The sequence below is a fragment of the Macaca fascicularis genome, chromosome 5, assembly GCF_037993035.2.
Source record: "Macaca fascicularis isolate 582-1 chromosome 5, T2T-MFA8v1.1".
NCBI classification, from domain to species: Eukaryota; Metazoa; Chordata; class Mammalia; order Primates; family Cercopithecidae; genus Macaca; species Macaca fascicularis.
The window spans coordinates 59,831,948-59,904,036 of NC_088379.1; the positions used below are offsets into that span (position 1 = coordinate 59,831,948).

A 72,089-nucleotide genomic window follows, 5' to 3' on the forward strand; every position below is an offset into this window, starting at 1 on the left:
TAATCAAATCAAAAGGAAATACAATGAAAAATCAATACCAACAGGAATGCCAGAAATAATAGAAAATCATGGAAATTAAAGAACATGCTCTTGAATGATGATTGGGAGAAGAAAGGAATTAAAATGGAAATTTAAAAATTCTTAAAAGAAAAGAAAATGGAAATACAACATACCAAAATGTGTGGGATATAGCAAAAACAGTGTTAAAAGGGAAGATTACAGCAATAAACGCCTACATTAATAGGAGAAAATCACAAACTCACGATCTAGCAATAAACCTGTAGGAACCAGAAAAGCAAAAACAAACCAAAGCCAAATATAATTCAGAAAACAAATAAAGATCAGAGCAGAACTAAATGTAATAGGGACAAAAAAACACAAACGATCAACAAAAGAGTTGGTTATTAAAAAAGACAAACAAAATTGAAAATCCCTAACTAGATTAACCAAGAAGAGAGAAGAGAAAATCAGAATAAAGAAAATTAGAAATGAAAAAGGAGATATTACAACTGATACCATAGAAATACAAAAGATAATCACAAGAGTATTATAAATAACTATAGACTGCCCATCAGGGAAACCTATAGGAAATGAATAAATTCTTGGAAACATACAACCCACCAAGACTGAATCAGGAAGGAACAGAAAATACAAACAGACCAAAAACGAGTAGCTGGATTGAATCAGGAATAAAAAGTATCCCCAAAAAGGAAAACCCAGAACCAGATGGATAAACAGCCAAATTCTACCAAATGTACAAGGGAGACCTAATACCAATCTGCTTGAAACTATTCCAAATACTTGAAGAGGAGGAAATTCTCCCTATTCTATGAAGCCAGCATTACTCTGACAATAAAACCAGACAAGGACAAAACATAAAAAGAAAGCTACAAGCCAATGTCCCTGAGGAACGGAGAGGCCAAATCCTCAACCAAACACTAGCAAACTGAATAAAATAGTACATCGAAAAGATAATACACTATAATCAGGGGAGATTCATACCAGGGATGCAAAAATGGTTGAATATACACAAATTGATAAATGTGATATATTACTTCAACAGAATGAAGTATAAAAACATATGACAATCTCAATGAGTGCAGAAAAATATTTTGATAAAATGCAGCATCCCAGCATGATAAAAACTGTTTACAAATGTGCATAGAAGAAACTTATCTTAAAATAACAAAAGCCATATATGACAAACTGAGAGCCAACATAATGCTGAATGGAGAAAAGCAGAAAGCCTTTTCTCTAAGATCTAAAACAAGACAAAGATGACCATTTTCGCCACTCCTCTTCAACACTGTAAATTAAGTGCCAGGTATGGCATTCAGGCAAGGGAAATAAATAAAAACCATCCAGATAGCAATAGAGCAAGTCGAATTGTCCCTCTTTACAGATGATATGGTCTTATATGTAGAAAAACCTAATGACTACAACAAAAAAAGCCTTAGATGTGATAAATGAACTCAGTATAGCATAGGATTAAAAATCAATGTACAAAAATTAGTAGCCTTCTATACACAAATACTGATATAGCTAAGAATGAAATAAAGATGTCAATCCCATTTACGATAGTTATCAACAACATCAAAATTGAAGTACCTAGAAATAAATTTAACCAAGGAAGTGAAAGTTCTTGACAAGGAAATCTATAAAACACTGAGGAAATAAATTGAAGATGACAGAAACAAATGGAAAGACATTTTATACTTATGGATCAGAAGTATTAATATCATTTAAATGACCATGTTACCCAAAGAAATCTACATATTCAATGCAATACTGATCATGATTACAGTCACTGATATATGTCAATTACATACAATACTGTCATTCTTCACAGAATTTAAAAAATTACTAAAACTTATATGGAATGTAAAAAGAACCTAAATACCCTAAGAAATCCTGAGCAAAAAGAACAAAGTAGGAGGCATCACATTATCTGATTTCAAAATATATTACCAGGCTATAATAACCAAAACAACATGGTATTGGCATCAAAATAGACACATCAAGCAATGGAATAGAATAGAGAAGCCAGAAATGAAGCCACATATTTACAGCCTATTGATCGTTGACAAAGTTGACAAAAACATACATTTAGAGGAGGATACTCTGTTAAATAAACAGTGTTAGGGAAACTGGATGGCCACATGCAGAAAAATGAAACTGGACCCCTATCTCTCACCATATACAAAAAAACTACACAAAATGAATTAAAGACTTAAATATAAGAGCTGAAACTTTACACATACTAGAATCAAGGGAAAACTCTCCTGTACATTGGTTTAGGCAAATAATTTATGACTAAGATTCAAAAGCACAGGCAACAAAAATAAAAATAAACAAATTGCACTTACTTGAAATAAATGCTTCTGCACAGCAAAAGAAATATCAACAGAGGGAAGAAACAACCTGCCAAATGGGAGAAAATATTTGTGAACTATTCTTCCAAAAGGTACTAATATCCAGAATATTCAAGCAACTAAAACAACTCAACAGGACAAAAAGAAAAAAACTCCACAAATAATCCCATTAAAAAGTGGGCAAAAGAGATGACAGAAATTTCTCAAAAGAAGACATACAAATTACCAACAGCTATGTGAGAATATGGTCAATATCACTAATCATCAGAGAAATACAAATAAAACCCACAATGAGGTATAATCTTACCCCAGTCAGAACAGCTATTATTTAAAAAGACAAAAACATGACAGATCTTGGTGAGGATGCAGAAAAAAAGAGAACTTTTATACACTGTTCTTGGGAATGTAAACTAGTACAGCCACTATGCAAATTTCTCACAAAACTCAAAATAGGATTACCATTTGATCCAGCAACCCCACTTCTGTGTATCTACCAAAAGGAAAATAACCAATATATCAAATGGATACCAGCACTTACGTATTTATTACAGGACTATTCACAATAGCAAAGATGTGGAATCAACCTAATTGTCCATCAGTGGAAGAATGGATAAAGAAAATGTGTATATATACACACTGGAATACTATTCAGCCATAAAAAGAATGAAATTATGTCCTTTACAACAACCTGGGTGGAATGTGAAGTCACTGTCTTTAGGGAAATGAACCAGACACTAAAAAACAAATATCGCACGTTCTAACTTATATCAGGAAGCTACCAATTTGAACACATGGAGGCAGAGAGAGGAAAAATAGATAAGAGAGACTGAGAAAGGTAAAAGGGAGGGAAGGGAGAGGATGAAGAAAAGTGGCTTAAAGGGTATAAATGTACAGTAGGATGAATGGGATAAATCCAATGTTTGATAGCAGCATAGGATGACTGTACTTAATAAATATATTGTACTCTGGTGATGGACATTCGGAATACCCTGATGTGATCACTATGCATTACATACATGTAACAAAATTTCTCATGCACCTCATAAGTTTACAAAAATTTAAAAAACCCACAATGTTTGACAACCAGTGTGTCTATAAGGTTATAAAACATACAGGATATGTGGTGATGGAAAGCCTGTTTTAACTGTCTTCCTAGTAAAGGAAACAAGAAAAGTAAATATATCTTGGATGTAAATGTGCCAAATATTTATTTCTTCACTGAGTCAGACAAAACATGGGGATTATATCATTATCCAGCATCCATAATGAGAGGCAATAAAATCTGAAGGTAGAGCAGACAACAAGCAGAATTGGAAAAAGTCAGTTTTACTTATCAGCTGTGTTGGAAAATCAGTACTTTTTTTCAATCTAGGGATGACTACAGAAACTATTAGGAAACAAGACATAAAGAAATTTGTGCTCATATCCATCAGAATACCTATTAAGTTGCACTGTGATTATTCATGTATCTGACTGTTTTTCTACTTTAAAACGGGGAGTAAGTGTCAAGCCTTTTTCTTTTTCTTTTTTTTTTTTTGAGACGGAGTCTCGCTCTGTTGCCCAGGCTGGAGTGCAGTGGCCGGATCTCAGCTCACTGCAAGCTCCGCCTCCCAGGTTTACGCCATTCTCCTGCCTCAGCCTCCAGAGTAGCTGGGACTACAGGTGTCCGCCACGTCGCCCGGCTAGTTTTTTGTATTTTTTAGTAGAGACGGGGTTTCACCGTGTTAGCCAGGATGGTCTTGATCTCCTGACCTCGTGATCCTCCCTTTTCGGCCTCCCAAAGTGCTGGGATTACACGGTGTCAAGCCTTTTTCATCTCTTCATTCTGGATCTCAGAAAAATGCCAGGTAGAGTAGGTGCTAAATAAATGTTTGTCGAATATTTATTACATCAAGAGGAATATAACTGGAGTTAGTGCTGTAATGTAACGGTGCAGGTGGGTACTGAGGATAAGGCACCCGGCTAACAGAAAGTTGGTTGAATATTGAAGACAGCATCTTCCCAAATCCTGATCTTGTTAGGCTCACAGGTCTCAACAAGTTAGTCATAGACATTCCAACAGCCTTATGCTCTTTTTCCTGTCAGTGACTTGTTTGATATTTTAATTAGACTCACATTTGAAACTACTGGGGATTCTGTTAAGAGTCTGTGCACCCACACACTCCAGTCATACACAGATACTAATATGAGCACATTAATCATTGTTTGATTGAAGACATTTACTTCTATGTATAACATACAGATAGTAAATGACACACAACCAAGCTCCTGTTTCCCCATTTTCACCATAATTTCCACCATGTCTAATTGGATCCCATGTTTTTTTGTGTCTTTAACTACTTAAAAAATGACAGGCAATGACCTAGCTCAGTAAAACACCAGTAGAGCAACTCTGAAATCAGTATTGTATAGAAGTCTCTACTGAATATATGGACAGAACCCAAAAGGAAAAAATCAAAACAAAAATACTTCTGATCAAGAAATTGGACAATAATGAACATTGAAAAATACTATGGATTGGCCAAGCGCAGTGGCTCACTCTTGTATTCCCAGTACTTTGAGAAGCTGAGGCACGTGGATCATGAGGTCAGGAGTTCGAGACCAGCCGGAACAGCATGGTGAAACCCCATTTATACTAAAAATATAACAATTAGCTGGGCACTGTGGCACACACCTGTAATCCCAGCTACTCAGTGTCTGTGTGTGTGTGTGTGTGTGTGTGTGTGTGTATACACACTATGGATAGGCCACTTAAGATCTAGCTTTTATGATGATTCAAATTTTTCTTAGATGACCTCTGTGTTTTTATGCTATGCATGCTATTTTTACTTGTGGTTTATACATTCATCTTCTAACTTCCTAAATTTTGTTTCCAGAATACCAAAGTCATAATGATGTTTTAATCTTCAAAACAAATTTCTTAGGTAATTATTTCCAAGGGAAATTTTCTCATTTCCTTATTCTTTTGCAATTTTGGCAATCCTATGTTTTGTTTTTTTTCGTAATATATAATCATGATATTATTTATTTTATGGATGCTACTTCCTGAAGGTTTAGGAAACAATCTTAAGAAAATGAAGAGGCAAAACAATTTATAAAAACACTATTAAATACAAATAATTGCCCATTCTTCTACCCCCCACCCAAGAACACAGACCAAAGCTAAAATACTGAATGATTCTCAGTGTTTCTTGAATGATTTTAAGTACTTGTATACTGATCATATCATGAGATTATTATGCCAGGAATAGAAAAATAAATGATCTAGCATTGCAAAAGAAAGTAGACAGACTAAATGAAGAATTGTATGTTAGAAGTTGGATTTGATCCAACTTTATCTCTTCTACTAAACCTATCACTGTGCCTTATACGCATAGATTAATTTTAAATGTACCAGAAGAAAGAGAAGCTGCCAGACAAGCAGTCTCTGGGAGGCTAAATAGAGAGGCTGACCACGAATCCAACACACACCATGCCCAAGGACTTTGGAGGTGGACTGATTCAGGAATTTAATGTCATGTTCACACACCTTCATTCTTCTCCCCTCAGAGCCAGAGTCATTACATTGGAAGAGAAGAATATAGGGAAATAGGCATGGCAGTTGTGAGGAAGAAGTTCCTAAGTCAGTTTGGGGCAGAGCAGGGTTGCCCTCCTTATTTGAGCATGGTTATTTCTCATGATGGAGCAGTGCCTCAGTTTAGGCTTCTCCAAAATGCAGAGTTTGAGTCATGAGCCTGCCATGCAGGTAATTTATTTGTGGACATATTACCAATGCAGAGGACTTGAAAGCTGGGAAGAACAAAATAGGAAAAGAGGACGTGGGCAGCTGGAGGTCAATTCTACTGGGGACCCTCTGAGAAATGGTGTAGAATTTCTGACCAAAACTTGCAAAATGGGGAAACATTTATCCATTGACTCCAGTTCCTCTTGTGAAAGGGATGATTCCTGGCAGCAACAGAGAAACACTGGGCCAGAAAGTGAAAGACACCTGGTTCAGCTGAGGCAAGGAGTTTCCAGGTGACAGCTGCAGGCAGCTCGTGCTGTAGCAGTGACTGGAGAACAGATGGCCTAGGAGATGTGAGCACCAAGATTTGACTGTATGCCAGTTTTGTAAGGTTCCATAATAATTACAGGGCAAATGGAATTTAGCCACCAAAGCTTTCGTTTTTAAAGATTCTTCTGTTTCTTTAAGACTTGTTGCTTGAATGAGTTTAAAGACTGCATAAAATCCTGGCATTCAACTCTTGAACAGAAATTATGCTTGGAGAAACATTTGTTCTAACGAGACAATTTATTTTTGTAGTCAACAGCATTATAAGCTTTGGCTTATGAAGATCTCATTGATACAAGTGGCATGTAGGGAAAAACCCCACACCACCACCACCACCAACAAATCCTCTGCTTTATACTTCATTTACAAAAACAAGTGATTTTGATGACATTTTCCTCAGGAGTCAAGTTCTGCATAACCTGCAAACGTCCACTGCGTCTTGATATGTTTCATTTGCTTTATTCTCTTGGTGCTCTTCTTGTGTTGGGTCTGGAGACCATGATAGCAAACACTTTCTTATTTTCTTCAGTTATTAGAACTAGAGGAGAGATCCGGACAACATAATGCTGAAGGAAAAGTATTTAACTCTATGAATCATGATGAACTGTCCAAAGTGCGGCACCAGATATTTTGAATTTTCATATTTGAGCAAATATATACTAAATAAAAATTCAATTTCCTGTCTAGAAAGCTAGCAGGTAAAACTTGGACGTGCCGTAATTTCATTTTGGTAGTATTTTAAATGAATTTCGAAAAGTAAACTTAGAAATAAGTGAACTTATTTCGGAAGAATTTTCAATTCACAAACATGGCAAAGACCATACAGTGTCTGTGTGTCCTTCATCCTGCTTCCTCGACAGTGAACCATTTACAACACCACGGAACACCTGTCAAAGCTAAGAAACCACCAATGACATGTTACTTTTAACTAAACTCCAGACTAAGTTGCATTTCACCAGTTTTTTCATTAACGTCTTCTTTCTGTCCCAGGATCCTGTCCAAACTACCACAGGGCAATGAGTTGTCACGTCTCCGGTTTCCTCAAGGAATTTCAGTGGTCAGCAAGATGTGAGAGAGGAAATCACTGAAAGAGAATGGAGCATATATATTACCTACAGTGTCTATTTTAAAGTAACAGGACATTTTAGCACACCTTTCTATCCTTTGTCCAAGATTATTGTAAGGATATCACAGATACTCGTGAGCACCAGTAACTACAAGACCATTTTGGAAACTGGGATTGTGGTGTTTATATGAACATTCTTCTTTCTAAGTTCTGCTTTGATTTCTTAAGGACTCACACTGCTTTATATCAGTTAGGAACAGTTAAGGACAGTTGGGTGGCAGTAAGGGATACAGAAAATTCTAAACATGAAAAACACTGGGGAGTAAAACTTTCCATTAGATTCTTCTTTTTCCTTTACAGAATTCATAGCAGGTTGAGTTTTAGTTTAGGCAATGTCAGGAAAGAAATAGCCTTTTAAAAATGAAAATAGTCCATTTTATGTATTTAACAACCATGAATAAGGCACTTAATCCATGATGTCCCTTACAAATGTCAACTCGTTTCTCATAACCACCTTGGGCTAGGCACAGAGAGGTTTAACAACTTGCAGGTGATACTCTGCAACTAAATACGGGCAGCAGAATTGCATGCTCTGTGGTTAGGGGCAAGGACTCTTACCCCTGGAGCTGGGCTGTGTAGAGCCCTGTGCTTCAAGCAGCGGCCACTCCTGTCTCCTCTCCTCCATCCTACTCCACGTGTCAGAGACGTCTGAGAGCAACTTGTAGAACCACACTTAAACCCTCTAAAACTTAATGACGATTCAAAATTAATCATCTAAAACTGTTGAAAAAGGGACAAAAGGGCCAGGTTAAGAGATTGAAATTCCAGACCAGAAAAAAAAAGAGCCCTGTTAATGTTTCCAGAGAAGGAGGGCCCAACACTGAAGACCAGAAAGTTCTATAGTAAATGGAATATGATTTTTTGTATGATCTGGTGTTTAAATGTCATCAGCAGGCAGCTGTTTGATCCTTCAGTGGGAATGGTGTTTGCACACCAGATATCTACTCTGCAGTGTCATTTGCAAAGACAGAACCAGAAACATTGAGCTCGTGAGCCTGCTGGACCCAGCCCCTCCACAGCTTCAGAGTGACAGCCGGTGTCATATTTCTAGATCGAATCTGAATCCCTCCCACAGGGAGAAGATCTCCAGGGGATTTAAGAAGTTCCAACATTTCAGAGGGAGGAAGGAAGTTACGCAGGACACCAAAGAAGAGGTCATGCTATACAGCCCTGGCTTCCACTGACAGTAATACTGGATTCAACTTTTGATACTGATAATCTGTTGCCACCAAATGGAAGACGTACAGAAGATGTTCTAAGTGTGATTAGAGAATATGCAAAAAGGGAACAAGCAGAACATTCTTCTCTGGAATCTGAGATGATGGCTGTACTTTCACAGAGAGCACTGATGTTAGATGTACATGAAATACGCTAAACCGAAAATGAGAGAGGCAGAGACAGGGAGTTTAACATAGAGGATACACTATACAGAGAGAGGATAGCTGAGGTAAAACTCGCCTATCTCCGGGTCCCCAGCAAATCTGATAACTGAGGAGACAAAGCTCTCTTCCTCTAAAGAAGTCGTGCCTTTCCTGTCCTGGTTCTCACGGGTGCCCCCAGCTCTTTCCTCCAACCCTACCCCGTACGTGGGAGTCATCAGAGAGCTAAGGTCCCCCTCACAGGCTGTGTCTCCAGCGTGGTTTCCTCACTGCCCCTTCGGGAATTTGGGGCAGAAAGTGAATATCACAGATTCACAAGACCACTTGAGTTACTCTGGAGGGCGAGGCGCCGGCAACACCAGTGGCCCCCCCTCCCCACCTGTTCCACACTCCACCAAGGGGGCGGGGCCGTCGCCTTCCTTCCGGACTCGGGATCGATCTGGAGCTCTGGGAATTTCCCTGACCCGGCCGCTTCGGGCTTTCCAGTCTCAAGCTTGCATAAAAAGGGTTCGCCGATCTGGGGAAGCCACAGAGCCCGGGTCGCAGGCACCTCCCCGCCAGCTCTCCCGCTTCTCGCACAGCCTCCGGACCCGTCTGCTGAGCCCCATGGCACGCGCCGCGCTCTCCGCAGCCCCCAGCAATCCTCGGCTCCTGCGGGTGGCTCTGCTGCTCCTGCTCCTAGTGGCCTCTGGACAGCGCGCAGCAGGTGGGTTCCCTCGTCCTGGGGTCCCCGGGTCGGACGCTGCTGGGGTGGGCGCCCCGCGCCGACAGCCCCGCTCAATCAGCGAGTCTGTTCTTCCCCAGGAGCACCCGTGGCCACTGAACTGCGCTGCCAGTGCTTGCAGACCCTGCAGGGAATTCACCCCAAGAACATCCAAAGTGTGATTGTGAAGGCCCCAGGACCCCACTGCGCGGAAACCGAAGTCATGTAAGTCCCTCCCCGCGCTGCCGCTGTCACCGCCGGGGTCCCCGACTCTCCCGCTGCCCCAAACCCTATGCCCAGCCCGACCTCCTGACTCATGGAATTCCCTTCTCTCTGCAGAGCCACACTCAAGAATGGGCAGAAAGCTTGTCTCAACCCCGCATCCCCCATGGTTCAGAAAATCATCGAAAAGATACTGAACAAGTGAGTTGTAATTTCCATGTACACAGGCGACTGGAGCCGTTGGTCAGAAATACTGGCATCTGTCCCCTAAAAATAAAATCGGGGCAACCCAGGAGTTAGCTGAAGGACTAGAAATTGTAATTATTATTTTCACAATTAAAGTTGCCATTAAGGTTACTAGTCTGCTCTGACTCAGAGAATATTTCCGTATTTCAGTGCCCTCCATTCCGAGGGCTAAACCCTACTGAAATAAGTGAGGGTAAATGTGCCTTCCCAGAATATCAAGTAGATTTGACTGAAATGCTAAAATGCCCCCTGCCTGTTTTGAGAGGATGTTTATGTCAGTCCCTAATGGGTTTCAGACCTGAAAAATGCAATGTCTGGTTTGGGCACTTCTGGCCTCTCAGCCTTCTTGGTGAAGAGCAGAAACTACATTGACACCCCCAGTGAGTTCAAGGCTAGGAGCCCTGTCAACCTTATTTAATCTCTTTGAGCTTTAACAAAATAGGGTAGTAATGATAGTTTTTTCATAAAGTTGTGTGCAACTTAAGGGAGATCATGAATGGAAATTTCTAACCCAATGTGACAGTGACCAATATGTTTTGGCTTTTCAAACCAAGAATCTAGTTGAGTCCACAGCCACCTCTTTCTTGGAAAAAAAAAAAGTAGCATTCAGGAGTGCAAGTTTTCTGCTATAGAGGGCAGTGGGTACAGGCAGACCTTCCCTGAGTGGAGGGCTGGGCGAGAGTCTGCATGGGGACATCCCTCCAAGCAACTTCAGCCACCAGAGTGACAGAAGAGCAGCCTTCCTTAGCACCTGCAACAGTAACCCTTTTCTCATCACAGGGGGAGCACCGACTGACAGGAGTGAAGTAAGAAGCTTATCAGCCTGACATTGACACTTCCTGCCGGATGGTCCCTGCCCTTACCAGAGCTGAAAATGAAAAAGAGAACAGCTGCTTTCTAGGGACACCTGGAAAGGACTTAATGTGTTTGACTATTTCTTATGAGGGTTCTACTTATTTATGTATTTATTTATTTTTGAAAGCTCGTATTTTAATATTTTACATGTTATTATTTAAAGATTTGAGTGTGTGTCATCAAACATAGCTCAGTCCTGATTATTTAATTGGAATATGATGGGTTTTAAATGTGTCATTAAACTACTATTTAGTGGGAGACCATAATGTGTCAGGCACCTTGCTAAATGATAGGTTGGGGAATTGGAGGGTGGGGTTTGGAATGTAAGCAATGAGTGGATCACTGTTAGGGTAAGGGAATGTATGTGCACATCTGTATTTTTATACTTTTTTTAAAAAAAGAGTGTCAGTTGTTATGTATTGAAATTATCTCACATTATGTGTTCAACATTTTTATGCTGAAGTTTCCCTTGGACATTTTATGTCTTGCTTGTAAGGCATAATGCCTTGTTTAATGTCCATTCTGCAGTGTTTCTCTTTGCCTTGGAAAAGAGGAGTTGCCATTACTGTTACATTTTTACAAATGACATGATAATAAAAGTTTTATGAAAAATGTGCTTATGTGGTTTTTCCAAAACTTCTTCTTGACCTTTAGTTCTTCCCAGGCGCCCAAGGTGTTACACAGTTAGACTGCAGGTTCTATCTAAATCTGTGCCTGCTTCTAGCTGGCATTTCCCTTATATTTCTCATACTCAAAACGGACTATCTGATGCTTTTAGAAAGTACACACTACCCCCCAACCACTTTGATAATTCTAATTTTGTATAACATGTAGATGTTTTTCACACTGACCAATGTGTTACTCAAAATTAGTTCTTTACAAACTTTTGAATGTTATTGATATTTTAACATGGGCCTCTGCTAAATCTGCTAGATGATTTTGGAAGCGGTTTTTCAAACACTTATGCAATTCTTCTCCATTTAATGATGTTTGGAGCAAAAGGTAGAAAAAGTGATTCTGCTTAGAACTAAAAAAAAATTGTGATATTTAAAGAATAATAATGACCTATTGAGATATTGTAATGTAAAATATATGACAAAAACAGCACAAAAGACAGGTTGGGAGATAAATGGGTTTAGACTCTAACATGTCTTTTCTATTGTTAGAGAAAGTATTAGAAAAAAATTGTAGCAACAACAAATATTGTAATTTGTAGGGCAACAACTCAAAGGAAAATGTATAATTTTGGACTTAATCTGAAAAGAACATAAAATAGTATAATAGAAAATACCCAACTAATACAAAAGAAGACAGAAATGCAGGAATAAGCCAACACATGGATCAAGGGCAGAAGAGACACAGCTTTACAGAAGAATTGCTGAAAATATGAGTATAGTCTCTTCTTTCATGAAGGTGAAGCATAATTCCCCTCTCCAAGTGTGTGTAGGTAGACATATTGACTGGCTTCCAAGGAAAAGACTAAGAAAAAGGAAAACAATTACAGTGGAGAAATTTGGCAATCTTCACCAGGTGATCAAGGTTGTTGTCACCAGTTATGGCATGTGAGTATCACTCACCCCCTGATATAATGTGAAAAAAGGGCACTTCCACTCTGTTTAAGTGCTTCCAGAAAATGCATAACCTTTGTATAATCATAACAAGGACATCATGAAAATATGAACTGAGGGATGTTTTACAAAACTCCTCATAAGTACTCTTCAACACTGTCAGGGTCATGAAAAACAAGACAATACCAATAACTTGTCACAGATTAGAGGAGACAAAAGTGATATGGGAACTAAATACAATGTGGTATGTTGAATTGGATCCTAGAAGAGAAAAAAGGACGTTATTGGAAAATTTATGAAATCTGAATAAAGATAAGAGTTTAGTTAACAGCAATGTACCAATGTTAATTTATTAGTTTTGTCAAATGTACTACAATTATGTAAGATGTCAACCATAGAAGACACTGAGCTAAAGGTCAGATATAGAAACTCTCGGTGCCCACACAAATTTTTTGTGAATCTAAACTTATTCCAAATTTAAAAGTTTATTGTTCAAAAGATAGGACAAATACAATAGCAGATAGTAGACTTAGATACAACTATACTAAGAATTCTAGTAAATTTAAACAGAATAAACACTGCAATTAAAAGTCAAAGATTATCAGACTACCTAAAGACGACATGTTTAGGCTACTTAAAAGAGATACACTTTAAATTATATCTGGATATAAGGAAAAAGTTCTGGTGTTTTATACCACTGTTGAATAACTATAGTTAAAAGTAATATACAGTTTCAAACAGCTAGAAAGATATCAAAAGTTCTCACACAAATAAAGGATAAATATTTGAAATGATGGATATGCTAATTACCCTGTTCTGATCAGTATACATTATATATAGAAACATTACCATGTACTTCATCAATATGTACGGTAATTGTGTGTCAATTATAAAAATACAATAAAACTGAAAAATTGGACACCAGGTTCCTTGAAATGAGAAGAATTAATAGTGTTACATCATATAAAAATGGGCTGACACAGCTATATTAATATATTGAAACCTGACCTGGATATATTAATATATTTATTACTTAAAAACTATTAATATGCTATTCATATAAATAATATTTATCAAAAATTGAATGCTAATGAAGGCCTAATTAATATATTATGCCTTAAGGAAAGAAATAGTCTTGGAGATTAAAAAAAAAGACTGTTTAAAAATAAAAAGGGGTTAAGTCAACAAGAGACCAACACTCCTAAGCTCTCATGAACTTAGAAAAACATTATCAAAATATTTAAACTATTTGTGAGGCTGAGGTGGGATAATCAATTGAGCCCAAGAGTTCGAGGCTGCAGTGAGCTACGATCGTGCCACCTCACTGCAGCCTGGGTGACAGAGCAAGGCCCTGTCTCTAAAAGAAAAAAAAAATTCACACACACACATAAAGCAAAATGAAGAGATCATAAAAGAGCAATAGAACGATATATAATCATGGTTACGGATTCTAAGAAACTCTTTCAACACTTAATATGCAAAGCAGTACACATTCAGTAGCAGTATAGAAGAGTTAAGCAACATAATTAACCAACTTGGTTTGACTGACATATATTGGCAATTTACCCAGCAATTGCATAAATCACATTTGTCTTTCCAAAGAGAACATAGATGAGTCACAAAGAATGTATAAAAACATTTCAAAATGTTAAAACATTACAGAAGTCATTTTCTGATCATCAAAGTTTTTTAGGATGATTTGTAACTGTCCTAGTTGAACTATGTATTCACACACTGTGTGTGATATGTTTGCTGTGGTTTATAACTCATCTCAACTTCCTACATTGTACTTCCATAATACCAGAGTCATCATCGTGACCTATATAATCATCTAGTATGATAAAAATGTTCCATAGAGATTTTTGCTTATTTCCTATATTTTTTCTGACACATTCTTTTGTAATTTTGGCATTCCTGTATTTCTTGGATTACATGATATGAGCATAATGTAATTTAATTACTCAATACTTTCCACAAAAGTTGAAACAACAGTCTTAAGAAAAGGCAAATATAAAGCTTATACTAAAAGTTAATTTTTTAAAGTTTCGGAATGTTGTTCTCATCTACATATTAGATGGTGGTTGGTGTTATTTCCAGTAAACTTAAATAGTTATAGATTGTTGAAATCATCAGGATGTCTTTACTGCAGAATTAGAAGACAAGCAATGTTGCAGAAGGAAGTGTGCAAGCTAAGTATCAAAGAAGAATTTCATGTTTGAAGTGTGTCTTTATCCACTATCTTTTACAAAACTGATCACAATCCCTTTGTGTTGTATGCATCTTGTGAATGTCTTTTGAATTTAACATCATTTAACACCCACCATCCCTTATTTTCTACACATGCCTTGAACCTGTAGGTTACTCTTGACTTCCCACTCTTCCTATGGTAGATAGTCAATAAAGGAATCTGTCCACAAGGGAGATGAAAACACGATGAGGCACACGTAAAAGTTTCACAGTGCTGGCAACATCCAAACTGACAGACAAGCAGGACCCTACGGGCACATGGCCTCCCATGTGGAATCCTGATCTCCCCTCCTGCCTCATTTGCTCTCCTCTCCCTGCCCATAGGATGAACTCCATCTACCTGGGTCAGTTACTGCTTCTAGGACTTCCATGCACTTTCCAATTTTCATGCCTTTGATTGCTTGATTGTCTCCTACTGGACCATTTTCCATTCCTCAGTGTTGTCCCACCTACTGGAAAACTCTTCATCCTTTAAAACTCACATAAGTAACCACCTCTTGTAGGAAAACCTCTGTAACACCTCTCACAAACCCACTCATTAACCTGTAAGAGCTGTACGAGATATCCATCCTTGCTACTAAGACTTTGTGCATAGTTTGTCATGGTATTTACCAGGCACTTCTAAAATCTTCTATTTGTATATTCATCTCCTGTATGGTGTTGAGAGTTAAAAGGTAGCAGATTCTGTATTAATTGTCTTTTTATCTATGGCACCTAATTTCATTCCTATGTTACAATGCTGATGCTGGGAAAATGATCAATAAAAATGTTGAAATAAAGGAAGAGAGGAATTAAATTCAAGTTGAAAAGCCCTTCTGGTTAGAAAGATAACTCAAGCAGTCAGTACAGTCAGTTAAAAAACACAACTCAAATTGGCTTAATTAAAATGGTAATTACTTCATTTCCTTATGAAATATATTGGTGTTTTATAAATATTGACACATTCATCATAACAACACTTTGAAATAGAGAGTAGCATTTACTTTGACTGATGTGTACATGAGATAAACCTGGATCCTAGAGTCCAAAAATTCTCTTCAATAACCAGCCTCACTGCAAGTCTAGCTGCCTTTCTCTGTGCTGGCTTTCCTTTATGCAAAGCACTGGCAAAGTTCCAAGCTATAACCCAGCAGGAAGCAAGGGATGATTTTCCCAGCCATTTCCTACCAAAGTGGTCTCAGGGGATTTTTATGACTTGGCCAGGCTTATTAGATCACTTGTCCACCTCTGAGCTATGAGGGTGGCTCAGGGTTGAAAGGAATGGCCATTACTACTTTGGGATGTCAGCTCACTCCCGGAGCTTTAGGGTAGAGTCGACCTATCTGAACCACCCAGACTGGAAGAAAGGGGAGCTAGTTTCCAAAGGAAAGCCAGGATTCTATTATCAGAAGGTAGAAGGTACTCAAACTAGGCAGAGAGGACAAATATACTAAAAGCTAGGCCAAGTGGATGACATTTTCACCTGATGAAATGTGCTGGAATGACCAAGTGGATGCATCCAGATATTTAATGCCACCTTCAGACATCTGCATCAATAGTAGTAGTAATGGCAACAAAACAGAGTTGAGCACAGTTCCCCAAAGCACAGTTCTCCCAGGCAAGTTCCCCAAGGCACAGTTCCCCAAGGCAGAGTAGTAAGGCACTATTGCCTAAGGCAAGCATGGTTAGAGCAACACTATACTGCCTGCCCATTCCTGCTGTTTCATTCGTACTTAGGATACAGAAGCAACTCTGGATTTTAAAGGCATATTAGATACTGCCAATCAAAGCTGCAGGATACAATAAATGTGTTAGTTCAAAATGGAATTTAGAAACCAATATTTTTATTTAGCAATGACTCTATTCATTTAAAACTGGAGTTTCCATAAGTTTAATGTTTGGGCATATAGAACTGCCATTCAGCTCATACAACGTGTCTTTGGCTGGAGGAGGCACTCATTAAAACAAGAAAGAACCGGATTATGTTGGTAGAACATCACTGCTTTCTTAATGTTCTGAAAAATCAATATAGGGCTATTAGAAATTGAATTATGAGAACAGATGTATTAAAGGTGGGAAAAATCTTTTCTTACACTTCATTACATTAGCAACTAATGTTTATTATGAAAGTCTTAGGCATAGCTATAGATCATTCTACAAAGTGGATTCTTGAAATATTTTATCCCTTTGGCTACCACTGTAAATATTTTGATGGTCTATTTATCCTAAGTATTTGCTTATGCCGATATTTTGATTTTATATGGAAGTCATTATAGCAAATATTTTCTTTTTTCTTAAGTAATAAGGGGAGTAAAGGTCTGAACAGCTTCCTATTAATGCTGAAGGTAAAGTATTCTATTTATTAAAACATGATAAAGTGTCCAAACTGGGTCAGCAGAAAACTAATCCTTATCTCAGCAACTAAGAGCCAACCAAGATACCTGCTTCCACTTCTTGCAAGATCCTAAGGTCCAGTATGAATTTCCACTGACATGATTTTAAAGGTGAAATACATTGACTTAAATAGGGGACAGATAGATAAATAGATGTAGACTTCATTAACTTTAAGTATATCATTTTAGTGGCACAACAGTTGTTTCCATTAGTGAAATAACTTGAGCAGTTTCCTATTTTTTAGGAAAGAAAGTTGAGCTATTTAACCATAAGAATAACAAACATTAAAAAAATTGCTCTCCTAAAGCTCTCAATCACCTATCTCAGAAAAATTTTTTTAACTGTGTAGTGGTTACAGCCATACTGCATGGAGCTCAAATTCTGAAATATTAACTGTGAAACAGATGAGTTGTGTAAATTCCCTGCCCCTTCATTTCCTTGTAAATTGTAATATGGGGAAAAACCTGGTAACCACTTCCTTGGGTGTTTGAAAGGATTAAGTGCATTTTATATATATGTTAAGGACTTTGAACATTGCCTTTTACATCAAAGAGTTATTTATCATAACTATGTTCACTCAGCATCTTGTAAATAGGTAAAATGTTTCAGCTATACATTGAACAGAATTCTGAATAAAGAAGCACAAATCTGCTAAGGTATTTTCCTTGGACTAACCTTAAAATTACTTAAATAATCTCTTAATCTTTCCTGCACTTAGTAATTTTTCTCCATTAAGTAGGTATGCAGGTGTACATCCATAATTAGAATATTGAAGTCATATTTTTGATGTCAAAGGAATTACTGTTATATTTCTGAGCCACTGATTATTTCAAGAAAACAAAATATTTCCAACTAAGAATCTCAGAAAAATTAAATAACAGGTTCTCAATTACCAATGAGTTAGTCATATATGTTATAAACGAGATTATCTTTCATTTCTTACTTCCTTTTCAAAACAAATTAATTTTCTTTCAAATTTCTGTGTGTGTGTGTCTGTGTGTGTGTGTGTGTGTGTGTGTGTTTCCCGTAGGACAGTACTGATGATCAATAGGGGAAAAACAAAATGTAAATTCAGAAATTTGGTCACTTATATATCTTTTGTCATAATCAAGATGAGCCATCTTTACTTTTATTCACATTTTGCAGTTAAAATTGCTGAAACTGGAATCAGAAAAAGTCCAGTAATTGTATGAGACACCAAAAAATTCATTCCGTTTCCTTCTGAGAAAAAAAAAAAAGTTAAAACAAAAATATTGTATTACAGGGTTTTGTTTCGCCAAAGTTCATTTCCATGTACAATAATTTTTTCCCCAGGTCAGTCAGCTTAGGTAATATGGAAAAAGTTATTTCTATCATATTTAAAAAATTGTGTGTGGTGTTTAATACGTATTGGTGTTTTACTTCTTTGGTACCGATGAAAATCAAAGGCGATAACAGATTACATGTCATCTATCAGTAATTACTGAGGTGGAAATTCCTACCCTGGAGCACAATACAGGCAGACTTTTTTTGTTGCACTTTACTTAATTGGTTTGTGGACACTGTATTGTTTAAAAATTGAGGATTTCTGGCAACCCGATATTGAACAAGTCTATCGACGCCATTTTTACCAAAACATGTGTTCATTTTGTATCCCGGTGTCACATTTCGGTAACTTACAACATATCGAACTTTTTCATTATTATTATATCTGTTATGATAATCTGTGATCAATAATCCTTGATGTTACTATTGTAATCATTTTTGGGCTTCACGAACTGCACCCAAATAAGACAGTTAATTGATAAATGTCATGGCTATTCAAAATGGCCCTTCACCATCTCTACATTTCCTTTGGCCTCTCTATTCCCTGAGACAGAGTGCTATTAAAATTGGGCCAATTAATAACCCTATAAGGGCTTCCGAATGTTCAAGGAAGAAACACCGTTGTGTATCTCTCCCCTTAAACCAAAAGCTAGAAATGATTAAACTTAACGATGAATGTATACCAAAAACCTGAATGGGCCAAAACCTATGCCCCTGCCCTAGAATTAGGGATATACAACAGCATCAAAAGCACAAAATAAAGAACAAGTAACTGGTTCTAAAATATGGAGATCTATAAATTGTCTAACAAAGAATTCAAAGTAACCATCTTATACTAGCTCAATGAGTTCCAATGAAACACAGAGAGACATGTAAAAATAATGAAGAAAGCACTATTTGAACAAAATTAGAAGCTCAACAAAGAGAAAGAACCCCTCATAAAGAGCCAAACAGATCCTGCCTGTCCACAGCTTCAGAGTGACAGCCAGTGTCATATTTCTAGATCAAATCTGAATCCCTCCCATAGGCAGAAGATCTCCAGGGGATTTTAGAAGTTCCAACATTTCAGAGGGAGGAAGGAAGTTATGCAGGATACCGAAGAAGAGGTTGTGCTATACAGCCCTGGCTTCCACTGACACTAACAGTGGATTCAACTTTTGACACTGATAATCTGTTGCCACCAAATGCAGGATGTAATTTGCAACATTTCAAAATTTTTCATTATTATTATTTCTGTTATGATAATCTGTGATCACTAATCCTTGATGTGACTATTGTAATCATTTTTAGGCTTCACGAACTGCATCCAAATAAGACAGTTAATTGATAAATGTCATGGCTATTCAAAATGGCCCTTCACCATCTCTACATCCCCTTTGGCCTCTCTATTCCCTGAGACACAGTGATATTACATTTGGGCCAATTAATAACCCTATAAGGGCTTCCAAATGTTCAAGGAAGAAACACGGTTGTGTATCTCTCCCCTTAAAACAAAAGTTAGAAATGATTAAACTTAATGATGAATGCATATCAAACACCAGGATGGGCCAAAAGCTATGCCCCTTGTGCTAGAATTAGGGAAACACAACAGCATCAAAAGCACAAAATAAAGAAGAAGTAACTGGTTCTAAAATATGGAGGTCTATAAATTGTCTAACAAAGAATTCAAAATACCCATCTTATACTAGCTCAATGAGTTCCAATAAAACACAGAGAGACAACTAAAAATAATCAGGAAAGCAATATTTGAACAAAATTAGAAGCTCAACAAAGAGAAAGAACCCCCCATAAAGAGCCAAACAGAAACTCTGGAGCTGAAGTATGACTAAAGTGAAAAGTCTCCTAAAGAGTTTCAATAGCAGACTGCATAAAGCAGAATATAGAATCGGTTAACTCAAAAACAGATCATTTGTAATTACCTAGACAGAAGAACAACAAACAAACAAACAAATAAATAATAAGGAAGACTATGGGACTTATGGGCACTATCCAGCAGATCAGAATGTTATAAAACAGACACACAAAAATGTTTTAACAAGTTTAAAAATATAGAAAGAACATTAAGTATATTTTCTGACCGTAGTGGAATGAAACTAGAAATCAATAAAATGAAGAAGTTTTAAAAAATTCAGAAGTACATAAAAACTAAGCAAGAAAGCCTTGAACAACAAGTGGGTGAAAGAATGATCAAAAAGGAAAATGAAAATATCTTGAAGTAAATAAAAATGGAAACAGAACATGCCAAAACTTATAATATTCAGCAAAAGCAAATCTAAGATGAAAGTTCATAGTATAAATATCTGCATTAAGAAGAAACAAAGATCTCAAAAGGCAATCTAAAGTTACACTTCAAGAAATTAGAAAAAGAAAACAAAGCTAAAGTTAGATAAATGAAGTAGCAAAGATTAGAGCAGAAATAAATGAAACGAAGACCTGAAAATAGTCTTGTAGTCTTACTAATAGAAAAGACCAATAAAACTACGAGTTGGTGTTTTGAGAAGGTAAACTAAATTGACAAATTTTTAGCTAGACTAAAAATGAGAGCGGACTCAAATAAACAAAATTATAAATAGAGACATTATAACTGATATCACAAAAAATATACAGAATCATAACAGACTACTATGAACAATTATACACCAAAAATTGAATAACCTAGAAAAAAATGGATGAATTCCAAGAAACATACAAACTATAAAGACTAAATTATAAGGAAATAGAGAATCTGAATAGGTCAATAACAAGTAAAATGATTGAATCACTAATCATAAATCTCTCAACAAAGAGAAGCCCCTGAACCAGATGCCTTCACTGGTAAATTCTACCAAAATTTAAAAAAGAGTAATACCAATCCTTCTCAAAACTCTGCAAAAAATTAAAGAGGATAACATAATTCCCTACTCATTTTATGAGGTCAGCATTACTCGGATACCAAAGCAAAAAAGAACACTATAAGAAAAAAAAATTCAGGCCAATATTTCTAATAAATGTAAATGCAAAAAAATCTCAAGAAAATTTTAGCAAACTGAACTCAACAACACAGTAAAATAATCATACATTATAATCAAGTGGGATTTTTCCCTAAAATACAAGCATAGTTTTACACATGAAAATCAATAAGTGCGATTCTCCACATTAATAGAAGGAAAGATGAAAATTATATGATCATCTTAATGGATGCAGAAAAATCATTTTGGAAAATTCAATATTCTTTCATTACAAAAACTCTCAAATTTGCCAGGTGCGATGGTTCATGCCTGTAATCCCAGCACTTTGGGAGGCCGAGGTGGGCGGATCACAAGGTCAGGAGTTCGAGATCAGCCTGACCAATATAGTGAAACCGTGTCTCTATTAAAGAAAAATTAGCTAGGTGTGGTGGCACACGCCTATAATCCCAGCTACTCAGGAGACTGAGGGAGGAGAATTGCTTGAACCCGGGAGGTGGAGGCTGCAGTGAGCCGAGATCAAGCCACTGCACTCCAGCCTGGGTGACAGAGTGAGACTCTGTCTAAAACAAACAAACAAACAAAAATTTTCAAATTATGTATAGAAGAAATGCTCCACAACATAAAAGCCAGGTATGACAAGCCCACAGGCAACATATTCCCAGTCGTAAAAAGCTGAAAGCTTTTGCTCTAACGTGAGGAAGAAAACAAGAATGCCCACTCTTGCTACTACTGTTCAACATAGTTACTTAAAACCCTGGTCAGAGCAAGTAGACAAGAAAAGGAAACAAAATGCATCTAAATCAGAAAAGATGTTATTTATCTCTGTTTGCAGATGCTGTGATCTTATGTACAGACACCACTAAATACTCCACCAAAAACTGTTAGAACTAGTAAATGAATTTAATGTAGTTGCAAGTTACAAAATCAATATACAAAAGCAGTGGCATTTCAATACACTACCAACAAAATATGGAAAGAATAGTGTCAAAAATAATAATATACTTAGGAATAAACCCATGGAGGTGAAAGATCTGTACCATAAATATTATAAAACAGTGATAAAAGAAATTGAAGAAGACATTAATAAATGAAAATCTATCTCCATAGATTAGAAGAATTAATGTTAAAATATCTGTACCACTTAAAATGATCTACAGACTCAATGAAATCTCTACCAAAATTCCAACAGCATTTGTCAAAGAAGTGGGAAAAACAATCCTAAAATTCATGTATCACAGTCGATTTGAGCTGTTTTGACAAACCATAAGATGGACGGCTTATAAACAATAGAAGTCTATTTCTCACAGTTCTGGAGGCTGGGAAGTCCATGATCAATGCACTGATAGATTCAGTGGCTTCTGAGGGCGGGCTCTCTGGCTTAGATGGTGTCTTTTCACTGAGTTCTCACATGGAGGATGGAGCAAGGCAGCTTTCTAGGGGCTCTTTTATGAGAACATTAATCCAACTCATGAGGGCTCCAACACTCACGACCTAATCACATTACAAAGGCCCTATTTCCCAAAACCATGACACTGGTGATTAGGGTTCAATATTTAGGGAGAAACAAATATTCAACTTATAGCAATATGAAACCACAAAAGACCTCAAATAGCCAAAACAGTCTTCAACAGGAACAAAACTGGAGGCATCACACTTCCTGATTTGAAACTATACTACAAAGTTATAGTAACTAAAACAATATGATACTGACATTAAAATAGAGACAGAGATTAATGGAACAGAATAAAGAGCCCGGAAATAAAGTCAAACATATAAAGTTAACTAATTTTTGACAAGGGGGCCATGAACACAAAATAGGGAATGAATGACCTCTTCAACAGATTGTGTTGGAAAAACTGGATATCCAAATGAAAAGAAGGAAATAAGACACTTCTCTTACACCATATACGAAAATCAACTCAAAATGGATTAAAGGCTTAAATGTAAGACCATAAAGTCACAAAACCCCTAAAAGAAACCAGGGACAAAGTTATTTTCATTGGCCTTGATAACAAATTTTTGGATATATCAAAAGACATACAAATGACCACAAGGTATATGGAAAGTTCAACATCACTAATCACCAGAGAAATGAAAATCAAAACCACAATGGGAGACCAGCTCACGCCTGTTAGGATGGCTACAATTTAAAATACGAAAGAAAATAAGTGTTGGTGAGGATGGAAAGAAGAGAACCCTGGCAAATAGTTGAAATGAATGAAAATTGGTACAGCCATTATGGAAAACAATATAGAGATTCCTCAAAATACTAAAAATTGAACTACCATATGACTCAAGAGTTGCACTCTGGGACTTATTCTAAGAAATTTAAAATTGCATCCTGAAGAAATATTTGCACTCCTATGTTCATTACAACATTATTCACAATAGCCAAGATATTGAAACAACCTAAATATTCATCAATAGATCAATAGAGAAAGAAAACATGCAATATGTATATACACACCCATAACTCCTACACATACATATATATACATATCTATATATATAAATATCTATATACATATCTATATATACATATCTATATACATATCTATATATACATATCTCTATACATATCTGTATATATACATATCTATATAAAATTGAACGTTATTCAGCCTTTAAAAAAGAGGAAATCCTACTATTTGTGACAATGTAGATAGACATACAGGATATCATATAAATGAAGTAAGTCAGACACAGAAAGACAAATCTTGTATGGTCACACTTACATGTGGAACCCAAAATAGTCAAAATCGTAGAAGCAGAGAGTAGAATTTTGGTTGCCAGGTCCTTGGAGGAGAGGTAAAAGAGGAGATGATCAAAGCATACAAAGTTTTAAGTTCTGGAGATCTACTATATAACCTAGTGCCTCTGGCTAATAATACTGTGTTTCATGCTTAAAATTTCCTAAGAGCATAGATCTTATGTTAAGTATTGTTACTCCCACCCCCTACCCCCTCCCTCAAAATGATAACAATAAAAAGGGGCTGGAGGAAACTTTGGGAGATGAAGGTGATGTTTATGGTCCTGGTGGTATGTTGGTTTTACATGTCTATACTTAACCCCAAACTCATTGAGTTGTATATTTAAATATGTATAGCTGTTCGCATGTCAAAAATATCTCAGTAAAGTGGTTTAAAGAAAAAAAAATGGTCACAAAGTGATGCAATATAATTTTATTAATAATAACAATAATACTGATATATCTGAGAACAAGGCTGAAAAATGGTTAAGACACAAGGCAGTGCAATTGAAGTTTCAAAACACTCTACACAAGCAGCCTAGGGACGCTCATAGCATAGGCAATGTGAATTTTCTATTAGCAGATTGATGCAAATTCAGATCTTTTCGCCCTGACATTCCTCATTTAAGGAATGAGGAATCTCATTGTGCCTAAAATTCTTCTGTGGAGATAACTATCCTTGATTCTTTATTACACGCTTGGATTAAAATGCTAAATACAGTGGCTCGACCACCCAGACAGACTAGAATTTTGCAGTAAGGTATTCATGACTGAGGTCAGGTCTTTTTCTGAGAAAAAAAAAATTTGTTATGAGGAAATGCTAGAAGGAAAATGGAGACATTTGGAAAAGGTAGGTGCGTGAAGAGGAAAAGGCCCCTCGACACAGATTAATCATGGACCAGCCCTGCCTATTGACTTCTGGGGCCACTGCTCTTGGTTTCACTATAATACCCAGGATTTCACCCCAAAAAGCACATGGCCAGTTAGCTATGACCTATCCAGTATTGGAATAAAAATGATCAGCATTTCAAAGGCAAACAGACTTCACACATTTCTTTGTCTGGGTGGAGCAAGAAATTAGGCAGGTAGAATAAACAGGTGTGGCTTTGCATTATGTTTTATATTAACTGAACCTACAGGAAATAAGTACCTTAAGGAAAAATGCCTTTCTTTACAGTAATTCCCAGAATAGCGTTCTGGAAAATATTACTCCTGGAGAAGCTATTTCATTTTCTCTTTATGAGCTCAATAGAAGTATACAATTATTATTTCTAAGAGTTCATCTCTGGTGCTTTTGCCTATTTCACCTCTTGCACACATTCACCTGCATTAAAACAGATAATTTTGTGCTTATAGGAACATCGAAAGAAGAGGAGATCTGGAGTAATCCCTAGAAAATTTTATGTACTGTTTCTTCATCAGTGCTTTTAAAGGGAACACCCAACAGTATATTTTCTTTCAGGTTAATACTGTGTTGTTACATGAATAAGATGGCAAAATGATCATGAGAAACCAGTGTAAATCACAAGGAGTGAGACGGATAATAGGAAAAGATCTTCATGTTCCAGGATGTCAGACTTCCTGTAGAAATTCCCATTTTTGTGTGTTGCCTTACTTATTTTTCACTTTACAACACTCTATTGCTTAAAAACACAGGATTTAACTTTTTAAATTTTACTTCAATTTCCAGGATATATATGTAGAATGTGTAGGTTTTTTACACAGGTATACATGTACCATGGTGGTTTGCTGCACCTATCAACTCATCATCTGGATTTTAAGCCCCGCATGCATTATGTATTTGTCCTGATGTTCTTCCTCCCCTTGCCCCCGACCCTCTGACAGGCCCCGGTGTGTATGTCCTTCCCCTCCCCAAACACAGAGTTTTTAAACAAAGTTAACGAAAATCATATATTTCCGCAATTTGAGAGCCAAACTTATTTCTGTGAAGACGATTAATATTGATAAACAGAAGAGCCAGCTTTGCATTGACCATATTTTCAAAGAGGCAGTAAAGATCGTTCTTAGAATTTCCCCACCCAAAGTCAATTTAATCTAACATCAGATATGGCTGTGGCCCTCATAGATCTTTTAAGCCTTTAAGAATGTATTGTGGCTGGGCACGGTGGCTCATGTCTGTAATACCAGCACTTTGGGAGGCCGAGACAGGTGGATCATGAGGTCAAGAGTTCGAGACCATCCTGGCCAACATAGTGAAACCCCGTCTCTTCTAAAAAAAAAAAAAACAAAAACAAAACAAAACAAAAAAATAGCTGGGCATGGTGGCACGTGGCTGTAATCAAAGCTACTCAGGAGGCTGAGACAGGAAAATCACTTGAACCAAGGAGTCGGAAGTTGTAGTGAGCCGAGATTGTGTCACAGGACACTAACCTGGCCACAGAGCGAGACTCCATCTCAAAAAAAAAAAAGAAAATGTATTGTGAGGAAGGATGTGTGAAAGTAATTTTTCAACGGAAGTGTGCTGATGGTTATCATAACTGCCAGCCATAACACAAAGAGTTAGGTATCTGCTCTTGAATCCTTATAAGTCCTGGGGGAAATTCCCAACCTCACAAGGAAGTTAGCCGAGGCTTCAACAGGAATGGAAAGCATAGAAAGTACCAAGACAAGATACAGATACCGCCACACAGAGCGTGAGAACATAATTCCTTTTTCAACTAGAAGGAAACAGGTTTTGTTTCTAAGCCGGTTTCTAAGCTATTAAATTATGACACACAAGGAATAGATTGATGTTATCTCTGGATACAATAATAGGTGTCCTGGTCAGAGAACTTAAAAATTACTGGGACTTCCATCTCTCTCCCTGGCCTTGAATATTTTCTTCCATTTACCTATGATTAGTTCATCCCACTTTTATTTTGGAAGCCCCTGGGAAATAGATGGCAAAGATGACAAATTAAGGGGTATAGGTCATGAATGTAAACTTGAAGCCTTTGCAAGCACCCCCACCCTGGCCCCCAGTAACAGGCCAGCTTAAGTGGCTAGGCATACAGTTTTGGAGTCAACCTCCTAAGAGGACTCTGCTCTCAGTCCTCCAGCAGCTTGCCCATTGCTAAGTTGTATTTTCAATTCGGTGAGGTCAAATACATGGTCACTGAGAACTGATTACTTCCTCCTCAACTTACCCTCCCCTGTGGCACACAAGTGTCTTCATTCCTGGAATATTTCTACTGTGCTGAAATAGTCCTTCCTTATCTTCCTCATTTCAACAAGGCATTTAGATATCATTGTTAATTTACAGTGTTAGAAAAAAAATTCTTAAATTTGGAAATAAGCTACTGCATAACTTTTTAGAGCCATTCTAAAGTATTATCTAACACGCCCATGTAAATTGAATCTCTCTCTCTAGGGGATACACGTCTGTTTGATTTTCTATTTATTAGTGATCATGTTCAGCGTCTGTAAAGTTAGCTGTTAAGTTATAGAGAACTGATAATTACAAACTGTTTTTATCCACTAGTGTTTCAAATTACTTCTGTGCCATAGAAACGATAACTTCAACTGTTACAATTTTATTATCCCGTAGGATGTGACTCAGTTTTTATGTAGCTTTGCAATTTTCTTCCACTATTCTTTTATCCACTGATTATTATCTCTATATATCTTATATCTACATGCTCACACATACACACAGACACATCTCCTCTCTTCCTTTGAACCAATTTTCATCATCCCTCTAGTCTCCTCATTAGTGGGTTGATTAAATCTTTGACACTTTCTCACTATATATCAGAATCATGATTTTAACTTTAAAAAAAACAGTATATTTGATAATAACAAGAATCTATAACTTGAGTTACTTATCCTTTCTGAGGATTTAACATCTCTCTCCTCTTTCTATTCTTAGGATTTTCTCTCTACTCTCTGAGACTAAATTCCATCCCTTTTCCCAGAAATAGTATTTGATTCCATGTTCAAGGCAACTACATTTTATTTATAATGAAATCTAAAATAGTATACAATTCCCAAGAAAACAGGTATAAGTTAGGGACTGAATGAGAGATCCTACTTTAATACTGAAGAAATCAATATCTCATCACAGTTAAAAGTATCATCCAATATATAGCCTAAAGTCCACTTACAAAGAAATTATAGTATACTTGGAGTGTCAGGATACACACAAAACTTTCAGTAAAATTAGATAATAAAAATATAGCATGTGAAGCAGAATTTACACAGCTAAAGCAATATCCTAAATGGATGCAGAAGCATAATTTAAGACACATAACATATGAGGAGGTACTGTTACTATTGTCTTTGATACACTTTCCTTCTGGTGGACATACCTTGATATCCCTCTGAGGAACTACCTTGTCTCCACTCTCAGTCTACGTGCTTTCTGAAGCTTTGAATTTACTCCAGGCACGTGACTTGGGTCTAGCCAATCAGACAATCACATTCCCCTGCTCACAGTGATTGACTCAGGGACAGATTGGGAGCTTACTGGAAAAAAAGAAGCATTTTACCAGTAAATTCACTAGAGTAAATTCAAGACAATATGGGGCCTGAGGTCACATCCTGCAGCTACATGGAACCTGAGAATGGAGCCAGCACTAGAGGTAGAACCAAGAAAACAGTGTTTGGTGACTGACAATGCTTGGGTCCTAGTTAAATAACTAATAAGCTAATAATAAGCTAATAATAAGCTTATTAGCTATTTAACTGAATTTTAGGATTTTATAATTTGTCTCAGGTTCATATGAGACAAATTGTAAAACTGAAATAGTCAATTAAATAGCTAATTAATTACCTTTTCTCATGAGACAAGTATTAGGTTAGGGTTCTGACCCTTGAAACAGAAAACTAACTGATGGAGTAAAAAAGGCTGGAAGCAGTGATTAAAAGAGCTTCACAGGGGAAAAAAGTATCCTGAAGCAGAGATAAGATGCCAATCTGTTAGTTCTGACTTCATTTCTAGATTCCCCATACATTTTCAGAAGAAAAAATAATAAGACTCTTTCTACCATGGTTCTCAGGAAGACCTGGACTTCTAAAGCTCTTTTCAAAAAGTAATGCAATTTATAATAATATCAGATGTCCTGAGCTTAGCCTTTCACTTAAAACTTATAAATAAAAGCATTAGTTTATTTAAAAGAATTATTAAAAGTGAATAAACATTGTGGAAAACCTCACTGTGTTCAAATATAATGTTGGCAAGTCTACAGAATTTGCATGGGCCAAGTTAGGTGCGGTCATGCTACAAAATGTAACAGTGCAAAATTTCCATGCTCCAAATGTTAATTCCCATACCTGTCTTCTTTCTTCCCTCCTTTCCTCAAAAATGCTTTGAGTGCTTAAATGAGAGTCAGCAATTTAATGAGAAATTATGGATTAAATGAAAAGCAAGCAGACACACTCCTTTGACCTCATGGGGCTTCCAGTCTAATGAGAGAGTCAGACAATAATAATCTCTCTCTCTCTCTCTCTCCCTCTCTCTCTCTCTCATCTCTCCCATCTCTCTGTAAAAGTATTACAAGTTGGGTATGTTGTCCTGCTAGCACACAGAGAAACAATAATTAATGAGATAATAGTTATTCTTCGTAGCTGTAACCCACTCACACTTTCTATTTCATTCTATTTTCCTTTTAAAAAAATTCTGCTCATAACTCTCCAAATCTATTTCATAATCTACTTCCATGGTGGTATTTGACTGACTCGGAAAAGTCAGAGAAGACTTCTCTAAGGAAGTGATGATTGAGTTGAGTTAAAAAATGAGTAGGAGTTAATTAAGTGAAAGAAGGAACAGCTAAACAGGATACAGCAAGTGTAAAACTTGGGCACAGGAGGAAGTAGATGTGTACTTGAGACTGAAGAAAGGCCAGTTTGTGGCAGCAGTGCAGACAGCAAAGAGGAGGCTAGAGCCTAATGAGAATGAGAGACAGGATGGCCAAAGCCAGACAGGGTCTGGCAAGACATGTTAAGAATAGTTGTCTGAAAACAATGAGATAATATTGAAGATTATGTGTGTTAATTGTGCCAAAAAATAGGTGTAAAAATAGTAGCAGACAGAAAAGTTAGAGGGCTACCGAATTAATCCAGGAAAGGATTAATTCAATCGTCAATCGTCAGCCCCAATAAAATAATTACTCTAGAGAAAATCTTTGATTGGCTTATTGCTATATCTTCAGTGCCGTCATCATTGCTTGGTATTAGTAGAAACTAAAAAAAAAAAAATGTGCGGAATGAATGAATGGTATACAGAGAAAGGAGATGGTGGACGAGCTTGGCACAGAGAACCAGGTGGGTGGCAGGAAGGTGTAAAGTGCACAATGACTTCTCTGACATGACCACTTGTCATTGGAAAAAGATCAAATTCCCATCCCTCTTCCTGGTAGGTGAAGCTGTGGACATACAAAGTAGACCTTAGGAGAAACAATGAAGAATAGCAGGCAGTGATTACCTATGTGGGCTCTGCTGTCAGATGACCTGGTTTTGAACTCCAGCTCCATCAATTTCCTGTGTGACTTCAGCCAAGTCACTCAAACTATCTTAAACTCTATAATCTTAGGCAGAAAAATTGGCAAAAATAGTTGTTGGGAGGATTAGATAGAGATAATTCATAAAACACACTTGGAACAAAGTAGTTCTCATGAAATATTAGTTGTTGTTTATTATATATGATAAGGTGTAGCGGGCGAGTGTGGGATTATGAAAGAAAAAGAAAAAAAAAGATATTATAAATCCCAAGACATTGAACTTATTCTGCCACAAATGTTTAGATAAAGAAGTTCTTTCTTGTCTGTTAAAATACTTATTTAGAGTAAGGGGTAAGTAGAATAATAATCAGAATCTTTCTAGTGTTGACCTAGCTACACCTTTATATTACATGAACAGAGATAAGATTAATCAGATGAAATGCCAAATGAAAAGAGGAAGACAGTTGAGTAAAACAAAAAGTGTGATTTAGCAGAGGATTTAGTGCGTCAAGTTATACCACATCCTGTTAGTCTTTTATGCCATTATCCAGTGTTGTGTGTCCCAGCAACATAACAATGGTTCAGAACAAGTTTACTCCACATCAGCAATGATTGCCAGAGGGAAGCAACTCACTTTAGTCAACATGACCATCAAATGATGAAGAAAGGCACAAGTGAGAAATCTCTTTACAACCCTGGCATTTGGTGAGACACAACAGATGAATTATAGCATTTTTTGTAGATATCGAATGATATTTTTACATTTACTCACAATACTTAGAGTGAAGAGATCAAAAACTGTTGGAACAAATTGTAATGCATTTTCTCTCTTGTTTCTATTTTTTCCCCACCTCTCTAATGTACTTACATACTTTTAATATGTTGGTAAGTCTCCTAAATATTAGCTCACATCCAATCATACTATTTACAGAGCTTCTATGATTCATAAACATGCCTGAATGGATTTTGAGCCAATTCAAATTTCAGTATTTACCAAAACGTTAAATACTACTATTTGTAGCATAGGTATCAACAGAACTAAACTCGTCAGATTAGTAAAACTTCTTTGAGAAATGGCTGATCTCAGTTCTGGAAATGCGTAATTGGGCATTAATAATGTTTTTATTGGAGATCTCTTATTTGGCACTCTAACACCTCATACTGCTAAATCAACAGGCAGCTCATTTTTATCTCTGTCATTAAGTATCAGGACTTTTCCATGAGCCTCAATGTTAGATGCATTGACCAGTAACAAATGAATCTTTAAGTCAGGCACTGAAGCAGATCAGTGTCATGGTTAAACATGAAGCAAACATTTCACTGTAAAATTCAAGGTTTACATCATATCTGATATGGGACTCTAGGGAAAGATTCTGCTCAGAAAGAGAAAAGAAGGGTGGAGCATACATCTTGGAAAGGCTCCCTCTATGTTCATCCACAGAGAAAAAGGCCTAACCCAACTTCCTGTTATGGATGGCAACTGTGGTCAACACAAGGCAGTGTTGACCTAGACACTGAAGAAAGGAATGGTGATGAAAGGGCAATATGGATGCAAGGACGGAACGCACTACTGCAGCGGGTGATCTCCAGGTTGTGCGGTCCTAGGTTCTGATGAGTCAGACATAACTGGGGTAACTTGCTTTCAACCACCTGGAAACTAAGGCATTAGGAAGCGGTGAGAATATAAATTCATGTGTCATTTCTAGGAAATAAATGACTTTTTAACTTAATAACATCTCGCATACCAAATGTCCACCTAGCTTCTTATAGTCTTTAAAATGTGCTAGGTTTAAAATGTTTAAGGTTTAAGATTTTGTGTATTTTGGGCTCATATGATGTTTTAGGCATAGAGGAGGAGAGAAGAGCCAAACATATCCCAATCTCAGACATCACTGTTCCTAGATAGAACCAGTGGTAGCAATCCTTCCCATGACTGTCAAACTGTGAACTAAGGGGTTTTACAAACTAAGAAGACTAAAGGGTCCATATTGGTCCCTCCTGCATCAGCTTGCCTTGACAATAGCTATTAGAGATTGGGACAACTGTTATGCCACCTTTCTTCCTGCACAGAGAACTCAGATGAATGCTCACTTTTTGAAAGACAGTGAGGCCTAGAAGGTTTTGTGGGAACTGTCCAAGGTGGCAAAGGAGGAAGATACCTTGAAATTAATCTGCAAGACAGCACCTACTCTCACCAATTTTAAAAACAAACCAAAAAGAGGAACTTTTGTCTAAAAAGTTCTAGCCTCTTCTTAGCATTCCAGGAAGACTTCTCTGAAGGTTGGCCTGTAGCTGTGGAACTGGTGATTGGATAGGTCTCAATGTTCATGATAAAATCCTCGATGTATCAAAAACCAAGCTGTCAGTGAAGGACTACATCCTTCTGGGAGGAGGATAAATCATCCTGGAGAAACGGAGCAGAAATGGTTGAAAGAAAAGGAGGTTGATGAAAATCTGTTGATGAGATCTTACTAGGTCATTCACTGCTGTGTAAAGCCTTTTATTTGGCCTTGGTTAGCTCTTTCTTCTGTTCCCTCCAGCAATAACTTGAACCTTTCCTAGTATGATCTCTTCTGGTATTGCCTTTTCCCATCCCTCTCCCTCTCCTTCTCTATCTCCATTTTTCTCTCTCTTTCTCTCTCTCTGGTAGAAACTTTCTCAATTCATGTTTTCCTGTCTTCAGATTCTTCATTTGCACCTGGCTTTCTCTAGTTTCATTTTATTCATTCAAATACTCAATTCTGATTACTGAGAACCTTCATTGTGCTAAATGATCAAGACACTTGATGAACAGGGCAGTGTAAGACCTTCTCCTCCTGTGAGTCTCCTCATATTTCAGTGAGAGAGGTCAAAATAAGAGAAGCAAAGATATAACGTACATTTCTCCCCTGCCACTTTGGTGGAGACTCTGGTAGATGCTAAGAAAGAGGCAGAGTAGGCCAGGCACGGTGGCTCACACCTGTAACCCCAGGACTTTCAGAGGCTGAGGCGGGCAGATCACGAGGTCAGGAGATCGAGACCATTCTGGCTAACGCGGTGAAACCCCGTCTCTACTAAAAATCAAAACAATAAACCTGGTATGGTGGCAGGCACCAGTAGTCCCAGTTCCTCAGGAGGCTGAGGCAGGGGAATGGCGTGAACCCGGGAGGCGGAGCTTGCAGTGAGCTGAGATTGCACCACTGCACTCCAGCCTGGGTGACAGAGCGAGACTATGTCTCAAGAAAAAACAAAAGAAAGAAAGAGGCAGAGTAACTTCATGACTTGGTCAAAACAGAACTTGGTTGGGAATGCTTACCTTAGAACAATAGTCACTGAGAAGGTGACATTGTAAGCTGACACTGGAAGGATAAAAATGACACAAGCCTGAAAGAGCCTAGAGAGGTGGGTTCCAGGCAGAATGCACAGGAGGGTAAAAGTCAGAAGCAGGAAAGAGTGTGCTGTGTTTTCATAACTAAGAGTAGCTGCTGATGGCTGGATCTTACAAAAGCGGAACATGGCATGAGTGAGGTCAGAGAGGTTGGCAGGGACCAGGTCATACAGAAATTTCTGGGCCAACATGAAGCATTTATGACCTACTTGTTTTCAATAGAAAGCCATTTTAATCATTCCCCAAACTCACACCTGTTAACAGTCACTCCCTATTCTTCTCTTGCCAAGGTCCTGGAAACAACTAATGTTTCAGTCCTATTGCTTGCCTGTTGTGAATATTTTATATTAAAGAAATCATTCAAGACATAGTTTTTTTTACTTAGCATAATGTCTAGCTTCTTTTACTTAGCATAATGTTTTCCCTATGCATAAGAAAATTCGTATAGGCTCATCCATGTTGTAGCATAAATCAGTACTTTTTATGCTAGATGATATTCCATTATATGAATATAACACAGTTTGTTTACCCATTCATCAGTTGATGAACATTTGGGTTGTTTCTACTTTTGGGTTATTACAAATAATGCTACTATGAGCATTCGTTAACAAGTTTTTGTGTGGGCATGTATTTGCAGTTCTCTTGGTTATATATCAAAGAGTGAGATTGTGGGATCATATAGAAACTCTATGTTTAACATTTTAAAGGACTGTTAACTGTTTTCCAAAACTATTGCATTATTTATATTTTCACCAGCAATGTATGAGGGTTCCAATTTCTCCACATCCTTGAAACACTTTATTTTATCTGGCCTTTTGATTATAGTCATTCTTGTAGGTATATATTTCACTGTGGTTTTGATTTGGATTTGCCTAAGCACAATCAATAATACATTAGTTAATATTGATGTAACAAATTCATAATCCAGGAAGGGAATTTAAAACTAGTATGAGCCCAAGTTTGATTGACTGGTTGATTCATTGATAGGCCCCAAAGAGCAGAAGACAGCAAATGCGAATGTTAGATTGCCCATTGAATATAAAAAGAAAATATTTAATCGCATCTGTAAAATACGTTGTTAACACTGAAATCAAAGTTGATGGATCATTAGAGTCAGCTATTGTAATTTGGGGGCAGACTTATGTAATAGGATAATATTTTGAAATGCTAACTAATGTGTTTTCCTCCTGGGCATCCACAGCACCAGAGTCAGCATATTCTACTCAACTCGTCACTCCTGCAGTGCCACATGGCACCTCACCTAAAACCTCTTAATCATCCCTATTCATTTAAATGAGCACTATGTGTCACCTTTGCTGAGAAATTATATGCTTTCTTCTTGTTGCCACCATTAATGCTTAGCAGCAATCAGCCCAGCTGAAGCTGCGGCAGAAGAACATAAATTGTGAAGATTTCATGGACATTTATTAGTTCCCCAAACTAATATTTTTATAATTTCCTATGTCTGTCTTTACTACTGTCTCTGAACATAAATTGTGAAGATTTCATGGACACTTATCTCTTCCCCAATCAATACCCTTGTGATTTCCTATGCCTGTCTTTACTTTAATTTCTTAATCCCGTCATCTTCTTCATAAGCTGAGGAGGATGATCCGGACCCTGTGATGATTGTGTTAACCTCACAAATTGTTTGTAGAGCATGTGTGTTTGAACAATATGAAATCTGGGCACCTTGAAAAAAGAACAGGATAACAGCAATCCTCAGGGAACAAGGGATATAAGACTTGGAGCATGACTGCGCTGGTAAGCCAGGTGGAACAGAGCCATATTTCTCTTCTTTCAATTGCAAATAGGAGAAATATTACTGAATTCTTTTTCTCAGCAAGGAACATCCCTGAGAAAGAGAATGTGCCCTGAGGGTAGGTCTATGAATGGCCCCCTGAGGGTGGCCACGTTTTATGGTGGATGCCCAAGGGGTGATATAAGCCCTGGTCTCCTGTAGCACTCCCAGGCTTATTAGGATGAGGAAATTCCCACCCAATAAATATTGGTCAGACAGGTTGGCTGCTCTCAAACCCTGTCTCCCCATAAGATGTTATCAATGACAATGCGTGCTCGAAATGTCGTTAGTAATTTTAATTTCGCCCCATCCTGTGGTCCTGTGATCTTGCCCTGCCTCCACTTGCTTTGTGATATTTTATTACCTTGTAAAGTATGTGATCTCTGTGACCCACACGCTATTACTGCACTCCCTCCCCTTTTGAAAATCGTTAATAAAAACTTGCTGGTTTTAGGGCTTGGAGAACATCACGGATCCTGCCAACATGTGATGTCTCCCCCGGACACCCAGCTTTAAATTTCTCTCTCTTGTACTCTTTCCCTTTATTTCTCAAACCAGCTGAGAAACCTGGGAAATAGAAAAGAACTCACGTAACCATTGGGAGCGGGTTCTCCCGATATGCCACAAAGATTCAACACGTACAAAATGCAATGTCTGTGAAGTGCAATAAGGCTAAGCACAATAAAACAAGGTTTGCCTGTACAATTTCCTCAATATAAAAAGTATAATCTTAAGGGGACAACAGTAGTTATAAAAGGAAATGCTGAACATGTACTAGGTGGTACTAAATAGATACTAACTGGAGTTCTCCCTGACCATATTAAACTACAAGAGTGGTAACACCTCATTTCTACAAGCACATATATGCTAACCTATTACACTTGCAATGCCTGTAATAATGCTATAATGTTGTGATTGGCTTGGCTTTGATGTTTGCTTTTTTTTTTTAAAGATTTGTTTAGGGGCTATGGCTGCCTACAGACATATGCTTCAAAACGGATATTCTAGATGCTCCATTCAATATGATATGATGTTAAAGGAAGGAAGCCATTTTAAAAGCTAAAGATAGAAAGAAAGCATTCAAACTGACCAATGCTACAGCCGTTAGCTGATGCCCTATCTGATTTCAAGACTTACTATAAAGCTAGATTAATAAAGACATTTGGCGTAAGAAGAGACAAATAGACCCATGAAATCAAATAAAGTCTAGAAATAGAGACACATGTATGCCATCATTGAATTTTGGTAATGGTTCTGAGTAAATTTAATGAGAAAAGTTTTCAAAAATCTTGTTATAATAATTGGATAGTTATACTATAAATTGAAACAATGTATCGCAATTACTATTTTGGACCATTCATAAAACATTACTTCAATATGGCCTATATATATTAATATAAAAGGTAAACAAAAACTTTAAAAAAACTTATAAGAGAATATTTTTCAACCTTGGAGGTAGACAATAATTTATCAGAGAGAACAAACATAAAATATGATTAATCATTTAAGAAACTGATAAGTTTGACTTCATCAGAATTCAAACTTTCTCCTCCTCAAAGACATTCTTAAGAAAATAAAAAGTCAAGCTATAAACTAAAAAAATCACAAGGGCTGGGGGCAGTGCCTCACACCTGTAATCCCAGCACTCTGGGAGGCCTACGCAGAGGAGGGATCAGGAGGGCAGGAGATTGAGACCATCCTGGCTAACACGGTGAAACAAAAAATTAGCTGGGCGTGCTCGCGGATGCCTGTAGTTCCAGTTACTCAGGAGGCTAAGGCAGGAGAATGGCGTGAATCCAGGAGGGGAAGCTTGCAGTGAGCCGAGATTGCCCCACTGCACTCCAGCCTGGGCTGGAACAATACTCCACCTCAAAAAAAAAAAAAAAAAAAAAAAAAAAAAAAAAAAAAAAAAAAAAAAACAAAACAAAGAAAGAAAAAAGAAAAAGAATCACAATACATTTATCTATCAATGAAAGGACTTGTATCTATAATATACAACGAACTCCAACAAACAAATATAACATGGCAAAATCTCATTTTATAACAAGATAGACAAAAGATTTTTAAATAGATTTCACAAAAGAAGATTTACAAATGATAATTAAACACAAGGAAAAGTTATCAACATTATTAGTAATCATGAAATAATCATTAAAAACCCAATGGGATAGCATGCATAACTGCCACTAGCTAAGAATTTAAAAAGAGTTATGACGAAGATATGGAGAGACCAGAGCACTCTTCCTTTGTTACTGGGAGTATGAAAAGGTAAAACTATCTTTGGTAATAATTTGGTAATTTTCTGTAAAGATTAATATACACATACTCTATGGTCCAGCAGTTCTACTCCTAATACTTATCGACAAGAAGTGAAAATAAATAATTTGATTGTTCCTGTGTAAAAAATGATCTCAAAACTTAGTGGGTTAAAACAATAGATATTTATTGCCTCAGGATTATCTGGGTTGATAGAGGATTGGACTCATCTCTCTGGATCTTTTGCTCCATGTGGCTGGAGTTGCAGACATCTGAAATGTGACTGGGTGGGAAAGTACAAGAGGATAGCTTACACGGTTGCAGGTTGGTGCTGGCTATCAGCTGGGAGCCCAGTGAGGCCTATCAGCCAGAGTGCCTTGGTTCTCTTCCATGTGGCCTCTACACATAGCTCAGGCTTCTCAAAGCATAGAGGTTGGGTTCCAAGAAGAATCATTCCAAAAGACCAAGTTGGAAGCTGCAGATCTCTTTTCACAAGTTACACAGCATCAGTTCTGCCAAATTCTATTGATCAAAACCAGCCACAGGACCAGTTCAGATTCAAGGATATGAAACATAGATACCACATCTCAATAGAAAGAGTGACGATAGGCCGGGCGCGGTGGCTCACGCCTGTAATCCCAGCACTTTGGGAGGCCGAGGCGGGCGGATCACAAGGTCAGGAGATCGAGACCACGGTGAAACCCCGTCTCTACTAAAAATACAAAAAATTAGCCGGGCGCGGTTGTGGGCGCCTGTAGTCCCAGCTACTCAGGAGGCTGAGGCAGGAGAATGGCGTGAAGCCGGGAGGCGGAGCTTGCAGTGAGCCGAGATCGCGCCACTGCACTCCAGCCTGGGCGACAGAGCGAGACTCCGTCTCAAAAAAAAAAAAAAAAAAAGAAAGAGTGACAATAATTTTATGGCAATCTTTTCCCTATGACATGCAAAAAGATTTCTAAAACAATGTTTACAGCCACTTCATGATAGCGAAACTATTGACAATGACTTGACTGTCCATCCACAGATGAATGAAGAAAGAAACCTGGGTATACTTCTAAAATTGAATACTTCATTTGAATTATTCAATGAATATTTAATTGAATACAAAGAAATATACTACTAATATTCACAATAACATGTGTGAGTCTCACAGACGTTAAGTTGAACAAAAAAATGCCAGGCATAAAAGAGTACACATTGGATGATTCCATTTTTAAAAATTCAAGAATAGGCAAAACTAAAAATCAGAACAGCAATTTCCTCTGGAGAAGAGAATGAATGGAAAAGAGCATGGATTTTCTGAAAAAAAAATGAAAATGTTCTCTTGATTAGCTATTCACATTTTCAAAACTCACTGTACACTTAAGAGATGTACATCTCACTATGTAAATTTTACATCAATGTAAAACATAAAAAAAGAAAAAAATATTTTTTACAGTTTTCACAGCTATCCTTTTTGTGCTTCTGAATAGCTTTATGGGGAAAAAAAGCTGACATTAGTATTTTCATTTAAATAAATAGCAAATTGTTTACGATCCTACAGAAAGTGTTTGGCAGCAGAATGACTTAAATTCCGATAAAAGAAGTATCCATGGATGACTGAAGGAACCATTGTTTTCTAAGTATTGCTTCAATTGAAGTAATGATTTTAATTTCAAACCATCACAGAAAGCTAACTAGATATAGTTCAATATGAAACTTTCACAATTTTCATTTATTACGGAGAACTATCTTTTATATAGCAACATTGTGACAGATGCTAGCTTGTGGTCTATTTCTAATATATGAGTCATTACTATATTTCTCTGTTCTATGACATAATCCCTGGTCATAGCATTCATCAGTCTGGCCTCAAATTTAAATTAGAGAAAAATCCCAAAACTCTTTCCAAGGGACATTCTGTTCCAAATGAAATGACTCCCAGTCTGATTTACTAACATTGAATGTTTTGGAAACTGAAATGATTCAAAATAAAAGATTTTGTTAAAGAAATTTGGTCAATTTACTCTCCAGAGGAAGTCATGCTTTAAAATCCAAAGTGGCTAGTAAGAAACTCGTGGTCGAACATTAGCCAGAATTTCTAGGATTTTGTGACTTTTGGTTTGGCATTGCAAATTCTTTTTTATCAGTGTGAACAATTCCTTAATTCCCAATTCTTATAAAAAGAACATTTTAAATGTGCATGAAAGCAATTATTCACTGGGAATTCATAATCAGACTTAATGAAAATTTGATGGCAAAATATCAACTATAAGACACGTTCTGTTCTCAATTTTTATTAATCTTTGTTTTGTTGATGTGGTGATGGGGCTTGTGGTGGTGCTGGTGTGCCTGTGTCTTGTCCTTTAAGTTCACGAATATTGTTTTGCATCCTTATCAGATGTTAGGTCTTTGCTAGTTTTTCTTTCTTTTTTTTTTCCTTTTTCTTTCTTTCTTTTTTTTTTTACTTTTGAATGTTGGTGTATTCATGTGACAGGTGGTAAGATGATACCACACATAACTTTGACTTCACATTCCTGTTGATCAAAGCCTCTCACACCCTTTTTAAACAAAGCTGGCAGTAAAATTCAACATATTGCATAACTAACCAATGTTACATATTGCTCAGAACTCTACACTCTCAACAGGAAATTCCAGGAATGAAAAGATTTCTGTTTCATTATCAGAAAGGTGCCCTTTTCTAGTAACTACAATAGGTATGGTAAATTATTCCTAGATTGTTAACTTATCCGAAAGTGACGTAAGAACAAACTTAAAACTTTTGAGGTAGGTCTAACATTATGAATTCTCTTTCATCTGAAATAATACTTTTAAATGTGCATCAGAAACTCTTCAAAGGTTTTTCAAGCAGTGACAAGGAAGGAAAACAGATGGTTTTGACTGTCCAGGAAGTACATAAATCACACATATACAAATGCATTACAATTATTACTATTAAAACAGCAATGATGAGGTTCTACTATATAGTAAATAATAATTGAATATATTGTGAAGTTATGCAAAAGATAATACTCTGCTAAAACAAATACAAGTTGTGACGTTAATAGTGATCAGAAACAATATTTCAAATGAGCATTCTTAAGCACAATATTAGAAATCCAGTTTACATAAAGGACTTTTGTAGTATCATAGAAATGCTTTCTCCAAGTTATTTAAAATATCTGACATTAAAAAGTGTTTTGCTCACTTAGCCCAGAACAAATTTCTGAAGAAAGCAATGAAAACTTCCTGTTTCTGATAAACTCAAGGTTTTCAGAAACATTTAAAATTTACATTCTCGCCTTTTTTTTTTTCCCCATGTATCAACTCTTTTTGTCAACAAAAACTTTTCTGAGGTCTGCACAGTTGTACAATAGATAACCAGCCGCCCCATCCACACAGAAGGTGGGAAAGAAAAACCCAGCTATGATTATTTGGAATTTAGCTCGGTATAGACCCAATCAGGGTTCACTGATTTGCTCCTCCAACAGATATTACCTGAAACGGGCAGCAAGGAAAATTAGATAGTTGGTCAAAGGAAAGAAAACATTCCTGACATTTCATAGCAAAAGTGAAGTGACTTTGAAGCAGTGTTATTCCCTGAATGCTGCTGCTGCTTCATTGGACTGCCAGCCCCTTTAGAAGGAGACAGGCAAACTGCATTTACATTGCAACAATAACCGGAGAGTTACTACCTTGTTTCTTTTCTTTTGCATAGGAGTAACTCTATCCTCCACTGAAACTCTTATTGCCTTCCTTACACTGATACCCTCCATATGCTTAACCTGATAACGATGTGCTCACATCCTTAGTTACTGCAATTGTATAGCATTTCTTCAAGGTAATATAAAGAATAGTGGATATTTAAAAAATATAGAACCTTAGAATAACATTTGAAAAGGCCTATGTCAAATACTAAATCACATAATTAAATTTTTCTCTGGTTTGTTGGAAAAGATCAATTTAGAATGACATACACACAGTGTTAACATTCATCACAGTATAACATAATCAGAATTTCCCCTTGTCATTTACATCCTACAATCAAAGTCATAGAAACTATGTTATTTGGTCAATACTTATTTGTGTAATTGTATATCTTTTAATATAAAATGTCTTTCTGGGTTCTGAACATTCTTCTGAAAGTTTGGATTCCAAAGAAGGAAAATATTAATATCATTCGAACTTTCTCTAAGAATAACCAGGAAATAATTTTCCATGTAGGAGACAACCAATTCAACATTGTAGAGTTTAGAAAAACAGAGGAGTTAACAACAGTAAACAGCCCCATCCTTTCCTCTTTAAGTCCTACTTGTAAGGTAAAGAACAAGGTAAAATTAAAAAAAAAAAAGGTATTATCAACATTCATCAGCAAGTATTCACAGAATGCTCGCTGCAACACTAAGAAATTATGGGAGGTTATGTGACAAATGCAGGACATCATCACTGACTTTAAGGAGTTTATAGTTGACTTGAAGAAGACAAAGGCAAAAATAAGGAATAATTAAATTCTGCCTTATGAGATAGTTATTACAAGTACACTAGATGTGCAAAGAGCAAAGGTGGAAGGAATACTCTACAAATGACCTTGTCAGAATAAGCCTTTTCAAAGAAGAAAGGACTTTGAATCTACCTGGAAGACAGTGAGGGATTTAGAAAGCAGAGCATGGTTTCAGGTGGGATAACTTGGAAGCCTCTAGGACCCTTGATATTACTGCAATCTCAAACACAGGAGTGGAAGGATTGAGGATCTCAACAGCTTATAATATGGTTGTTGGGAAACACAATAAAATGGTTAGCCAGATTGTAGAGAGCCACTGGGGATTATTTGCCAGCAACTGTGAAGAAAGTGGTTTGTAATCTGGAAACCATTAAAAATTACTGGGGCAGATTCTCTGGTGCTTGACTGCCAGTGCTGGATTTTCTACTACTTAACTCATTCTCTACTTACTTTGCCTAGCTGCAAAATGGGAAGAAAATTTCTCTTCTCTAAGAATCAATGTGAGGCTCAAGCAATAATGAACATGAAAGCGTCTTGGGGGACAAAAATCATTTATACTATGTTAGTTTATATTACATTATACCATGGTAGAACGGCTAACATAGGATTGCTTTAGACAGACAGTGAAGCCTTCAGGATGTTGATATCATTGGATGAATTCTTTTATTTTAGTTGGGAACGAAAATAACAGAGTTTTTCTCTGCCACCTGGATACAGTGCAGGTAAGACAAATGGGTTTTGTTTAAACTGATGATAAAGAAGCAACTACGGTTAAAGTGCTGTGTCTTCAGTAGTTCTTGGTGCTGTCATACTCAACCTCAGAGAAACTTTGGACCATCCACGTTTGTACAAAGCCAACATCCAAGATGTCTATATAGGAGCCAGACATGGGCAATGGGCCAGAGTGATTTCCAAGGGAAGCCAGTTTAAGTGACATATTGCTTCCTGATTAGGTTGGGCAACCCAACAGCCCACTTCTAGTGGGGACTTTCTATCACCTGCTGGTCAGCTAAAGAAGTATTGTTTTTCTCCTTGTGTTCCATAAACAAGCTACAGTGAATTGATTCAGAGTGCAAACCAGGTGAGATATATACATTTATAAGACCGTCAGGAGAAACTGGCAATCTTGTCTCATGATCCATCTCAGATTTCACCATTTGGTGCCAATAACAAATTCACATGTTCACTTATGTTTAAAAAAGCTTATTTAGAACTAACCTACACACACACACACACACACACACAGTTTAAAAGTCAATAACCTATGTAATCAAACTGTTTTTTTTTTTTTAAGCAAAGGCTTATCCTATGGTTTATTCCCTGTGGTTAAGTTGAATTTAATTGCCCAAGATTTTTTGAAGTGTTATCACTTCACCAAGTGTTAACTTTTGTCTTTAGATACACTCTAATCTCTAAAATGTCAATAGACTAAATTTGCAGGCTGTTTTCTACAGATCATCACTCCCCAGAAAAATGAAGAATTCCATTTGCCAAGTCAGGTATGATGCTGATGACGGCAGGAAGCTGTGAGGACTTCTCATTTAGTTTCCCACAGAGTAAGGCCCATACCACCCAACCTTACTCAGCTAGTGAATTTCTGAAGTTTCCTTCCAGAATAAAAGTTGTAATGGTCTATGACACCTCTTTCTTGCTCACCAATGGAGGTGATGGATGGCGGAGTTAATAAAATTCCCGGAATCACAGGAGACAAGGGAAAGAATTGTGTTTCATGACTGGTTTCTCAATGCAATCATGTTTACTGATTACCTTTGCTCTGCCGTGAGGGCAGGGGTCTTGAGAACCAGCCAGAAGAGGATCGAGTTCGATTTCCATGAAAGCAAGCCGAGTCATTCCCATACCATAGCCATTCCTGCATGGAGCGAGACAGTGGAAGACCCTTAAACCTTCAGCGCTTTAACTCCTCCTCAGATAACAGAAGGGGAGAGGGAGAGGAAGCTGGAAGTTACTGCACCCTTCAATTTCAGGCAGCAGTGCAGGGCTCACGGGGGACTAGAGTAGGCCTGTGGGAACAGCCTTGATCACCAGCAATCACGAAACTCGAGAGTTCCAGAAGCCCGTGGGGAGCATTACCCTGCCATGAAGTTGTTGGAGGGAAAACAGACTGGGTGTTGTTGTGCTGCCAAATTGATACAAACCCCTACAAGAAGCTTTCACATGAGCCCCTCAAACTCATCAGCCTCCCACAGCATCTCCAAATGATGTCAAATACACACCTGGGGGTGGGTCCAGAGCTGGGGCAGGCCTGGGATCCCTAGCAAGCTTCAGCCTGTGCTTACCATACTACACCTCAGCCCCAAGTCGACCAAAACCTCTTCCAATTCAATAGCATAGCAACTGCCAACAGCAAGGTACCTTCCGTGGCAATTTGCTGGGTGGTTTTGGAAGATTTTTGTTTAACCACCTGGACACACATGTACTTGGTATACTACAAGTACAGAATTCTCAGTAAGCAGACTTACTCACCAAAGAAGGTGATCTGTGGGGAGTCAACAAAATTCAGTGGTAGTCCTTTTAGGCCACTAACTTCAAGTGGCAAGAGACAAGGGTCTCTTGTTATCATGTTATCTTGGCTTCCAATCCTGGCTGAAGTCCAGAGAATCATAAAGTCATTCAAGAAAGCTACAATGACCTGCGTGCCAGGAAGACAGGAAGGACTTTCAATTTAGAGCAATTCAAACATGCATAACATTTCCTGGATTAATAGTAATAATAATTAGAAAGGATTGACTTTGAGAAATTTTTCTCAAATCAAGGCTCCTGCTACTTTGGTTCCACCTTTTCTCTCTAGAAGGAGAGGAGCAGCATCTCCCGTAGGGCTGCCTGCCTCAGAAACGCCAGCATCCCTAGCCCCCTGAGGCCCAGGGCTTGAGGCCCTGCTGAATCACTGCTCCCTTCTGGCTGGAGCCACAGCTCCGTCCACCACGGAGCAGGGCCAGAATGTCCCTCTAGGTAGAGGTGCCCACAGCTCCTCCAGGCCACCCTCCCCACTGTCAGCCCCCCTCCCTCAACCTCTTCTTTCCACACTGCCCCCTGAATTCAGGGAATTTCTCCAGCGTCCCAAAGCTTGAGTTTCCTGTCAGTGGGGAGAGATGAATGTAGATAAAAGGAGTGCAAAAGGTACTAGGAAGCTTCAGTGCTCCGGATCTCCAATCTCTGCTGCTCCACTCAGTTCAGGAACCCTGGACCGCTCACAGCGATCTCTTGACCACTATGAGCCTCCTGCCCAGCAGCGCGGCCCGTGTCCCGGGTCCTTCGGGCTCCTTGTGCGCGCTGCTCGCGCTGCTGCTGCTGCTGACTCCGCCAGGGCCCCTCAGCCCAGGTGAGAGCGCCTGGCGCGGGGGACGCATTCAGGTACAGCAGTGCATCCCAGAGTCTGCGGGGCAGCTGCCTTCCAGGGAACTCACCAAGCAACCTGCCCTATAAAGGTGTCTCTCTTTCTTCCCCAGGTGGTTCTGTCGCTGCTGCCTTGAGAGAGCTGCGTTGCAGTTGTTTGCAGACCACGCAGGGAGTTCAACCCCAAATGATCAGTAATCTGCAGGTGTTCGCCATAGGCCCGCAGTGCTCCGAGGTGGAAGTGGTGTAAGTTCTGTGCTGCTCTGTCTATCGTGACCTTGGCAAGGGGGAAGTCCCGCAGCCTGGTTCTTCAACCTTGCTATCTCATGAGTGTATCTTCCTTTTCTTTCCTTCAGAGCCTCCCTGAAGAACGGGACGGAAGTTTGTCTCGATCCACAAGCCCCTTTTCTAAAGAAAGTCATCCAGAAAATTTTGGACGGGTACTTGTCACTTTGATCTTTGTGGTTTTAAAATCTCATCTAGGGAGACCATAGACTTCACAAGGTATTTACTCTCCGTACTATTTAAGTAACACTTTTCACGTTTAGAATTAAAAGGTTGTTAAATTGGGAACATTTTTCTGGATTGTCTTGGGAAAAACTTTATTACCAATCTTACATGTAATTACTTGAGCAATTACACACAGCTTGTCGCTAGTTATGCTTTGTGTTTCCCCATTGCTTGTATTGATTTTTGTATACTCCTTTTTTACCAAGCATTATAAACGCTGAGTGTTGACACCAGGGTGGAGTAGAAAGGAGTGCGAAAAATGATTAAACTAATATAACCTTTTTCTCAACAGTGAAAACAAGGACAACTGATGAAGAGAAATGAGTAGGCATGGAAACGTTTCCCAGTCTTCAGCAGAGCAGTTTTCTGCAGGTCTCTGGACCCAGGGAAGAAAAGAAGGAAGGATTTTGTTGTTGTTTGTTTGTTTGTTTGTTTTTCCAGTAGTTAGCTTTCTTCCTGGATTCCTCACTTTGAAGAGTGTGAGGAAAACCTATGTTTGCCCCTTAAGCTTTCAGCTCAGCTAACGAAGTGTTTAGCACAGTACCTCTGCTATTTGCTGTTATTTTATCTGCTATGCTATTGAAGTTTTTGGCAATTGACTATACTGTGAGCCAAGAATCACTGGTTGTTAATCTTTCAAAGTGTCTTGAATTGAAGGTGACTATTATATCTCCAAGAAATATTCCTTAAGGTATTAACTGAGAAGGCTGTGGATTTAATATGGAAATGATGTTTCATAAGAATTCTGTCGATGGAGATACACTGTTATCTTCACCTTTTTAAGAAATAGGAAATATTTTAATGTTTCATGGGGAATATGTCAGAGAATTTCCTTACTCTTGATCGTGGGATACTATTTAATTATTTTGTTTTAGAAAGCTGAGTGTATCGCACCTTATCTATGTAGAATATATTTCCTTATTCAGAATTTCTAAAAGTTTCAGTTCTATGGGGGCTAATATCTTCCTATAATTTTAGACATTTTTTATCTTCTTAGTATAGCAAACTGCCATCATTTACTTTAAACCTTTGATTTCACATGCTATTTATTAATGATTTTATTAGGAGTACTCTAATTCTGGTAACTAAATATATATTTTAGGTAGATGAAGAAGCGAGAAAACAGGCACATTCCTGACTGCTACTTTACATTAAAATGTATTCTTTCAGTTTTTAAAGTAAAGGCAAACTTAGCAATGACTTGTACGCTGAAAGTTTTGGAAACGTATCCAAACAATTTGAATATAAATTTACCATTTAGTTTTTAAAATACATAGCGACGTCATCGAGGTCCTAGCATTTCTTCTTGGACAGGGGACCAGAGAGGTCTTGGAATGTTGAAAAAAAAAAAAAAAAAGAGAGGTCATCCAAGGGATGTCCATTTTTTATCCCTCTGCGTGGGCTAGATTTTCCAAAATCATAATTTCCAAAATGCAGAAGGCCAGCATTTATGGTGGAATACAAAATCATATATAAGGTGGCCACACTGGGGCACGGTTCCTCCCCACTCCCACCTTTGGCCCCTTTCACAGAGTAGAACCCGGGTTAGAGGATTGCAGAAGACCAGCGGGGAGTGCAGGGAAGATGCCGGTCGGGTTTTTAGCACAGTTCATTTCACTGGGATTTTGAAGCATTTCTCTCTGAATGCAAAGTCTGCTCTAGTCCTGGTGGGACATACCAGGGGTGGCGGTGGGGGTGAGGGAAGATGCAGTAATGAAACTGGTTAGTCCATGTAGTCTTAATATCCTTGACAATGCTGTAAGTTTCTTTTTATAAATATTTCTGTTTAAGCTATTTCACCTTTGTTTGGAAATCTTTCCCTTTTAAGGAGAAAATGTGACCCTTGTGAAGAGGCTCGTAGGAAAGCTCCTCCCATTTTTTCTTTAAACCTTTAAATGGCAAATCTAGGTAATTAATGGTTGTGAATTTCTATTTTTGCTTTGTTTTTAATGAACATTTGTCTTTCAGAATAGCATTGTGTGATAACACTTAAATGGCAAAAACAAAACATAATTTTGTGCAATTAACAAAGCTACTGCAAGAAAAATAAAACATTTCTTGGTAAAAAGCATTTGTATTTATATATTATATACTTATATATAATATATACTTATTACATATTTAGCATTGCTAAGATTTTTAGATGCCTGTTGTGTACCTTTTAAAGGTTCTGACCATTTTGTTATGATGAATTACATATGCATTACATTCACTATATTAAAATTGTACTTTTTTATTATGTGTCTCATTGGTTCATAGTCTTTATTTTGTCCTTTGAATAAGCATTAAAACATTTGTAAACTTCACTTATTTTGTTTCTCCTTCCTATACTGTTACAATACATTTTACTTATCTTTAGTTCTATATAATTTCAAACACTAACTCTGCTCCTCTGTGCCTGGCAGAGAAGGCCGTCGTTCCCCAACACCATTGCTTTGGTTCAACATTTCTCCAAGCTCAGTTCCCCTCCAGTTATTCCTTCACAGCCCCAATGGCCTCTGGGGTCTTTGGAAAACACAAAGATTTCCTTCTCTAAATTATTCCCTATCTAAATTGTTTCCTAGAAATAAAATAAAGGTTTCTAAGTATGACAGATGATGTTCTTTCTGTCTCATCCCAATCCTGATAGGCACTTCAACATCCCTTGTCCCTCAAATTCACTATAGTCAGGTGTTTGGTTCCCTAACTGGGCATGTTCTTTCCTAGGCCCATGACTTTGCATTTGCTAGGGCCACTACCTGCATATAAGAGGAGGCTTACTCATCCTTAAGAACTCAGTTCAAGTAATATCTCCTTTGTGTTTTCCATGGCAGAGCTCATAGCTTCCAATTTGATGTTCCCATAACATCTCATTATCTGAATTACAACAAAAATACTGCATTGCTCTTACTTATTTATAGGTTTCTTCATCCACTCTAGCTCTCCCAGAGCATTAACCATATTATATCTACCTCTGCATCCCCAATGTAGCATTAATGCATGACTTAATGAATTAACAAGTTATCTCTATCTTCAGGCTTTCAGATGCTGTTCTAAATTCAATAACCTGGCTCATAAGAGGTGTTTTTCTTGTTGTTTGTTTGTTTTTTGGTGTTTTTTTTTTTTCGAGACTGAGTCTTGTTCTGCTGCCTAGGCTGGAGGTCAATGGCGTGACCTCGGCTCACTGCAACTTCCACCTCCCAGGTTCAAGTGACTCTCCCACCTCAGCCTCCTGAGTACGTGGGAGCACAGGCACCTACCAGCATGCCTGGCTAATTTTTCTATTTTTGTAGACAGGATTTCACCATGTTGGCCAGGGTGATCTTGAAATCCTGACCTCAGGTCATCGGCCCACCTCAGCCTCCAAAATGCTGGGATCACAGACAAGAGTCACCATGCTTGGTTTTAATTAAATTATAACTTGTTTACCCTCTTTTCGCCTTGTCTAGCAGTAGTCCAACAAGGGATTTGGCATGCACAATCCTCTCAATCTATAATACTTCCCCTCACTTTTACCAGGGTAATTACCATCCTTCCTTTTGGAATAGCTTGCCTTTTACTGCCTTGAGGAAACCTCTCCAACCCTCAATCCTACCTTTGACGAGGCCCCTTTTATATCCTCTCCTAGCACTCTATACTTTTCCTTCATAAAGTTTTCTCACCAAAGTTACTGTAGAGTTTATTGAGTCTATGTGTTTATTGTCATCTGTTTAGGGTGTCTCTATTCTAGCTTCATGTAATCTTCATGAGAGCAGGGACAATGATTATCAACTTCATCTCAGTTCCTAGGACAGTGCCTAGCACATACAAGATATTCAAAAAGCAAGTGATCTAGGCTAAACAAGTCCCCTTGTCACTCTAAAATTAAAAGGGCAATTTCATTTACATACACATTCTTAGGTATTTTAACTTAACATTTCCCTATCTAAATGACAAATGAGGTTGTCTCATCCCAACCCTGATCAGTACTTCAACTTCCCTTGTCCTCAAATTTACTATATAATTACCTAACAATAGGTATTTATATGAAATTGCTCTTTTATGAAACACAAGAAAAGGAAAGAAAGAAGATTAATCATATTAGTACGTATGTACATACATTCACACTCCAGTTGGATTATATTATACCTGTTTATTCTGGCATGTACTTGTATAAATTTGAATATGCTATGAGCCTTTTTTTCTGAGACAGAGTCTCGCTCTGTTGCCTAGGCTGGAGTGCAGTGGCATGATCTCTGCTCACTGCAACCTCCGCTACCGGGATTCAAGCAATTCTCTTGCCTCAGCCTCCAGAGTAGCAGGGACTACTGGCACGCGCCACCGCGCCCAGCTAATTTTTTTTGTATTTTTAGTAGAGACAGTGTTTCACCATGTTGGCCAGGATGGTCTTGATCTCTTGACCTCATGATCCGCCCGCCTCAGCTTCCCAAAGTTCTATTAGCTATTAATGGTTGGATTCCTCTTTGTGTGCCCCTGGCTTTAAGAGGTATTGTCTCCTCCAGGGGTACAGGACATCAAGTTTAAGTTGGATACAGATGGGGGGAACATTTAACACTTTGCCTGTGATCTCAGTGTCCCATACTATAGGATTGACTTGAGAAGTAGATAAGTTTCCCATTGTCTTTCCTCCCTTATCACAGGAAAGCAGAAGGAACAAACCGTCATCTGCCTTGTGATTTCCAAGACATACCACTGTTTGCAGCTGAGCCATCAAATTCCTTCCCAACAAAGGAGTGGGGCATTCAGGCATGAGAAGAAAGGTATGTGAGGAAACTAAAGTCTCTGAAGAGCAGCTTAAAAGGTAGGTAAAATGGCATGTATGGACTTGTTTATCTACCCCTGTGACCATACAGTTTTGGGGTGATGGAAGCCCATTGCAATGGGTTAAAACCGAGTAAGCTAGTCCATGTCCAAATGGAAGTTAATATTCTTTTCCTTTTTTCTTTTTTTTTTTCTCTTTTTTCTTTTCTTTCCTTTTTTTTTTTTTTTTTTTTTTTTTTTTTTGAGACCGAGTCTCACTCTGTCCCCCAGGCTGGAGTGCAGTGGTGCAATCTCGGCTCACTGAAACCTCTGCCTCCCACGTTCAAGTGATTCTCCTGCCTCAGCCTCCTGAATAGCTGGAATTACAGTCACCTGCCACCATACCTGGCTAATTTTTGTGTTTTTAGTAGTTTCACCATGTTGGCCAGGCTGGTCTTGAACTCCTGACCTCAGGTGATCCACGCACCTCGGCCTCCCAACGGGCTGGAATTACACGCATGAGCCACCTTACCCAACCCAAAAGTTAATACTCTTACCTGCCACTTCAAAGGTTACCTATGGCTCCTCTGGAGATATGTTCCATTGTCCATTGGGAGATGTGGCAGAAGGTCTGGTGGGCTTGCTTGGCTATTTCAGCCATCATTGGTTCAGGTGCCAATGGCTCCCTTTGGAGTGCTGGACATTTCCTCTTCCAATATCCAGTTTTTTTTTTTTTACAATGTACACACTGATTTATGCCCAAGGCATGGTGACTTGGATGCCCAGTTTTATGTGTTCCACCTTTTCGCTTCCCTTGTTTAGGCTAAGAACCAGGAGGGCAATCCCATGTGGGAGGTGAGCTTAAGGCTGCAGCCAAGAGCTGCACCTTTTGGGAGGTCCTTTTTGCTCTTTCTGCTTCCTATGTTCTGCCCCTGTTATTAAAAACGAAAAATGCCATATTCAAAAGCCTGGAGAGAGACTTCTTCAGCACCACAAGCAAGGAGGGATATGATAGGCCGCCAGAGGCTATAACTCCTTTAGAAGAAAGGAAATTAACTTTTGATACCCATGCATTGGTTCAGGACTTGGAAACTCATGGATTTGACAAAACACAAGCAGAAACTACAGTATCAGCACTAACTACTTTATCAAATGTCAGCCTGGATACTACCAATAAAAAGATGGTCACTCAAGCTCCGCAGGAAATAACAAGAGCCAATGGCTCATTTGGGCTCTATCAGGAAAGAAATGGGCATCCTAGAGAAAAGTGAATTCACAAATCTGAGAGCAGAGAATGAGAAAATGAAAACTGAATTAGACCAAGTTAAGCAACAACCAATACATGAAACCAGTTGAATCAGAGCAGATAATAAACTGGATATCAACCTAGAAAGGAGCGGAGTTGCAGACATGTTTACAGATTAAGAAAAGCAACTTAAGGAAGCAACTACAGAATTTACAAAAACGGATCCCCAAACCAAAAGTATTATTTCAGTGACCAGTAATAAAACTGATGCAGAAATTGCTTCCTTAAAAACACTGATGGAGTCTAACAAACTTGAGACAGTTCCTTATCTTGCAGTCTTGGTATTTAATTGCCTGGCAGTAGCATTGGGATTTTAGAGATTCAGGAAGTAGTATTAATACTCTTACTGCTGTGGCTGTTGGCTTCTTGGAACACCAAACCAGGAGAGATTGATTTGGAACATTGTCTGTTGCAGCAAAAATTTACTATACAAGATTATTCAAAGTATATAAGGACTAAAAAAGGAAATGTTTCAGAATGAGAAGAGATATTTTGTCTTTATTGTGTGTGTGTGAGTGTGTGTGTGTCTTTGTTATATTGAAAAGCTATAATTCAAACCTGGCTTATTTGAGATAGAAGAGCATTTTGTCCTTTTGATAGTTCATAGAAATTGAACCAGAGTTTTCTTGTGTTTGCTTGATCAGTTCTGTAAATCATACGGGATCTTGTTGGTATTGGCTGAATATTCGAAAATTATTCCCTAGCTTACATACTTATTACTGAATTAACTTCCCTGATAACCATTGTATAATTACATTTTTCTATAAAATAAAAGGTTATTACAACCACAACAATAACAATAACAACAACAACAAAAGCTAATCCATAGGAGTCTGGGGACCCATAGCTGCTGTTTGTAGTTTCATGCGGATATCAAGGTCAGATTGGGTTATAAAATGTACTCTCAAAGGGGTTGGTCCTTTTTTTTGATTCAGAATTTGTGTTAGTACATTTCCTAATTGCCTCAACTAAACATCCGTGACGCAAAACCGATCTTATCTTTACCCGTAGAAACTTCCTTAATCTTTTCAGAGTTAATAGGCTTTTCATCCACTTCTTCATCCCTTCTAATGAACAAGGAACCATATGAGCACCCTCCCCAAGTCCTCACTGCCCCTTTGATGATAGTTGCATTTCAGATCTTGATGTGGAACTTCTGTATCTCCTGCCTGATATATATTATGGTTAGGGCTATGAGCCAATATCTCATCTGTGTGGGTCCCAGCTGTCCCCAAAATGCAAAGTTTCTCTCCCACGGTACAACACAGAGACACCAACATGCAGATTCTGCCAAGTCAAACTATAATGGGAGTTAATTTCTCAAATTCATCTATGAATTTTCCTGGATCTTCAGAGAAATGACCAAACTTTTCTTTACGTAGAGCCAAATCAGACATAGAAAAGGGGACATGTACTCTTACAGTGCCTTCTTCCCCATTTGCCACCTCTCTTAGTGGACAAACATTTCCCTTTGGAGGTTGATAAGAGGCTCCACTACAAGTAGTACCCACAGGGCTAGGTTCCTCAGGGAGTGCTGGGAATAGAGTGGGACTAGATGGGTAAGGAGGAAGGGACTAAGGGGTCTCAGCAGAACTTTCAGGTGGACAGAGGTGAGAATGGGCTGACATACCTGAACCTTCCTAGCTGAGAGAAGGAGGTTCTGCTCCACCCAAAAGTGTCTGCTGGACTGTGGGGGCTTGCATCAAGGGATTGTCTAGTGTGTCTAGTTCTTTTTCTTCCTTTCCTTTCATCAAACATGCACATGCCTGTTGCAGGGTTTTATCTTGACTGAGCAGCAAAAATGCTTAACACGTGGTATTCATCCCATGTTTCATCTCACTTACAAAACAAACCAAGTGGAAGTGTAATCGAATATTATACTTATATTATTATAGTGCATAATATATTAAAATATTAAATACTATATATTTAATTATATGCTATATTATTAAAGGCTACATTTTCAATAGGAGACAATTTCTTTTGTTTTTCCAAATAATACTGAGGCCAAACAGTATTACACATAAACACCAATTTCACCAATTTTCTCCATTATTCCCATTTATTTTAAACTGATCTCAGTGTGGAAGGATACATCCTAGTGATAAGTCCTTTGGGATCAATGTTGTGGTTCCCATGAAGGAGGCAGGCGATGTTGAAAGAAAAGTTCCAAACTGGTGAGATTGTATTGCCACTGGCCATGTTCCACTAAAAAGGAAAGGAGACGTTTTTAAGGCCAGCTGCATTCATGAGGAGATCGCAGCTGAAAACGGAATTCTCTTATCCACACTAGCCAAATAATATACATGAGCTGAGCCATGACTCTTAGATAAACCACAACATAGAATCCAATGAAAGAAATGTCAAATAAGGCAAAGGAAATGAAGGGGAGTGAGATGGAAATGACCAGAGCAAGCAGGCTCTGGGCAATAGTTGCACTGTGGATTGGACAAGCAAAGCTGATTTGCCCGAATTTTGAAAAGATAAGAAATATTTTTAGTGTACAAACCAAACAAAACAGCAAGGAGAAAGGTCCCCTGATTTCTATCCTAGTGCTTCTCAATCACGCCTAGTGATTGCAACAAAACATAACCACACCTATGTAATCTTATTGCTTAAATACCAAATCTTCATCAGCAATTTTAGAGAAAGTTAAAATCTCTAAGATCAGTTAAATGAACTCTCCTGAAAATGACAGTAAACAGAGACAGTGCCCAAAAAATGGATACATGCAGCAAAGAGGACAAGGCAGATAAATACAGACACCATAGCAGTTAACATCCCCTGAGGCCAAACCTATTCTTAGCCAAGAGGAACTTTACTGAGAGGACCCTCTAACCCCACAAATCTTAAGAAGGGCTCTAACCTCCAACGTTAGGCCAGGAACCCAGGTTCGGTCAAGGGTCCTTGCCTTTTATTAAGAGGAACCTTTAATCCTCTCTGTCAGGAGAGACTCTAACTCCCCTAAGTTGGGCCTATAACCCAATCCCATCCGTTACCCTGGAACGCTAATGCATACCCAGAATCAGCTAATTGGTACTGCAGTCTATATCCTTTGGGTTGAGGGTCTCCTCAGTATTGTCCCTTCATGGTCGCCAGAAAGATGTTACCAGAAAGTGGTCCCAATCCAGACCCCAAGAGAGGGTTCTTGGATCTGGGGCAGAAAGAATTCAGGATGAGTCCACAGAACAAAGTGAAAGCAAGTTTTGTAAGAAAGTGGTGTAAGAACAGCTAATCCAAGGCAGAGTAAGGTGTTCCCAAAAGTAAGAGGAGGCCCGTGTTCACCCTAGATACAATGCTTGTTTATGTATAGAAGAAAACATGATCATGGGGAAACGTGCTCTGCTACAAGAGTTTGGGATAAATAATTAATTTTATTAAATACTATATTTTGCAAGAATTGATATTGGTATCTTTAAAGCAAAATTAGGAATGCTTCTGTTCTCAGGATAATGGGATATCAGGAAACTCCTAATTCCAATCTGTTTAGTAAATGTGATCAATATGTTCTCTTAACTCTAAACATCTAGAGGCTAGGAATCCCTAACTTTCTGGAAGTGCAGCCCAGTAGGTCCCAGCCTTATTTTTCCTAGCCCTCATTTAAGACGGAGTCACTTTGGTTCGAATGCCTCTGACTATGTTACTGTGGCAGCTAGAGAAGGAGAGGAGGAGACATGTCTAACACTAATTCTGTCATCGTGAGTCCTTCTTTGTGAGTCCTCCTGAGACACCTTCTCAGGTGTTCCAGAAGTAACTGAAGAGACATTGAGGGATGGTGGAGGTGTTAGACCCGCAATAGCACAGTGGGGGCAATCCAGAAAAACAGATCACACTGTTTGTCTTTCCTGGCTACCCATACAAATAATAAAGAAAATGACCTGTCCTGTCTTCGCCAGTGATGCTCCACTGCATATCTCCTCCACTCACCAATGAGTTCAATGGGTGCAACGGACAACAGCTTTGCAATTTTAGCTGCCTGTTACAATGCCTCTCTTCCTGAGGGCTTTCTCCAACTGGTGGTGGGAAAGCAGGCTTGGCAGACAGAGCTCACAGGCAGGATGGCCTGTGATTTCAAACCCTTAGAGGATGGGCAGAAGTTAATGGATGAATATTCAATTTTCCCAGTCTCTTGGTTAGATAATTCTAGAAGTTTCTTTCTCTTTTTCTCTCTTCCTACATTTCTGTATATATTTTAAATATTTTATATTAGAATAAAAGAGTATAAAAATAGAATAAAATAAATATATAAATATATAAAATGTTCCACTTCTCTCTTCATTATGATTATACCTTCTTTTAAGTTGCTGAGCATATTTGTAATAATTATTTTAAAATTCTTGTCCACTAGTTTATCATTTTATCATGCCTGATTTTATACTGACTTGATTTTGTTTTACTTATTATGGCTTATGCTGATGTCTGCAGGAAATTGTGAATTTTATGTTGCTGAGTGTCAATATTTGTTTTCCTTCTTTAGAGTCTTGGGCTTTGTTCTGTCAAGTAGTTAAGTCACTAGGGCTTCACCTTTATCTGTTTCAGACTTGTTGTTGAGCTTCATTAGGGTGGTCTAGAAATGTTCTTCACTCTAGGGTTTGTTTAGCTGTAGTACTAAATCATGGCCCTCCCGTGCCTTTAGTGTTGCTCATGAGTTCTCTTCTCTCTGACAGGCCAGACCTCAAATATCTCCCCACTCCATGTTGTCTGAGATTTCCTCAGCCAACAATTTTCTGGTTACTCTTTGCTTGTCTTAAGGAGTTTCATCCTATGCATGCGTGACTTAATATTGATCAAACAGACCCAATGGGACCTCAAGGCAGATTTCTGGAGCTCAGGTTTCCTGCACAGATCTCTCCTTCCTCCAACTCTCCCTAAACTTCTAGTCACTCCAGTTATCCTCTATTCAAATCTGTGCTCCCTCAACTCAGCAAGACTACCATGGTCTGCTTTGGATCTCTCCTCCTGCACAGTGGTCCAGAATTGCACCAGCAAAACATCCAGGGTGTTCATCGATCTCATCTTGTTTATTTCCTTTACTCAGGGATTCTAATGTTCCCCTGCTTGTTGTCTAATGTGTAAAAGGAGTTGCTTCATATATTCTTTGGATTTTCTAGTTCTTTAAGACAGGAAGTTAAAACTTCTGTTTTACTTCAATACGCCTCAAAATTGAAGCCTTAGTGGGACAATTCTGAGGACCACTGCACAAGGTTTGTGTAAGACTTAAGTCTTTGTATCAGACTCCATTTGGGGGGAGCCTGAACATATTGGGCCCCCCAGAAATTATACCTGACAGCAAAGGCTTATGACTACTATTTTATTATTTATTTACTTACATTTTTATTACATTTTAAGTTCTGGGGTACATGTGCAGAATGTGCAGGTTTGTTACATAGGTATACATGTGCCATGGTGGTTTGCTGTACCCATCAACCCATCACCTACATTAGGTACTTCTCCTAATGCTACCCCTCCCCCAGCCAACCCCCAACAGGCCCCAGTGTGTGACATCTCCCACCCTCATGTCCATGTGTCCTCATTTTTCAACTCTCACTTATGAATGAGAACATGTGGTGTGTGGTTTTCTGTTCTTGTGTTAGTTTGCTAAGAATGATGGTTTCCAGCTTCATCCATGTCCCTGCAAAGGATATGAACTCATCCTTTTTTATGGCTGCATAGTATTCCATGGTTTATATGTGCCGCATTTTCTTTATCCAGTCTATCATTAATGGGCATTTGGGGTGGTTTCAAGTCTTTGCTATTGTGAAGAGTGCCACAATAAACATACTTATGCATGTGTCTTTATAGTAGAATCATTTAAAATCCTTTGGGTATATACTCAGTAATGGGGTTGTTGGGCCAAATGCACCTACTCTTTTACTAAGGAGAACCAGGAGGAAGGAAAATGGGAAATGAGGCAGAAAATAGTGAAAGATCCTAATAGGACAGAGCATAACCACACTGGCTATTGCTGCAGACAACTGAGTTCTTGACCTCACAAAGGGGCGATTGTAAGTGTGAATTCTTCTGCAGAAACTGTAACCAACTCAAACCAAGGAATGGTAGTTCTGTGTTTACAGGAGAGTCACAAATCACCCTACTAGTGGGGCATCTTGGTTATACTTAATATTAAAACCTGGAATCTCAATGCATAAGGACCTCAAGTTGGGGGAAGAGAGTTTACCGAACTACATCCCGGACCTCATGTTGACCTGTGAAGAGGTTAGTACTCCTATCGTCATTTTTGTCCTCCACATTAGAAGTGGTAAATCTTTTCTTTTATAGGTGTAGTTTAGTTATAATTGTTCCTGCTGCTTTCAACAATCCCCAAAAAGGAAGCCGGATTGAATGGGAGATGAACAAACCAATCAAAGATTAAGGCCAGTCACTGATCCCTTGATAGCCAGACAGGAATTTGGTTCACAATATGAGATCACATAAATAAAAAACCAGTCTTCTTATTTTATAAATGGAATTGTGAAGTCTCAGAGACCTGCAAGGAGTTACCCAATGTCACAGAACTGTTTTATTACAATATTGGGGTAGATTTCAGTTTTCTGATGTTTAACACAGGGAGATTTTCATTAAAAGTAGATTATTTTCATGACTGCTAAAGATTGTTAGCTTGAATGCTGGTTGTAGAATTGGCTTTCTAAAATTTGTAGAACCAATGTCAGGGTTCTAAGTAATAACTAATAGCCATTTATACCATGAGCTCCTTTAGGACAATCTAAAGAAAGCAATGCACATTGTAGTCAAACAATTCAAGGATAAAATGGGTTAGGCCACTTGATATGGTTTGGCTCTGTGTTCTCTCCCAAATCTCACGTCGAGTTGTAATCCTCAGTGTTGGAAGAGGGTCCTCATGGGACGTGTTTGGATCATGGAGGAGAGTTCCCCCTTGCTGTCCTCATGATAGTGAGTGAGTTGTCATTAGATCTGGTGGCTTAAAAGGGTGGTGTCTTCTCCCTTCACTCTCTCACTTCCTCCTGCTCTCACCATGTAAGATATGCTTGCTTCCCCTTTGCCTTTTGCCATGATTGTAACTTTCCTGAGGCCTCCCCAACCATGCCTCCTGTACAGCCTGTGGAACTGAGTCAATTAAACCTCTTTTCTTCAAAATTATCTAGTCCCAGATAGTTCGTTATAGCAGTGCTAGAACAGAGTAATACACCACTTTATTTGACTTGCTACTTTATCAGTGATCTATTGTCTCTCCAAAATGCAGTGCATTAAAACAATCACCATTTTATTCTGACTCATGACTCTGAAGATCATCAGTTTGGGCGAGGTGAAAAAAGCTTTGGGATCAGCTGGGTGGTTCTTCTGATGGTGTCTCCTGAGGTCACTCATGGGGCTGTAGTTAGTTTCTTGGTGACTTGCTTGGGGTTGCCTCACTCACGTGTCTGGTTGTTGGTATTACCCATTTCCTGGTTCTAGTGTCTCTAGTTGATGAACTTGGCAGCAGCATTCTAAGAGGGCAGGGGAGAAGCTCCTAGGCTTTTTGCCGTGTTCACCTTCAACATCTACAACATCACTTTTAAAATATCCTAGTGCCAGAGCAAGTCATAAAGTCAGCACAGAATCAAGGGGGTTGGAAAACAGATTCTTCCTCTTAAAGTGAGAAGCTGCTAAGAATGCATGGGTATTTTTAATCTTTCACCTTTTTCATATTTTATTGTCTTGTTTCTAAGTTAGAAATACCCCTTGCACAATTTCCAGACTTACAAAAAGTCGTAGAGCAATGTTAGCACAAAGGAGAGTACAATAACAAAATTGTTGTTATGATTGGGTCTCAGTATAGATAAATATTTTAAAGAATACAACATCTAAATGTACTTTTTATTATCATGGTAGTACATGTACACAATGTTAGCACAAAATTCTGTTACATTCACTTTGTACAGAAGAAAAATGGATTCAATGGAAACAGGGCTGTTTCTGAGTAATATTTCTAGCTTATGTTCTACTTCTTGATTTGTACAAAGGCCAAGATCTGATCAGTCAATTGAATGTTGTCAAGTTATTACAACATCTCCTTTTCAGATTGAAATAGAGTGTTTTTCCTTCTTAACATGTCTGGATCTTCTTAGTGCCACTTTATGCATTTCTCTATCCCAAATTCATATCAGCCTTTTAAATAAAAGTAATAATGAGTTTCTGTTGTCTTTTCACAAGTTCAATGTTACCTCTCCTGTAAAGTCTTCCCTGACTCCCCTGGGGAAGTTCTCCCTCCTCCTTCCCTCCACAGTGTCACAGATATACATCTATTATAATACAGATCACCTCTAGATTAATCTGTTGACCTGTCTGTCTCTCCATACAGTCAACAGCAGAAATTCAACTTTCGTTATCTTCAAATAGCGTCAAGCAAAAATTCTGGCAAGAAATAAATGCACAATGAGAATTAGCATAAAAGAAAAAGAGAAGTTACTATTTAGGCTTGTTTTACCTTTAGACTGTATCAACCCTCTAGTTATCACCAATTCTTCAGTTAAATGCTGTTATGGGCTGAATTATGTCCCACTGAAATTTATATGCCAAGATCCTAACACCTAGTACTTCTGAATGTGACCTTATATGGAAGGAGGGTCCTTAAAGGGGTAATCCAGCTAAATTGAAGTTATTAGGGTAAACTGCTAATTCAATATGATGGGTGCTTCTATTAAAAGAGGAAATTTGGAGACAGACAAGCATATAAGAAGAATATCATGTAAACATAAAGATGACCACCTACTAAGCAAGCAGAGATGCCTGGATCAACTCCTTCTCTCACAGTCCTAAGAAATAAACAACCTGTCAAATCTTGATTGTGAAATTCTGGCTTCCAGACCTGTAAGATAAAAAGTTCTGTTATTTAAGCCACTCACTCTGTGGTATTTTGTTATGGTAGCACTAGAAAACTAGTTCAAATATTTGACTGTTTGATTTGTTAATGCCAAAAAAAAAAAAAAAAAACTGTACTCAGTATAGAATAATTAAGGTCACTTATGACACTATTTAAAAAATAAAATGAAAGCTCATAGTTCACTGTTAGTTAATTAAGCTTGAAGCACATGGAAACTGCTATCTTCAAACAATAAGTAAATTGTAGTTTTCAATTCTTGAGAGGGAATATGTTGTATTCTGAACTCAATTTTTTTCTGCAGTATATCTAGACTGTGCAAGTAGACTTAGTTTGGAAATCTATATTGAGATTTTAAATAGGATTACGCAAATAGGTACAAAATTCAAAAGCAAATACTTGCTAAGGAAAAGCATCTTAATTCCTTGTTTTGTACAAACATGTCCTTGGTAAAGATGCAAAGACATTTTCAAGACTCCATTCTGTAAGTCACCATTAACTGCAACTAACATTGACCCTTTCACAATTATGCAGTTTCACCCCAGGAAATAACAGATACATTTTTCTATTTAACAAGTTCATCTCATCGTGCTCCAAATGCCCCAATTAAAACAAAGTTTGAAAAACAAACTCAGCTTCCTTATTGGCTTGTGAGTGACAAATATGGCACTTGATAAACTTCACCTTTTATTCTTTAGCAAAGAGAGAGAGTACAAGGAGAGCAATAAAAAGTTCTCAAGGTTACAGAGAGCACATGCAAGTGGGCTGCAGTATTGATTCAGCCATCCAGACCAGGATCAAGATCAAGGACAGACATGGGTACTCAGAACTCACCAACACTCTTCCAATGGCTTTCCTTGTCCTGTGCGTGTTTGGTAAGCCAACTATGGCTTTTATCTTTTCCTTCTAGGGACTGGACAAACTCAGAAAAGATTCCAGATGTAATGATATTGTATTGGAATTAATTGAACTGTATAAATTGTGAAATTAAAATGTAAGTAGACGTATATAGTATTTAGATTGTGGAGTGTCAAATAACTTTCTGTTGAATCAAATGAAAATATCTGTTTAACTTCCTAGAAGTATCTGGCTCTAAGACTCTATGCTTTCCTTATTAGAGGTGATGGAGAGAACATTACTAAAAATAAGTTTCATATAAAATATCAAATCTTAGGAAAAGTAAGAAAAGGAAAGAAAGACTAATCCTATTAGTATGTATATACCTACACTCAAACTGCAGTTGGATTCATTTGTTATGTATGTTTATACTAGCATAGATTTTCATAAGTTAGTATAAGCTGTGAGTCTTTAAAACAAAGCACTGTTAAGTGTATATTCTGTATATGTTTTCTGTCAATTACATAGGTATTACCAAAATGTATGATGTATTTTCCTTCATGTAAACATTCATCAATCAAACATTAATTTATTGGTATTAATTAAAAATCTCGTTACACACCTGACCCTGTGCAGAATCCTTATCATCTAGAAATTGCAAAGGTAAAGAGCTTTAGGTCTAAGTTAAGATCTTTTTGCAGAAAATATACTCCATTTTCCCACAGAAATTAAAGATTTTTCAGTAAGGGAAAGGGATCAAAAATGGGCAGGAGAGGTGAGAAGGGCTAGAAGACAGAAGAGAGGAGAGAAGGAAGAGAGGAGGAGGGAGTTGAAGGGTCTTATGTTGTCTTTTTGTTTTCTTTCTAATTTGTTACTTCTTTCCTTTTCCTTCTTCTTTTCCCTCCCCTTCTATTATCTCTTCTCCTTCCCTCCCACCATGCCTTGTTTCTGTTTATTCATGGAACTAACATAATTATACTTAAAAAAGAGGAGGGGAAGGACCCAACCACCCCAGGAGAAATCAGAGCCAGCAGGCAACACCAACCACCTTCCATGTAAATGAGGCCATTTCTTATTTTTAGCCATTTCAGTGGCTTCTGACTGCACTCACTTAAGTGAACTTAACAGAAGAACCTCACATTAACAGCAGATATATCAGAAATAATAAATGTATTTTAAGCCACTGAAAATAAGGTTGACTTATTACACAACAAAAGAGGTTTAATGGTATTTGGTAACAATTTAATATGTTTGCAGGCTTAGAACAACATTATGCTAGAATTTCCTCAAATGTACGAGTATGTAGAGAAACTGTATAACTTTCATACACTTGAGATTCAACAAATGGCATTTATCAACATAATCTAAAGTATAAATTCTGAGGTCTGCAAAACTTTGAAGTACTGGTGTGTAAGTAATAACACCCAGGGAGATACTTCCCCCTCAACTCCTTCACTCTCCCCACTCTCCTCCCACTTTCAGCCCATGCTTCACCTCTGGGCAGTAGACAGTAAAACCTCAATTAACTTGAGTGCCAGAGTAATTGACATCTGGACAATTCTTATCAACTAACAGTTACACAGAAAGCACATTTGGTTTCAGCACTTATAGATAATCTTTTGCTGTTTAATATTTTAATTTATTGATTAAGATACTTTAACAAACTTATACACAATTGTAGTATCCCTAAGCATTTTCTGAAGCAATTGTTTTTATGATTGATTTGCAGGTGTCAGTCTATTTCCTTCATACTTGAAAGAAGGATTTGGGAAAAGTGTGTTAAGAATGTTCTGTGTGAGGCAGAAAAGAAGTAGTCTGTGTCTTAATTTTATAAATAGTGGTCCTGCAGTGTCTCTAGATAATTTGTTTTAAAATAGCTCACATAAGATGGGCTTTAGGTCTTAGATAACTTGCTTGTTTCCTGAATGATTCTGCATTTATAAGACGACTTAAAGGGAAGAGATAAAATAACTTACTTCTTGCAATACACACACATACACAAAGCCAAAGTGACAATGCAAGATATATAAACAGGTTGTGAAGTTATTTTAAAACCAAAAACGTGACTTTTTTCCACTTCTGGCATTTATTTAAATCATAATTTTGCACAAGCTAATTGCTTTCATCTGAATTACTGACTTAAAAAATATCTTTTAACTATTTTTGTACAGTTTATTACTGTGAGTATAGTGTTTCTCATCTTGGAAATCGAAGGGAACAATGCAAATGACAGTAATAGCAGTTAACAGTAGCAGTCGTCATCACTGTCATAATAGTAGAGTATTACTCATAGCCCATTACTTTGCACAAAGTTTTTAGGCCTCACTTTTTAAAAAGAAATAGTTAGAATGACTAAGTCATGCAAAGAACGAACTTTGTAAAGCCTGGCACATAACTGATGCTTAATCAATATTTTTTGAGTAAATGAAAGTTAGCAAAAAGTTATTTTATATTAAAGGTTGACTAATAGGCTTATACAATTTTGAGGACTCAAGAAATTTGGTACTACTTCCTCATGACACTTGCTGACCATGTGTCTGTTGTGACCAGCCACATTTGCTGATTAAGGCAATGACTCAAATATACTGTGCTCCACGCCTATCTCTTTCCTACTGTCAACTCACCCAAAAACATCATCACTTCAGGAGACTTTTCCTGTAGTTTCCTCAAAAGGATTAGGAACTTCTTGGAAATCCTACTAATGAACGAGGAAAGATATCTGGATAGGGTTAGTATGAAAATAAAAAAAGTGTCCAGTGAAGCCAATAAATATTCTCAGATATGTGTTTAGGGAGTTGAATAGAAAATGAAAGATACTATGTTAAAATGAAACCTAAGTGAAACAGAAAATGAAAGATACTAGTGTTAAAAACCTTTATCTCCGGCTCTGGAAATGGCTTTGATCTTATGATTGAATGAAAATGTATCTGACTTGAGAATTCACAATATCTCAATCTCAATAACAAGAAAAGGTTATAAAGTCATCCTGCAGGAGGAACTAGAAAGAAACCTGCTCTCCTCATTCTGTGTCCTGTTGAGCTTCTCTCTGCAATTGACTCCACATCTCAGCTCTCAGAAGAATCCAAACTCTCAGCTTGTGCCCTTCTTTTAAGCTTGCTTAAGAGTAGACATTTCTGTGTTGAGATGGGAGGACAAATTATTTCAGTTTAATATTTTCTACTGCTGGACTCTAATTTATATGAAAAAATTAAGTAGGGTGGAAAAATATAAGAAATTCTTTTATCTACTGAAATTATTTCTGTTGAGGCATAATTTTAGAAAAGTTTATTGAAAGCCAAATGGGAAGACAGACCTGGAAAGACATATCAACAAAGTTGGGGGTGTTCTAGAGTCTTTCACAAGCTCGAAGGGCTTTATGGGAAAGTTTAGAAGAAGAGAGGAAGACTCCTCATACCAGAGTTGTCCTCTTTTTCACTAGAGGATCAAATAAAGGAGTCACAACCGTTAGATTACTACATACAGGCTAAATGTCTACCTGTAAAACAATCAGTAAAATTTCTTGTTTCAGCGCAACTAAGAAATAAATCATTGTGCTATTCAGTGTCATAAGGTTCTACATAATTCAGTACATCAGCAACTTGAGGAACTCATAATAAAATGCTTTGCTCAGAGATAGAATGTCAACATCAAGTCACCAAACCTTTCCAAGGTGGGTGAATTTGGAAGTCTGCTTACTTCTAATGTAAACTGTAAAATGTGACCTGGAGTTTATCACACTTAATAACACTACCCAAGAACTTCAGTAGACATAGTGAATAATTGTTAAGCAATAGGAAAAATTGGTTTGAAAACTCAAAAAAAAAAATGAGAATTACTTTTGTTTGTAGTTTCTTGATAAAATTATAAAATTTATTTCTAAGGCAGAAAGAATTCAATAAGCTAAAATCCAAAGTAAACCTTTGATGGTAATTGGCTCTTATTTTATCCATATAGTCCCAAAGAACATCTGCTGTCTTTGGCACTAGAAATGAAAGAGAATGATCTCTTTCAAGGGCCATACATGCGTGGTTTCAGGTGCCCCTAAAGTGTGTATAGGAGCCTATAAACAAAGCCTATAAACTGCATTGTAGGACTGGCAGCACATATTGTTCCAGACTCATACAAAGAAAATCCATGTAGTGTTTCAGTTTAGTTCTTACCTTCCTAAGTAGAGTTCTTACACATGTGTAAGGAAGATAGGTATTGAGAGAGAGTGGGAATGTGAAGTGATGCATAACATGCAACTTAGTAGGAATTTTGACCTGTCTGGTTTGGGCACAGCTTGACACGCTTGTGTGTGTGTATCACCACATACCCTCACTTCCCCTTCCCTACCTCTTTCTCCCTACTGACTTCGAGGGAGAGCATATAAATGACATCTACGGGGTATGAAAAGCCACTTAACTGCATGCTCGTATGCAGCTACTCACCCTCAAGTGGAAGTCTTCAGGCTCTAGAAACATCTTTAACTTCGGCTTCTGCACCATAAGCCTCAGACTCAATGCCACCCTGTGGCAGTGCCAGATCATTTCGTGCCTTACAGGTGCTGCTGTTGACTATTCTGGGTTCCTTCACCAATGGACAAACTAAGAGAAACATCGGGAAAGGGAAATGTAGAGACCTGTTCCTTGCACCTGCTGTTGCTTCTGCTATACCTGTATCTGGGAGAAAGACTGGCTCGGTGCTCCTGGAGCTGGAGAGTGCCATTATAACAACAATTCCAAGTGGAGGAGTCACGGAGAGGGGGCACTTTACATATGCTGGGCATTCTGCTGGCACTTTACTGAAACTTTACAGATCATATTCATAATGGCTTTATGAGGCAGGTATAATTACCTTCAATTTACAATTAAGAGAACTGAGAAAAATATTCATGACCACTAATAGATCACATTTTACCCCAGCTGTAAATGTAGACAGTGACTTGCACACTGCACTGCGCTGTGTGTGTGTGAAGTCAACCTTTGCACTTCATCCCAGAAACATCCACAATTTGGAGTTGGTCTCAGCAGGATCCCACTGCAGCAAAGACAAAGTAATGTAAACCATTGCTTCTGTGCTGTTGCCTCATCAGGGAAGCCCTCGACCTCCATCCCCATCTGCATTCATTTCCTCCAGTCTCACAGATCCTTTCTGATATTCAGACCAGGACACCCACAGATAATTCTATTCTGTCTTGCAGAGCCACTCTGAAGGATGGGAGGAAAAATCTGCCTGGACCCAGATGCTCCCAGAATCCATAAAATTGTACAGAAAATGTTGAAAGGTGATGAATTCATCTGGTTTATTTGTTAACTTTCTGCTAAGGCTTTTCACTGGAAGGGGAGAATTTTGAATCCTTGACTTTCTTGAATTCTTATTTATCCAGGATACTTCTTCTTATGGTATTAAAATTTTTATCTAAGTTCTCTTCTGTTTCAAAAATCACATTTTATTCTAAGAATACTGGATAAAAGATAACAGAAAGAAGATGAAAATAAGCAAGCCATGCTTCAACATATAATATACGTTTTACCCTCAATCCTTGGTTAAACATTGTAGTGTACTTTCCTTTTATTTATTTGAAAATTTCTATAGAAACACATCTTTATTGATTTTTTCAACCCAACTCTACTGTTAGACTAGACCTGCTGCTGATAATAAACAGATTTAATAATGATTAATGATATTAGGAATCACACAGAGCCCAGCATAAAATATTTGCTCAATAAAGTTTTGTTAGTATGTTCAGGAAGTTAATAGGGTCTTTTAGTGTCTTAGTGCTAGTATGTCTTGCTTAAAACATCTTCTGAAAGTTTATTCTGATGTTTGCTTTAGCCTTCAAACCCTAAAAATAATAAAGTTGTAGAATGTAAGTCTTGTAAAGTCTGCTTTTTTACTTTGAAGTATATATATTTACCCCTGGTAGAATGAAAAATAGATGATGGAAATGAATTAATGTATCCTATTAAGCAACCTATGATATTTTTTGAAACAAGAATGAAAGGAAAGGAAAAAAATTCTTGAGGTTAAATGTTTTACCCTGACATGTTTGTATATATTAGCATTTAGTTAACATCTACATGGTTACAATTCTAGCATTATATTGACTTTGTATATAAGTACAATGTAGAACTTAACCTTTACTAGACTAGTAATTCTTTTTTTAATCAACAAAATTTCCATTCATTTCTTAAGTCTGGCTAAAAGCACTTCCTCTGGAGTCAGAATAATGGGCTAACCTGGCTCCACCACTTGCAAGTTCCACAACAGTTATTGGGTTGGATGCTGGATGTTCAAAAATGCAGTACTTAATAATAGGAGTACCTTCTGAGGGATGCCTCATTTGGTGATTTTGTCATTGTTTGAACATCATAGTATGTACTCACATAAACCTAAGTGGTATAGCCTATTGTACACCTACTGTAGTGTAGGGGACATCACAGATACAACTAATGATGTTTACAGTCAAAGAAATCACACAGACTGTGGTACTCCATGCACCCAGAATCAAAGCCAAAGTACTTGACTCACCAACCACCATAAATACATCTTCAGAAAAAAGTTCTCCCCTACTAAAGAAAATTCCAAAATAGGTAAAGGTACCTTTTATACCACATACCTAGAAATCAATATAAGGATACAGGAAACATACAAAAGAAGAAAAGGCCGGGCGTGGTGGCTCACCCCTGTAATCCCAGCACTTTGGGAGGCCGAGGTGGGCGTTTCACGAGGTCAGGAGATCGAGACCATCCTGGCTAACATGGTGAAACCCCGTCTCTCCTAAAAATACAAAAAATTAGCCGGGCGTGGTGGCGGACGCCTGTAGTCCCAGTTACTCAGGAGGCTGAGGCAGGAGAATGGCGTGAACCCAAGAGGCAGAGCTTGCAGTGTGCCGAGATCGTGCCACTGCACTCCAGCCTGGGCGACACAGCAAGACTCCGTCTCAAAAAATAAATAAATAAATAAATAAATAAATAAAAATTTAAAAAACAAGAAAATATAACACCTCAAAAGGAAAACATTAATTCTCCAGCATGTATCTTAATCAAAAAGAAATTTTCAAAGTTCCATATAAGAAATTCAAAATATTGATTTTTAAGGATATTTTAGAGAATTCTGAAAGACAATAGAAATAAGTTTTTAAAAATCAGAATATAAACGGTAAGTTTACCAAAAAGATAGATATTTTTAATACTAACCAAATGAAAAGTTTAGAACTTAAGAATTCGTCAAAGGAAATATACAATACATTTAAAACTGTCAAAAATGGACTAGCTCAAGCAAAAGAAAAAATCTTAAAATTTGAAGACACGCATTTTGAAATAATTCAGTTTGATAAAAATATAGAAAACATAATAAAAAAAAGAAAGAGTAAAGGCTTTGTGATATTTGAAACAACATAAAATGAACAAACATACAAATTATCAGTACCCCTGAGGGTGAAGAAACAAAGAAAAGATTAGAAAATCTATTCAATGCAAAAATAGAAGAAAGTTTCCAAATCTAGCAGAAGATTTAGACATTCAGATTCAGGTGGCTCAATGTGCCCAGACAGATACAATGCAAAAAGGTTTTCCCTATGGGTGTCTAAAGTCAAAATTAAAAACAAATTCTAGAAACAGCAAGAGAAAAGTGTTTAGTTACCTACAAAGAAAACCCCATCAGATTAACAGTGGATTTCTCAACATAATACTTCCACATCAGAAGAGAATGGGAAGATATATTCAAAATGTTGAAAGGAAAAATCTTCCATCCAGGAATACTCCATCAAGCAAAATTACAGTTTATAAATGAAGGTGAGATAAAGTCATTCACAGAGAAACAAATGCTGAAGGATTCATTACCACTAGACTAGCTCTGAAAGAAATACTCAAAGGAATTCTAAACCTAGAAGTGAAAGGATGACATTTACCATCATGAAAACACACTAAATTATAAAACTCACTGGTGAAGCAATCATACGCAAGAGGAAGGGAAAGGATGCAAATGACAGTACTACAGAAATCCACCAATCCACAAGAGAAAACGATAAGACAAAAAGAACGGAACAAGGAAGATATAAAACAACCAAAAATAATTAACAATAAATCAGGGACATAGCGTTGTATATCCATAACAACCTTGAACATAAATGGATTAAATTCTGCTCTTAAAATTATAGAATGTCAGAATAAATTTAAAAAACATGATTCAGCTCTATACTGTTTGCAAGAAACTCATCTTGCCAGTAAAGCCACATACAGACTGAAAGTAAAGAGATAGAAAAGCATATTACACGCAAGTGGAAACCAAAATCAAGCAGGAGTAGCTACATTTATATAACAGAGACTTTAAATGAAGAACAGTGAAAAAGGCAAAGAAGATTAGTATTATTATTTAAAAATTCTGTTTATTTGTACAAATGTAATGTAGTATTTATATATATAAAGGTGTTCCTTTTTTATTATAGTCTCTGAGGGTCCTAAAGAACAAACATTTTAAAAATGTTTGCACAGTTTGTTATCTATAGTCATCTCAATTCAAATGTAAATAATTGCCATTTGTTTAGGTGCTTAAATAGCACTTGTTTATGATTAGTAATGAATAAATCAATACTTGCTTAATTGTATATCCACTGGAAATTTGGAACTTTCATTGGTGTGTATTTCTTTTATTATTATTATTATTATTATTATACTCTAAGTTCCAGGGTACATGTGCACAAGGTGCAGGTTTGTTGTATATGTATATATGTGCTGCGTAGGTTTGCTGCACGCATTAACTCATCATTTACATTATGTATTTCTCCTAAAGCTATCATTCCCCGTGCCCTCCACCCCACAACAGGTCTCGGTGTGTGATGTTCCCCACTTTGTGTCCAAGTGTTCCCGCTGTTCAATTCCCACCTATGAGTGAGAACATGTGGTGTTTGATTTTCTGTCCTTGCGATAGTTTACTCAGAATGAGGGTTTCCAGCTTCATCCATGTCACTACAAGGGACATGAACTCACCCTTTTTATGGCTGCATAGTATTCCATGGTGTATATGTGCCACATTTTCTTAATTCAGTCAATCATTCATGGACACTTAGGTTGGTTCCATGTCTGCTATTGTGAATAATGCTGCAATATGCATGTGTCTTATAGTAGCATGATTTATAATCCTTTGAGTATATACCCAGTAATGGGATCTCTGGGTCATATGGTATTTCTAGTTCTAGATCCTTAAGAAATTGCCACACTGTCTTCCACAGTGGTTGAACTAGTTTACACTCCCAGCAACAGTGTAAAAGCATTCCTATTTCTCCACATCCTCTCCAGCATCTGTTGTTTCCTGACTTTTTAATGATCCCCATTCTAACTGGTGTGAGATGGTATCTCATTGTGGTTTTGATTTGCATTTCTCTGATGACCAGTAATGATGAGCATTTTTTCATATGTCTGTCGGCTGCATAAATGTCTTCTTTTGAGAAGTGTCTCTTCATATCATTTGCCCACTTTTTGATGGGGTTGTTTGATTTTTTCTTGTAAATTTGTTTGAGCTCTTTGTAGATTCTGGATATTAGTCCTTTGTCAGATGTGTAGATTGCAAAAATGTTGTCCCATACTGGAGGTTGCTTGTTCACACTGATGGTAGTTTCGACAAAGAATATTATTACACAATGAACAAGGGATCAATCCAGCAAGAGAATGTAATAATTCTTACTATATATTCATCCAGTACTGAAGCACCCAGATATATAAAGCAAATATTACTAGATCAAAACAAAGAAAGACTGCAATACAATAAAGTGGGGGACATCAACACCCTTTCCCAGCATTAAATAGATCACCTTGATGAAAATAAACAAGGAAACATTGGGTTTAAACTGAACTTTAAACCAAATAAACCTAAGAGACATTAATGGAACATTTTATCCAATAACAGCAGAATATACCTTCTTTCTATAAGCACATGGACTACTACCAGAATAGAACATATGTTACTCCACAAAACAAGTCTTAACAAATTTTTAAAAATCAAAATTATATTAAGAATGTTCTCAAATCAAAATGAAATAAAATGAAAAATCAATACCAAC

At 37.6% G+C, this 72,089-nt stretch overlaps 2 protein-coding genes and 1 pseudogene across 2 annotated transcripts; all 3 read left to right on the top strand.

Annotated features, from left to right (window-relative positions):
- The first annotated feature begins 9,456 nt into the window (after nt 1-9,456).
- On the top strand, nt 9,457-11,566 carry LOC102117979 (growth-regulated alpha protein). The gene is made up of 4 exons (XM_065545097.1): nt 9,457-9,634; nt 9,733-9,856; nt 9,971-10,054; nt 10,880-11,566. The coding sequence occupies exons 1-4, from the start codon at nt 9,535-9,537 to the stop codon at nt 10,893-10,895; spliced, it is 324 nt and encodes a 107-aa protein (XP_065401169.1). The 5' UTR covers nt 9,457-9,534; the 3' UTR covers nt 10,896-11,566.
- A 34,147-nt stretch (nt 11,567-45,713) lies between these two features.
- LOC135970792 (C-X-C motif chemokine 5-like) lies at nt 45,714-47,224 on the top strand. Its single transcript, XM_065544589.1, has 4 exons — nt 45,714-45,822; nt 45,950-46,082; nt 46,193-46,276; nt 46,639-47,224. The coding sequence occupies exons 1-4, from the start codon at nt 45,714-45,716 to the stop codon at nt 46,655-46,657; spliced, it is 345 nt and encodes a 114-aa protein (XP_065400661.1). The 3' UTR covers nt 46,658-47,224.
- Nucleotides 47,225-52,246: 5,022 nt separating this feature from the next.
- LOC102142999 (coiled-coil domain-containing protein 90B, mitochondrial pseudogene) lies at nt 52,247-52,703 on the top strand (annotated as a pseudogene).
- Nucleotides 52,704-72,089: the final 19,386 nt, after the last annotated feature.

Bases quoted from the DNA above. Each gene is read 5' to 3' on its own strand.
- LOC102117979 (XM_065545097.1), top strand. From the start codon at position 9,535: ATGGCACGCGCCGCGCTCTCCGCAGCCCCCAGCAATCCTCGGCTCCTG. The intron at 9,635-9,732 runs GTGGGTTCCCTC...GTTCTTCCCCAG, and splicing joins CTCTGGACAGCGCGCAGCAG to GAGCACCCGTGGCCACTGAA. The intron at 9,857-9,970 runs GTAAGTCCCTCC...TTCTCTCTGCAG, and splicing joins TGCGCGGAAACCGAAGTCAT to AGCCACACTCAAGAATGGGC.
- LOC135970792 (XM_065544589.1), top strand. From the start codon at position 45,714: ATGAGCCTCCTGCCCAGCAGCGCGGCCCGTGTCCCGGGTCCTTCGGGC. The intron at 45,823-45,949 runs GTGAGAGCGCCT...TTTCTTCCCCAG, and splicing joins GCCAGGGCCCCTCAGCCCAG to GTGGTTCTGTCGCTGCTGCC. The intron at 46,083-46,192 runs GTAAGTTCTGTG...TCTTTCCTTCAG, and splicing joins TGCTCCGAGGTGGAAGTGGT to AGCCTCCCTGAAGAACGGGA.